The 72,089-nt window shown below is 45.1% G+C and overlaps 1 protein-coding gene across 1 annotated transcript; it reads left to right on the top strand.

Moving 5' to 3' along the window:
* Window positions 1-17,818: 17,818 nt before the first annotated feature.
* Window positions 17,819-24,277, top strand: LOC311150352 (5-hydroxytryptamine receptor 5A-like; the record flags this gene model as incomplete). Its single annotated transcript, XM_084187760.1, has 2 exons — window positions 17,819-18,556; window positions 23,945-24,277. 2 exons carry the CDS (start codon window positions 17,819-17,821, stop codon window positions 24,275-24,277), a joined length of 1,071 nt encoding a protein of 356 aa, XP_084043886.1.
* Between the last annotated feature and the right edge of the window lie 47,812 nt (window positions 24,278-72,089).

The following is a 72,089-nucleotide window of genomic DNA, read 5'->3' on the forward strand; positions in this document are numbered from 1 at the left end:
CCCCATAACATCAAAGACCCACCACCATATTTTACAGTAGGTATGAGGTACTTTTCTGCATATGTTTAACTTTTTTGACACCAAACCCACCACTGGTGTGCGTGGCCAAAGAGCTCTATTTTCATGTAATCTGACCATAGTACCACCTTGAGTTTGATAAACGGCATTCCCACTGGGCACAAACTGGTTGAATCAACGTTGTTTCAATTTAATTTGTTGACGTATTGTGACGTGGAATCTACGTAGAAAATACATTTTCTGGGACCTGACTGTATATGCACTGTTTTCCACTCATAAGTTGTCCACAAATGGAGCTACAAGTACTGCATGTGACTTGCTTTTCTCCATTTCCTACCAAGAGGCAATCTCATTTCTCTCTGCCAGATATGCTGGATTGTGCCTACTGCCTAGTCAGCACAATATAGTTTACCACCTGGATTGTCTGGATCAGGAGGCACCTCCCTAGGGGGCACCCTCCCCAGAGAGAGTCTCTGTCTAAGGATTCCTAGAGTCTCTGTTTAAAGATTCCTTCCCTGTGCTGTTGTCCTTTTCTCCAAGCCAGTTCTCCATGGATGGCCGATTTTCTCTACTGCTTTTCTCAATGTTTCACTTTTCTTTTGCAAAGACAGGTCAGCAATTGACCCGATTCATCCAAAGCATGTTGTGAACAGTTAGGTTAAAATATACGTTTTTATTGACAATGTAACTGTGTAATATTCAATTATCTGACCACTACATTTACTGTACCATGGACCAATAGAGTGGCATGACACATTAATAATGGAGACACACTGTATTGAATTCACTCCACCGGAGGTCTTTAATCTGTGAAATTGTTTGTCTCTGAAAATGGTTCCTCAGTAATAAACCACACTGATTGTTATGTCAGTGTAATTGACATCTGCATTGCCTCAAATAACAATGCATGAACAGAGATGGTTTCATCATAGAAACACAAGGCGTAGATTTGACTACTGTCGTGGAATTATATATATATATTTTTGTATTTTTCCCCTTTTTCTCCCCAATTTCATGGTGTCCAATTGGTAGTTACAGTCTTGTCCCATCGCTGCAACTCCCATACGGACACGGGAGAGGCGAAGGTCAAGAGTCGTGCGTCCTCCGAAACACAACCCAACCGAGCCGCACTGCTTCTTGACACAGTGCCCGCTTAAACCAGAAGCCAGCCGCACCAATGTGTCGGAGGAAACACTGTACACCTGGCGACCGAGTCAGCGTGCACTGTGCTCGGCCCGCCACAGGAGTCACTAGTGCGCGATGGGACCAGAACATCCCTGCCGGCCAAACCCTGGATGACGCTGGGCCAATTGTGCGCCGCCCCATGGGTCTCCCGGTCATGGCCTGCTGCGACAGAGCCTGGACTCGAACCAGGATCTCTAGTGGCACAGCTAGCACTGCGATGCAGTGCCTTAGACCACTGCACCACTCAGGAGGTCCTGTCGTGGAAATTCTAATCAATAATGAGGAGAGACAAGGTCAATCACCAATCAGGATATTACTTTATTCAAAACGTATTAATAAGGCAGCAGGTCACACCACCCACACCCGTGAATGGAGTGAGTGCTTTGCAATATTGAGGCTGGTCGACCCAACCCTCTTGAGTGTTGGGCCGAGAGCTCTGACATACAGAGAATACAAATATGTTTTATAGCAAAGATACACCCTCTCAGTCTTACATGACAAACAGCAGATGTGTGGAATGGGTCAAAAAGTTAGGATTTGTATGAAAGAAAATAATAATTCACAGCAGACAGTATCTGCTGTGAAGACTGTTCTTATTGTATGAAACCCAGAGTTTGGCCCCTAAGACAAGGTTCTTCTCAACTATTCATAACAGATCTCGTCCCTGGTACCTTACACACACAGACACCAATTCAGTCTATGAAAATGCAGGCTCAGTCAGACCGGAGACATCTCCCTCTCACACACCATTAATCATGAAATGGAATGTGGCTGCTGGTTTTATCAGTTGCCAACTCCAGATACCCCTATCTCGAGTAAAACCCATGTCCTTGACCACACGCCTAGACGAGCTGCAGGGAGCTGGAGTAGAAACCATCCCTTTACAAAAACACAGCATTAGTAGAACAGTATATAATTGTTAACTATTAATATTAAACAAAGCAGGTGAACACGTTACATGTTAATTTTTCCATCACACTACCAGCTCAGGTGTCCGCTGAGAGAAGGGCTACATTCTGTGTCACAAACAACCTGGTGAGAGGAGGCAGTCTGTTTCCCCACAAAAACATCACAAGCTCACATGGTGCTCTCCCAATGGAATCTGATGGAACACCTGCTCATCACAACTAGTAGTGCTCACAGATGTTGCCAGCGAACACCACCTTGTTAATGCAGACACCAAATTACAGCTGAAATAATGAGCACTAACAAAGGGAACGCTGAGATTTTGATGTTGGCGTACTAACAGACCAAACCTTTAAGAAAACCTTCATAATGCAAGTTCACAAGCCCTCTCAAGTAACACAGAAATAGATAAGGACGAGACTGAGGGGAATATAGACAGGAAATGGGAAAAAGTGGTTCAAGCTTACAATGAAAGCAGCAAGAAAGCCATAGCACACAGGAGAAGGCAACACAAGGAATGGATCAACCCAGAAACAGGGGAGTTCTTCAAAGAACCCCCTGTAAATGGTTCTACCTAGAACCCTCTATGGTCCCCTGTAGCTCAGTTGGTAGAGCATGGCGCTTGCAACGCCAGTGTTGTGGGTTCGTTTCCCACGGGGGGCCAGTATGAAAATGTATGCACTCACTAACTGTAAGTCGCTCTGGATAAGAGCGTCTGCTAAATGACTAAAATGTAAAATGTATGAAGGGTTCTACCAAGAACCATTATCATCTAAAGGTTCTTCTCAGAACTGCCTATGAAGGGTTCTACCGAGAACCCTTTTATCTTTGGAGGGTTCTTCCTAGAACCCTCTATGAACGGTTCCACCACCCATATTAGATTTTTAAAATGTATTATTTATGACAATACATTACATATATCATAAGGCCTTTCTTTCAGGGCCTAGTTATACCCTAACACAGTGGTGTTAGTAATCTCCTGGTTTATAGGTCACATCAGCCCTGCAAGTCACATTATGTTGGCTGGCAAAGTGATGTGTAATTTCTATTGGAATTCAGCTAGTTAGGATAGCCAACAAGTGGAATGAGTAATCACCAGCAACCTGCATTCAAAATGACTACCAGGGATTGAATACTGAGACTACCTCAATCATCTAAACTGGAATGACCATCTCAGTAACGGGTGCAATAAATCCGACAGATTGGATTAATTTAGAAAACTGTATGTTATTTATTTTTGTGTAGCATAAAATGTATTAACCAATCAATGTAAATGCAAAAACACAGATATTACAGTAAAACAAACAATTCTGATAATCTCACTGCAACAGAGCATGCTGGGAAATATTATATATGGTTCTATGTAGAACCCTTCTTGCCTTCCAAAGAAACCTTGTTGCCTTCCAAAGAAACCTTCTTACCTTTCAAAGAATCATCAAAGAGCCCTTTCTTCCAAAAACGGTTATTAGGATTTTAAAGGTTCTAGGTAGAACCCTTTGCCTTACAAAGAACCCTTGTCTTACAAAAAAGGCTATTCTGATCAAAACGGTTCTTGGTAGAACCCTATCCCTCTGCAAAGAAGCCTTTTGGAACCCTTTTTTCTAAGAGTGTAGCTGTACATTGGACTTCAGAGGGCAGAGGTAAGAGGGGGAGGTCCAAGACAAGGTCGCACAGAACAATCAAGCTTCATCAACATCAGCATAGCTGTCATCATAGGTGAGCCCAAATTATCTAACGTGATTACTAAGCATAAAAGAAGGATGTTGTTAAAAATGTTGCTGAAAATGCTGCCTTGCTGAGATTCCTTGTGCCTAACTAGTCCAAAGTGGATACTCAGCACCCACAGGGAAAGGAGTAGAATATAAGAGCAATAACTTGCTGGTGGCATCTTCTTCCTTGGATCTACATTAGCCTGGAATACACTGTAGGCGTTTAATGCAGTGTGGAGGTGGTAACTGGGAGCACAAATTGCAGAGTTTGGCCTAAGTTATCTCGTTCACCAGACACTTCCTCTCAAAGCCTAAGAGTAGCCAAAAAATATATATGTAATTGTGTGTTAACAAGTGATTGCTTGCATGCTGCCAAGTGAATTGCAGAATTCCCATAAAGTGTGCGCTTGTTGAGAAAGAGACAGGGTGGTTGCTGTCCATAGTGCTGATTTGACAAGCTTGTGGTGCTGAACGGAGAGCAACGCTCTGACTCACGGCTTGCCGCCCGCGGCACCTCCGATTTCTAGCGCTGTCTTGTACTCACAGGGTTGCTCAACCATGTTCAACTCAAAGCTACGGTGTCTTGCCACCTTGAAAGCATGTGGTTTGACAAGGACATGGCTTGTCAAACCAAGTAACAATAAGAGATACACTTTGACTGCTTGATCAATAATCAAAACCCTCATTCTGGCTGTCGTTGGCGACCCCTCTCACCCTCTACACCCTCAGTTCGAGAGGCTTCCCTCTGGCGGGCGCCTCAGAATGCCCATGGCCAAGAAGAACGTGTTCAAACATTCATTCGTTCCTTGTGCTGTTGGACTACTAAATGCAAAGTAAATTGTATCAGTGTATGTACTTATCTATCCAGTGCGGTTGGGACACGGGTCGGTTGTGAGTGAATGTACCAATGTCCTCTATGTTTTTAGTGTATGCAACATGATGGACTGACTGGTTTAAATGTGTATGATGTGAGAATGTATGTGTATGTGATCCTTTTAATGGAAGGTGATGCCAAAAAAAAATGTCCATCCTGGATGGAAAATAAAGTTGTATTCTATTCTATTCAAAATCATGATAAAGTGTCGATGTTTTAAGCTTTCAGTCCATGTTGTATTTTGTAAGGTGGGTGCTGGTAATGAATTATGTGGATTTAATTAAACAAGCATCCAGAGAGATTTAAACAATTTCCAGGACAGTGTCCCGCTGGAGAAGACTAATGGCGTTCAGTCAAAAGAAACTTGATTATAAATCACATTCACCCACTTGTGCTGAGACAAATTAGATTAAAATAGCTTTTGTGCGAAAATTAATAAATAATGTTATAGGAGTTCTGGTGATGGATGGATAAGTGGCCATAGGTGGTCGCGTTTCTTTGGCATTTTCAAATATGTCATTTTCAAACACTATTACCACCGTTCTTCTCGAGCACAAAATAAACTATTAATCTTAGAAAGTGTACAGTTTACTTAGCACCTATACATTTTTACAGCGAATACCTGCCAATGGCATGAAATGTACAAACAAATGCAATCAAGAAAATACCTTCCCCTCCAAACGATATCCATCGTATAACATTCTGATTAAATGTTCAAAATCCATGTATTTTCCGATAGTGAACAACCACTGTGATATACTTATCTCCCCCTTTCTTTGGCTATGGTTCATTCCGAAGCCACTGTATCTCTTAGACGCTGCTATCATGAACACTCACCCTAGGTCCACACGAGGAGTAACAAAGTGAACACATGGAAAAGAAAAAGACTGACAGAACGGTCCGTTCCGTTTCCGTGTAGGACTCGTTTTTTTCTGAGATGTGGGGTAAGTCATATCTAATATAGCCTACTGAATGCGTCGTTGGATATCTTTATTCTAACAAGATCGCGGTCGTTCAGTCATTCAAAAGGTGTGACCATATCGCTCCAAATCTAATATTGCAAGTTTATATGAAGGGAAACGAACAGATAGATATGTCATTGTCAAAGGCTAATCGGGTTGAGCAGTTTGACTTTCTGTCGAATTAGTCAACTTCTGTTTTATTGACCACGACTGGGAGTGAAGCAAACGTCCGTTCAACAGTCCAGGGTTGACCATTTGCAATTATGTTGCTATCTATGATTGTTATTGGTTGTAGCCTAAGCCTATGTGTATTATTGGTATCCCAGATAATACATCAATGGCTTTCTGTAGTATAGTCTAATAGTTATAGTCATAATTACCATACAACCAAAAATCTCAGCAAATCCCAAAAGCCATAATTGTACCTGTTTCGAACATTGATCTCTTTAATTTACAAATCAACATATATATTAGATAGACTACACTTATCCATCAAATAACGTGTAAGCAATGAGCCTGTAATCATTTTAAATAGAAAGGCCTTGGAAAATGAAGTTTGTTATTGCATCACTTACAGTTTTATACAAAGATGTTGTTTAACCAGAATAGAAACCAGCTGCTGGTGTTAATGACAACATGACACTGGCTTCCTTCCGAATGACACACTATTCCCTACATAGTGCACTACATAGGGAATAGGGTGCCATTTGGGACACAGACATACTAATGGAGTTAATACAGTAGACATGTGAAGAATGCAAATGGATAGACATTTTGTAGCTATTACCCCTATCCCCAGGGGATGGAGAATGTGGTGGTGTTCCTTTGTGGCAGATGGAAACGTGTAATATCATTATAGCTTTGCCCAAGTTATTTTGTTCCGTTAGGCACCAGTACAGGTTTATACCACTTATTTCACTCTGGTAGTGTAGTGTACTTCACCATCACCCCTGAAAGGCAGACTAGGTATGGAAGGGAGTAATATCATTATATAGAGAGCGTTGCCATAGCCACTTTGTTCTGTTAGGCACCAGTACAGGTTTATACTATGCACTTCAATTTTATACCATTTCACTCTGGTAGTTTAGTGTACACCATCACCCCTAAAAGGCAGTTTCCTGACGACTCAAACTTGATTATTCCGCTGCTCTATGTTTGCTACATACTTCAGTCTGAGACGGCCATCGTTTAAGTCATTTGTGGTGACGTCAAAATGAGGGGTGTTGTACAAAACAAAGTCATCAGTGATTGGATCATCTCTAACCAATCATAGTATCAAAGCCAATTATGCATTTTTATAACGTTGCTGTCACGCCCTGACTCTGGGGACTCTTATTTGTTGAGTCAGGGTGTGATTTTCTATGTGGTGTGACTGGGCAGGCTCCGTGTTATGCGGAGCTACGTACTGTGTCGCCAGTGTGCCGGCACAGTCCTGTACGTCCTGTGCTAGCACCACGCACGTGCCGTGCGAAGATGGGCATGCAGCCAGGACGGAGTGTGCCGGCTCAACGCTCCTGGTCTCCAGTACGCCTCCTCGGTCCTGCATATCCTGCGCCGGTTCTACGTACTGTATCGCCAGTACGCGTGCACAGGCCTGTGCGTCCTGTGCTAATGCCTCACACATACTGTGCGGAAGTAGGCATCCAGCCAGGATGGGTTGTGCCAGCTCTCCGCTTCAGACCTCCAGTCCGCCACCACAGTCTGGTACGGCCCGTTCCTGCTCCTCGCACCAAGCCAGTGGTGCGCGTCGCCAGCCCGGCCCGGTCTGTTCCTGCTCCTCGCACCAAACCAGTGGTGCGCGTCGCCAGCCCGGTTCGGCCCGTGCCTGCTCCTTGCACCAGACCAGTGGTGAGTGTGTCCAGTCCAGCACGGCCCGTGCCCGTTCCACCGGTGCCTGGTCTGGCACCAGTCAGCAGCTCAAGTCCAGAGCCAGAGCAGTCCGCTCCACCGGTGCCTGATCCAGCTCCGGTCAGCTGCTCCAGTCCGGAGCCAGAGCAGTCCGCTCCACCGGTGCCTGATCCAGCTCCGGTCAGCTGCTCCAGTCCGGAGCCAGAGCAGTCCACTCCACCGGGGTCCAGTCCAGCTCCGGTCAGCGGCTCCACTCCGGAGCCAGAGCAGTCCGCTCCACCGGTGCCTGATCCAGCTCCGGTCAGCGGCTCTACTCCGGAGCCAGAGTAGTCCGCTACACCGGGGTCCAGTCCAGATCCGGTCAGCGGCTCCACTCCGGAGCCAGAGCAGTCCGCTCCACCGGTGCCTAGTCCAGCTCCGGTCAGCGGCTCCAGTCCAGACCCAGACGTCAGCCCCTCTCCAGGCCCGTGCCTGCTCCTCGCACCAGACCAGTGGTGAGTGTGTCCAGTCCAGCACGGCCCGTGCCCGTTCCACCGGTGCCTGGTCCGGCACCAGTCAGCAGCTCAAGTCCGGAGCCGGAGCAGTCCGCTCCACCGGTGCCTGATCCAGCTCCGGTCAGCTGCTCCAGTCCGGAGCCAGACTAGTCCGCTCCACCGGTGCCTGATCCAGCTCCGGTCAGCTGCTCCAGTCCGGAGCCAGAGCAGTCCACTCCACCGGGGTTCAGTCCAGCTCCGGTCAGCGGCTCCACTCCGGAGCCAGAGCAGTCCGCTCCACCGGTGCCTGATCCAGCTCCGGTCAGCGGCTCTACTCCGGAGCCAGAGTAGTCCGCTACACCGGGGTCCAGTCCAGATCCGGTCAGCGGCTCCACTCCGGAGCCAGAGCAGTCCGCTCCACCGGTGCCCAGTCCAGCTCCGGTCAGCGGCTCCAGTCCAGACCCAGACGTCAGCCCCTCTCCAGGTTCGGGGTCTCCCACACCAGGGTCCAGACAGGGCTTGGAGTATAGTGGGAGGAAGGAGAGGGGAAGCAGCGCGCCGAGGTCCAGACCAGACCAGGGGCGCAACAGGGAGGCGGAGAATAGGTGGTTGTCACGCCTGATCCGCCTCCGAGGCGGAATGCCCACCCGGCCCCTACCCTGTTAAGTAAAGGTTGTGCGGTCGGAGTCCGCACCTTTGGGGGGGGGGGGGGGGGGTACTGTCACGCCCTGACTCTGGGGACTCTTATTTGTTGAGTCAGGGTGTGATTTTCTATGTGGTGTAGATCTATGTTTATAGTCTAGTATGTCTAGATCTATGTTGGCCGGTGTGGTTCCCAATCAGAGGCAGCTGTCGCTCGTTGTCTCTCATTGGGGACCATACTTAGGCAGCCTATTGGCACTAGTGGGTTGTGGGATCTTGTTCCGTGTGAGGTATGTTGTTTGTGTACCTTGGACTTCACGTTTAGTTTAGTTTGTTGTTTTGTCGTTGTTTATTCGGTTCAAATAAACATGTATGCATATCACGCTGCGCCTTGAGCGAACATGACAGTTGCATACTCACGTGTGTTCTGGCTCTGGCCCAACCCATCGGTTTCTGGAACCAATCAGAACGGTTAGAATGTGTTTGCATTCTAGAAATTGTTAGGGCGGTACTCAGATCCAGACTCATTGAGGAGAAGAAACGAACGTCTGTGGGCGTGGCGTAGCGTTTGGCCCGAGCAAGGAGTCTGGGTAACCAGGCAAAAAGGGCAGTGAGTCTAGGCATTCTGTCTGTCTGAACAAAACAATTAGCATGATGATGAAGAGTATTTGAAATGGAAGCAAGAACATATTAATTATTTCATACAGTACATGCACATTCTCTGTGGAGACAAAAGCTGTTATGTAAATTGTCATTTGACAAGGCAGATGATAGCCTATTTGAAAATATAAAGAAGATACCATATTTGAATCTATTTGTGAATATGTACACCTTATCCCTAGTCTCTGTCATGGTTCTATTCAGCATGGTGATGCGTAATAGTCAGTGAAAATCGCACATGTATGTTAACATACATTTATAAAGGAATCAGCACTCTGAATTGAATGAAACTCCAAGCTATATATTAATAATATATATAATTTAGCCAACGCTTTTAATCAAACCCACAATCCTGATATTCAAGCAATATGCTCTACCCATTGAGCCACACAGGACCAAGCTAAACAAAAGGAAACGTTCTCCCAGTCGCTCACCCTCATTTATTGGATCTGTGTGTCATAGCTTTGATTGGAGTGTGTGTGTGTGTGTGTGTGTGTGTGTGTGTGTGTGTGTGTGTGTGTGTGTGTGTGTGTGTGTGTGTGTGTGTGTGTGTGTGTGTGTGTGTGTGTGTGTGTGTGTGTGTGTGTGTGTGTGTGTGTGTGAATTGTCAGGGCTCCCAGGCACCGTTGTATGATCTCAGGAGACAAGACAAGCCGCCCCTGGTTCCGTGGACTATCATTTGTGATTAGCAGTCGACTCTTTGGACCCTTGCTTCTTTGGTGAAGGCCGAATGTTTGATTGCTGTGTTCCTCTCAAATATGTGTGCGTCCAATTTCATGGCTCTCTCTGAGTACTTTCTAAGGAGAGAGAGAAGAGAAGAAAAGAGGAGTGCGTGTGGCCGCCTGCCGTGTAGGCCCTTGTCATGGTTGGTCTGTTGATCTCTGTGATTAGAAGGCATGGCTGGAGAGAGCGATGGCAAGACAGAGTCTGTGTCCCAAATGCCACCCTATTCCCTATATAGTGCACTACTTTTAACCAGGTCCACCATAGGGTCCTGGTCAAAAGTAGTGCACTTTATAGGGAATCGGGTGCCATTTGGGACGACACAAGAGCATATCTCAAACACATATCAGCACTGCTTGCTGACAAGGCCAGGCGGGGGTGGGGGGGGGGGGGTTATTGATGAGCCCCGGGGGTAATCAGATGCGCAATGGGTAATCACATGCACATACATTTGCGGGAGACACTCTCTCTCGTCTCTGGGGTTGTGAAAGCTACTAGCAGCATCGGAGCATCAACACCACAGCTGATTTGCACTGTGTCCGACATGGCACCCTATTCCCTACATAGCACAACACTTTTGACCAGAGCTCTTTGTTTCATCACAAACCCATTCTGAGAGACATATTGCATGGCCCCGAAATGTATGAACACTTTGCACTCATCCAGAAAGTCAATAGTTTCATAAATAACTTACGACTGATGGATTCCCAAAGCCTTCATAGTAGATTCTCAATGTCCTTCACTGACTTCTTATTTTTAGCAGTTTAACAACAGCCTCGAAAGTTCTTGATCAAATGTAACAAGACTTTGGGCTCTATTCAATCAGATCCGCTTTAGCCGAAATCCACAGAGGTTGTTTTGGCGGTGTCAGATGTGGAACTGCGTTACTGCTGTCAAATCCACAAGCGGCTCCTGGCATTATACCTAAAGCTGACATTGCCATTGGCTGCAAGGAGTCGCATTAAGAGAAATCCCACGCAGCCTTGTTTACAAGTTCGAACACTGGAATGTGAGATGTAATCTCCACCTCTATTAGGCTGATAAAAATCCTGATTATTTCTAATAATAAAAAAAAAATGTGACCATCATTATTTCTATATAGCTTACACTTTCTTGTTCTGAACTTCTAACGCGAGTGGGACGGGTGTGGCTGCTCACCAATTTGACAGCTCCAACGCAGTTACACTGCCAAAACATCAGCTATGCGGGTGTCGGTTATCACCGGTTAATGCTTGATCTGATTGAATCTAGGTCTTTACTTCTTATAGGTTCCAACAAAACGTTTTACTCATAGCTTGATAAAATGCATCTGTGTTATCAGTCATTGTTGCCACAAATAGCACTGTTAGCAATGAGTCATAAGGACATCCATGGAACGTCACGAAATGGTCGCCTAAAGTCATCAGGGTGTTGTGTCATGGTCCTGTGGAGGTTTTGTCTAGTTCCTGGTTTGTTCCCCGGGGATGTCCCTAAGGACGTGTTTAGGATGTTCTTGGAATGTTGTGTCATGGTCCCCTGGAGGTTTTGTGTACTTCCCGGTTTGTTCCAGGGATGTCCCTGTGGACATTTTTAGGACATTCTTGGGACGTTGCGTCATGGTCCCCTGGAGGTTTTTGTCTAGTTCCCGGTTTGTTCCAGGTACGTCCCCAAGTACAAAAACATCCATGGGACCATGTCACAAGTTTACAAGAACGTCCTAAAAACATCCTTGGCAACTGCCCCGAAAAAAAACTTGCCTTTCGTGAACGAACACTCGCACTTGACTATTATCCCCCCTACTAGCACTGACTTTGCTGATAGCTACTTTATTGAGGAAAAACGTACTTGCTATGACTGAGATACAGTATGTGGTTGTCCCACCTAGCTATCTTAAGATGGTTGCACTAACTGTAAGTCACTCTGGAAAAGAGCATCTGCTAAATGACAAAAATGTACAATGTAAATGTATTTAAAGTCAGGGTCGCCCCCAAAAAATTAAGAGTACAGATTATTATATGGGACAATATACTAACGTTTTTGAGAAAGATATTTTGACAAATACAATTTTATTGAGTAAATGTATTTATTGGTTTCTTTTCATTTTGATTAGAGATTAAAATGAAATGAATTGAAGGTTATTTGTTGATGAAAAAATCTAAATTAAACATTTTTAAGATTGTATCATTAGATTTGGTGTGGGGAGGATTGAGGTCGCGAAAAATTCTTTTGAAATTAATGGGGTCCCCAGAACTTCTGATGAAAAAAATGGGTTCCCCGCTGAAAAAGTTTGAATACCACTGCCTTAAAGGGAACTAATGGGAACGTCGCCTAACGTCCCCTGGGCAACACAAAGATATTATCATTTTGATTCAGGTAAAATAATGCAATTTTAATCCAAATATCGACATGCGCAGGACTGGCCATAGGGCAGTTTGGGCAAAAGCCAGATGGGCTTGTCCATCTTTAGCCCAATGAGCCTGTCTAAATTGTGTTTTTTTTTGTGCTGAAAGATTATTTGGCTAATAATGGGAGCCTTAAAGAGGAACTGACAGTGTTTAAGCACCATTCAATCTAATTAAAATATGTTCATATACACCTTTGGGGAAAATATAATGAATTTTTTTTACACCCAAAAAAATGGCCCGGTGTTGGGGCATCGAGGAAAAAATGGCCAGTGTGTTAGAAATCCCAGGCCGACTTCTGGTCCCAGTCTGCCCCGGGCTTGGGACAGACTGGGACCTAGAACACTGCACTACAATGGCACTGTAAAATAAATGAGCCCATTGACTATTAAAGCAAAGAGTTCTAACAAAGCCAAAGGGTCATAGCTATAATAGGACGGGTGAAACAGGGCTAATATACTTTATAGTTACACAATGATAAAGGACTGGACACAATTGGATCTGCTTGTTGATGTGTGTGTGTGTGTGTGTCAATGAAAAAATCGACATCACAGCAAGTCCTGAGACAAATGACGATATAGACAATGAGGTAATTATTACAGACTGGATAGCCTTTGTGAAATACAGTATATAGGCTATAGCATTTATTAGTCCCAAGACGACAATGCAACACTAAGAGCAACGCTAAGAGTAAAATAAAGTTCCCTGGATACCAGATTAACTTCTAGTTTCCTATTTAACTATACTGAACAAAAATATAAACGCAACATGTAAGGTGTTGGTCCCATGTTTCATGAGCTAAAAAAAATAAAAAAATAAATGTTCCATGAGCACAAAAGGCTTCTTTCTCTCAAATTTACTGCACAAATTTGTTTACATCCCTGTTAGTGAGCATTTCTCCTTTGCCAAGATAATCCATCCACCTGACAGGTGTGGCATATCAAGAAGCTAATTAAACAGCATGATCATTACAGAGGTGCACCTTGTGCTGGGGAATATAAAAGGCCCCTCTAAAATGTGCAGTTTTGTCACACAACACAATGCCACAGTCTCAAATTGAGGGAGCGTGCAATTGGCATGCTGACTGCAGGAATATCCACCAGAGCTGTGGCTAGATAATTGAATGTTAATTTATCTACCATAAGCCGCCTCTAATGTCATTTTAGAGAATTTGGCAGTACATCAAACCGGCCTCACAACCGCAGACCACGTGTAACCACTCCAGCCCAGGACCTCCACATCCGGCTTCTTCACCTGCGGGATCGACTGAGACCAGCCACCCGGACAGCTGATGAAACTGTGGGTTTGCACAACCAAAGAATTTCTGCAAAAACTGTCAGAAAGCGTCTCAGGGAAGCTCATCTGCATGCTTGTCGTCCTCACCAGGGTCTTGACCTGACTGCAGTTCGGCATCGTAACCAACTTCAGTGGGCAAATGCTCACCTTAGATGGCAACTGGCACACTGGAGAAGTGTGCTCTTCATGGATGAATCCCGGTTTCAGCTGTACTGGGCAGATAGCAGATGGCATCGTGTGAGCGAGTGGTTTACTGATGTCAACGTTGTGAACAGTGCCCCATGGTGGCGGTGGGTTTATGGTATGGGCAGGCAGAAGCTATGGACAATGAACACAATTGCATTTTATCGATGTCAATTTGAATGCACAGAGATACCAAAGCGAGATGCACAGAGATAGCCTCCTGAGTGGCGCAGTGGTCTAAGGCACTGCATCGCAGTGCTAACTGTGCCACTAGAGATCCTGGTTCGAATCCAGGCTCTGTCGCAGCCGGCCGCGACCGGGAGACTCATGGGCGGCGCACAATTGGCCCAGCGTCGTCCAGGGTAGGGGAGGGAATTGCCGGCAGGGATGTAGCTCAGTTGATAGAGCATGGCGTTTGCAACGCCAGGGTTGTGGGTTCGATTCCCACGGGGGGCCAGTATAAAAATAAATAAAAATAATAATAATAATAATAATGTATTCACTAACTGTAAGTCGCTCTGGATAAGAGCGTCTGCTAAATGACTAAAATGTAAAATGTAAATGTAATACCGTAACGAGATCCTGAGGCCCATTGTCGTGCCATTCATCCGCCGCCATCACCTCATGTTTCAACTCAATTGGTAGAGCATGGCGCTTGTAACGCCAGGGTAGTGGGTTCGATCCCCGGGACCACCCATATGTAAAAATGTATGCACACATGACTGTAAGTCGCTTTGGATAAAAGCGTCTGCTAAATGGCATATTATATTATATTATATAACCCCATGACGCAAGGATCTGTACACAATTCCTGGAAGCTGAAAATGTCCCAGTTCTTCCATGGCCTGCATACTCACCAGACATGTCAACCATTGAGCATGTTTGTGATGCTCTGGATCGACGTGTACGACAGCATGTTCCAGTTCCCGCCAATATCCAGCAATTTCGCACAGCCATTGAAGAGGAGTGGGACAACATTTCACAGGCCACAATCAACAGCCTGATCAACTCTATGCAAAGGAGATGTGTCGCGCTGCATGAGACAATTGGTGGTCACACCAGATACTTACTGGTTTTCTGATCCACACCCCTACCTTTTAGAAAAAGTATCTGTATTACTAGTCATGTGAAATCCATAAATTAGGGCTTACTGAATTTATTTAAATTGACAGATTTTCTTATATGAACCGTAAAAATCGTTGAAATTGTTGCATGTTGTGTTTATATTTTTGTTCAGTGTAGCTACAGAAACAAAAACGTGTTGAAAAGGTTTTACCCTTGAGTATACTTCCTGCATGTAATTTTAGCTCAGCTTGTTTTATTTAATTTGATTATGTAAAGAGAAATATTCAACAGAAACATCACAGTAAAGTTGAAAATATATGGCAAATAGAAATCCAATATAAGAGATAGATGGGAGGTGTTGGATGGAGCTGATGGATGGGACTAATAACAACTAACAACAACTAATAACAGCAAGATAACTAATGTAGGGCATGCTGTGTCCATAATAAGTATATAGCTTATAGGTTGAGCACTTTTGTGAAGGAGCACAGTTGGAGAGATATGGCATTTAGAAGCAAACCGGATGGACATCATGATAATGATCAGAGAGGTTGAGGGTAGAGGAAGTTCAGGAGTAAAAACAAGCTAAATATAATTATTGTAAAATTGTCCATAAAAGGTATATAGTATGTATAAGCTGGAAGTAGAGGCCTAAGCATTGTTGTTCACAAGTTTACTCCAGTTAGGGAAGGGGTGGTGGGGTTGGAAAGTAATAGAGGGAAATATTTTTTTTAAAAGGATATGTATGTGTATGTATATATATATACAGTGGGGAGCACAAGTATTTGATACACTTCCGATTTTGCAGGTTTTCCTACTTACAAAGCATGTAGAGGTCTGTAATTTTTATCATAGCTACACTTTAACTGTGAGAGACGGCATCTAAAACAAAAATCCAGAAAATCACATTGTATGATTTTTAAGTAATTAATTTGCATTTTATTGCATGACATAAGTATTTGATCACCTACCAACCAGTAAGAATTCCGGCTCTCACAGACCTGTTCGTTTTTCTTTAAGAAGCCCTCCTGTTCTCCACTCATTACCTGTATTAACTGCACCTGTTTGAACTCGTTACCTGTATAAAAGACACCTGTCCACACACTCAATCAAACAGACTCCAACCTCTCCACAATGGCCAAGACCAGAGAGCTGTGTAAGGACATCAGGGATAAAATTGTAGACCTGCACAAGGCTGGGATGGGCTACAGGACAATAGGCAAGCAGCTTGATGAGAAGGCAACAACTGTTGGCGCAATTATTCGAAAATGGAAGAAGTTCAAGATGACGGTCAATCACCCTCGGTCTGGGGCTCCATGCAAGATCTCACCTCGTGGGGCATCAATGATCATGAGGAAGGTGAGGGATCAGCCCAGAACTAAACGGCAGGACCTGGTCAATGACCTGAAGAGAGCTGGGACCACAGTCTCATAGAAAACCATTAGTAACACACTACGCCGTCATGGATTAAAATCCTGTAGCGCACGCAAGGTCCCCCTGATCAAGCCAGCGCATGTCCAGGCCCGTCTGAAGTTTGCCAATGACCATCTGGATGATCCAGAGGAGGAATGGGAGAAGGTCATGTGGTCTGATGAAACAAAAATATAGCTTTTTGGTCTAAACTCCACTCGCCGTGTTTGGAGGAAGAAGAAGGATGAGTACAACCCCAAGAACACCATCCCAACCGTGAAGCATGGAGGTGGAAACATAATTATTTGGGGATGCTTTTCTGCAAAGGGGACCGGACGACTGCACCGTATTGAGGGGAGGATGGATGGGGCCATGTATCGCGAGATCTTCCCTCAGTAAGAGCATTGAAGATGGGTCGTGGCTGGGTCTTCCACCATGACAACGACCCGAAACACACAGACAGGGCAACTAAGGAGTGGCTCAGTAAGAAGCATCTCAAGGTCCTTGGAGTGGCCTAGCCAGTCTCCAGACATGAACCCAATAGAACATCTTTGGAGGGAGCTGAAAGTCCGTATTGCCCAGCGACAGCCCCGAAACCTGAAGGATCTGGAGAAGGTCTGTATGGAGGACTGGGCCAAAATCCCTGCTGCAGTGTGTGCAAACCTGGTCAAGACCTACAGGAAACGTATGATCTCTGTAATTGCAAACAAAGGTTTCTGTACCAAATATTAAGTTCTGCTTTTCTGACGTATCAAATACTTATGTCATGCAATAAAATGCAAATTAATTACTTAAAAATCATACAATGTACCTATACAATGTACTGTCTCTCACAGTTGAAGTGTACCTATGATAAAAATTACAGACCTCTACATGCTTTGTAAGTAGGAAAACCTGCAAAATCGGCAGTGTATCAAATACTTGTTCTCCCCACTGTATGTGTATGTGTATGTATATGTATATATACATATATGTATATATATATATATATATATATATATATATATATATATATATATATATATATATATATATAATTGCAAGAAAAAAAACATGGTGATTGGAAGTGATGCAGCCAATTACATTGATGGAAGTTATGTTGTAGGCAGATTAATTGACAGTTGAAATGAGACTCTCAACCAGCTGTTAGTGTTTATTACACACAAGAATACAGTAGTGCTTTCAAAGGGAATGTGCAAATCCAGTGAACAAAATCTGAATAATGATCTGAATAAAATCATTCTCCTTCAATGCCCTTCACAGTTTCCTTCATTTGTATTTCACCTCTTCCATAGATATGGTTGTGACATCTGTCATGTGTCAAGTCTATCAAGTGTCATGTGTTCTGTTTGCATGACTTAAAAGCTTCTTCTCTCTCTTTATACACTGCAGGATGCTTCAATCTGAAAATTCCCCTGTGACAGACCTGTCTGAACTTATTCAGCCAGCTGGGCTGGGTGACCGCTGCTGAACACTGCTGAACATGACCCAGCCCAACGTGACCCTGGTGACCGCCAACCTTAGCGGGGCCTGGGCCAGGGCCGGTAGCGACGACCTGGGGTATGGAACAGGAAACTTCTACCGTCCGTTCTCGGTGTTCAGCGTGCTAACCCTCACCCTGCTAGCCATGCTGGTGGTGGCCACCTTCGTGTGGAACCTCCTTGTTCTCCTCACCATCCTGAGGGTGCGGACCTTCCACCGCGTGCCCCACAACCTGGTGGCCTCCATGGCCATCTCGGACGTGATGGTGGCCGCCCTGGTCATGCCCCTGAGCCTGGTGCACGAGCTCAACGGACGGCTATGGAAGCTGGGTCGCGTGCTCTGCCAGGTGTGGATCTCCTTCGATGTGCTCTGCTGCACGGCCAGCATCTGGAACGTGACGGCCATCGCCCTGGACCGCTACTGGTCCATCACCAGACACTTGGAGTACACGCTCAAGACCCGCAAGAGGATCTCCAATGTGATGATCGTGCTTACCTGGCTGCTGTCCTCCGTCATCTCCCTGTCGCCGCTGTTCGGCTGGGGGGAGACCTACTCGGAGGAGGGGATGGAGTGCCAGGTGAGCCAGGAGCCCTCCTACACTATCTTCTCCACCTTCGGAGCGTTCTACCTGCCGCTGTGCGTGGTGCTCTTCGTCTACTGGAAGATCTACAAGGCGGCCAAGTTCCGCATCGGCTCGTGCAAGACCAATACCATCACGCCTATGGCTGAGGTGATTGAGGTACTTTTGTTGCTATAGTCTTACCCAGTGGGTTAAACTGGTTGAAGTTACATCAAAATTATGTTATTCCTACCAGTGTCTGGTTGTAATGATGTCTTATTCAACCAGTTTTGCCTGCTGGGTGGTTGAATGTTTCATGTGGGATCCACATGATGATTGCGTTAATATTCAGTTGATTTTATTACATTATTATTACATTGACACACTCCTAAGCTCCTTGGCCAATTTTGCTGGACTTAATCAATCAACCTTGACCAATGTTCAGATAATGGTTGCGCATTCAAACCTAATCTAAATAATTATCTGAATGTACCTCAATGATATCAGTGTCATTATAGCTCTCTCGTATCTGCTCGTGAGTGCATATCACATTATCATTGACTGATGAGATTGTACTGTAGCTCTCAAATTGGTTGCTGGGCAATTAGTGGGAAACCATGTCATCTGCATAATACATTCTGAGCTGTTCTGATGGTGCTGTGATGGTGCTGCAGGGCTGTGGGATGTGAATTGTTCTTTAACGCTTATCAGCGTGTACTGCATCTCATACTCAACAAACCAATTCACATGGAGGCATTCACACGTGCATGTATGCACATAGTCCCCCACACACGTGCACATGCGCACACAACTACACAAATCACCGTCAACATGCAAAAACAATCCCTCAATGTGAAGGAGGATCTTCTACTTTTTTCACACAATCTCTCTCTCACATACACATACAACTGCACACACACACACACACACACGCGCACGCACACACACACACGCAGAGGAAATAAACTAAAAGGCTGTTGGTATAACCCCTGTTAATCGCTATAGGCACAGTGGCTTATAAATACCCAGCATGTTTAACAAGGCTAGGGGCCACTGCACCTTCCTCACCACAGCGGCTCCCTCTAATCAGCAAGGACGCTGACAGAGTCCAGAGACCCAGGCTGCATCCTAAATGGCACCCTATCCCTATATAGTGCACTACTTTTGACCAGGGCCCAATGGGCTCCGGTCAAAAGTTGTGAACTATATAGGGAATCGGGTGCAATTTGGAACACAGACTCACTCAACAAGGCCAAGCTAATTTATTCAAACATGCCATTTCATTTTACTCTGTTCAAAGGGAGCTGCCTCCATGCTGCCTTCACTCTCTCTGGTTATATACAATAGGCAAACAGCAGCATAGGCCTTTGAGCTTGGTAGGTTTGTTTGGAGACTAAGGGGAGAGAATTGGCTGGTACAAAACAGCAAAAACGTATTAAGACTATAGGCAGCTATTTCAGGCATCCACCCACTGATTTGGAGACACCTCATTTGTCGGTTAAAATAGACTTCTTATAGCCCGGTAGGTCTTTGGAATTTCATATACAGTGGCTTGCGAAAGTATTCACCCCTCTTGACATTTTTCCTATTTTGTTGCCTTACAACCTGGAATTAAAATGGATTTTTGGGGGGTTTGTATCATTTGATTTACACAACATGCCTACTACTTTGAAAATGCAAAAAAAAAAATATTGTGAAACAAACACGAAATAAGACAAAAAAACAGAAAACTTGAGCGTGCATAACTATTCACCGCCCGCCCCCCCCCCCAAAGTCAATACTTTGTAGAGCCACCTTTTGCAGCAATTACAGCTGCAAGTCTCTTGGGGTATGTCTCTATAAGCTTGGCACATCTAGCCACTGGGATTTTGCCCATTCTTCAAGGCAAAACTGCTCCAGCTCCTTCAAATTGGATGGGTTCCGCTGGTGTACAGCAATCTTTAAGTCATACCACAGATTCTCAATTGGATTGAGGTCTGGGCTTTGACTAGGCCATTCCAAGACATTTAAATGTTTCCCCTTAAACCACTCAAGTCTTGCTTTAGCTGTGTGCTTAGGGTCATTGTCCTGCTGGAAGGTGAACCTCCGTCCCAGTCTCAAATCTCTGGAAGACTGAAACAGGTTTCCCTCAAGAATTTCCCTTTATCCATCATTCCTTCAATTCTGACCAGTTTCCCAGTCCCTGCCGATGAAAAACATCCCCACAGCATGATGCTGCCACCACCATGCTTCACTGTGGGGATGGTGTTCTCGGGGTGATGAGAGGTGTTGGGTTTGCGCCAAACATACCGTTTTCCTTGATGGCCAAAAAGCTCAATTTTAGTCTCATCTGACCTGAGTACCTTCTTCCATATGTTTGGGGAGTCTCCCACATGCCTTTTGGCGAACACCAAACATGTTTGCTTATTTCTTTCTTTAAGCAATGTCTTTTTTCTGGCCACTCTTCCGTAAAGCCCAGCTCTGTGGAGTGTATGGCTTAAAGTGGTCCTATGGACAGAAACTCCAATCCCCGCTGTGGAGCTTTGCAGCTCCTTTAGGGTTATCTTTGGTCTCTTTGTTGCCTCTCTGATTAATGCCCTCCTTGCCTGGTCCGTGAGTTTTGGTGGGCGGCCCTCTCTTGGCAAGTTTGTTGTGGTGCCATATTCTTTCCATTTTTTAATAATGGATTTAATGGTGCTCTGTGGGATGTTAAAAGTTTCTGATATTTTTTTATAACCCAACCCTGATCTGTACTTCTCCACAACTTTGTCCCTGACCTGTTTGGAGAGCTCCTTGGTCTTCATGGTGCCGCTTGCTTGGTGGTGCCCCTTGCTTAGTGGTGGTGCCCCTTGCTTAGTGGTGTTGCAGACACTGGGGCCTTTCAGAACAGGTGTATATATACTGAGATCATGTGACAGATCATGTGACACTTAGATTGCACACAGGTGGACTTTATTTAACTAATTATGAAGGTTAGTTAAATTACTTCTGAAGGTAATTGGTTGCACCAGATATTATTTAGGGGCTTCATAGCAAAGGGGGTGAATACATATGCACGCACCACTTTTCCGTTATTTATTTTCTTGAATTTTTTTAACAAGTTATTTTTTTAATTTCAATTCACCAATTTGGACTATTTTGTGTATGTCCATTACATGAAATCAAAATAAAAATCCATTTAAATTACAGGTTGTAACGCAACAAAATAGGAAAAACGCCAAGGGGGATGAATACTTTTGCAAGGCACTGTATTCTGTCCACAGAATATAGAAAGTATCCTTTAGCTGTTTTATTAAATTATACCTCAACAATGAGTCACATAATACTGAGCAGTCAAAGAATAAAAACAAATTGGCGCCTAGCAACTATTTATGACTGTACACCCTCTGTAGACACCCCATCTAGTTTTCACAGAAATGTATTTGAAAGTTTGAAAAGGTATTACCCCCTAGGACTGTGGTCTTTCAGCTGAATTCATTTTTTCACATCATTCCTTTTCTATGGAGAAAAGTTAGGCTGTTTTCTCTGTGGTATTACAGTTTGTATACGTGGGTGTTTGGCTCAAGTTCAGCCCAGTTAGCAGTATGGACAAAAGGAGTCATGACTCTGAGGCGTGAAAACATCTAAACACAATGGACCATGCATACCGCAATAGGGAGGGAGCCCTACCGGAAATTTCACACACAATTACACCCACTGGGCACAGATGTCAGTTCAACAACTAATTTTGATTGACATTTGATTGAGTTGTAAACTAACATGAATTCAACATAAAATCAACGAAAACTTTACAGTGTCATTGATTTTAGTTTAATGTTGGGTGATAAAAATACAAAAAATCCAGAAATTCCTTTATGTTGATGACTTTTTGAAAATCCAATCAGTTTTTCAGTGGAAACAACATTGATTCAACCAATTTGCGCCCAGAGCGCACATTCCTTTTGCAATTCTAACATGTTCCATGTTATTAACCTGTTTCTAATGCATGTTAAATGTATTTAAGAACAAAAAAAACTAGCTTTTCAGGTGTTTGTGAATACAAAGGCGGGTTTAATACATTTTTTACAATTTAAGTTGTGCTACAATGAAATGTGTTACAATGTAATTATTGTATTTCCAACATGTTTTTAACATGAAAATGTCAAGTAGGCTAGCCTACAGTACCTCTGAGTGGATTGGAGGTAGGTCTGGCCTTACTTTCAACCCATCTCTAAATGCAATCCCTTAACCCCCTGGTGTGGCTCAGTGGAGTAGAACCCCTGTGATCTAATAGGAAATTATATTGATATATATTCTACCACTACTTGGTATGCAAAAGGGATCAGCTATGATTAATCCAGTTGAGCCTATCAAACAACATCAAACAACATTGCTATTGCTTGTGTACTGTGTATGACTTGAATTTGCATGTCTTAAACTCCACTGCAAGCAATTTAGTTAAGTCACTTAGTTACTGATAGTTGGCTGCCTTTTTGACAAAAAATAACATTTTACATTTCGCCAAGAAAACCTTAATCTATTGACTGGAGTCAGGCTTTCATATATCACAGTCCCAGATTGGCCATGCATGAGATCAAAATGATAGTTTTAACCATATACATGATTTATTTTGGGCTGTGATGTGTGGTAAGACAGTTAAACTAAGCGTGTGAGGCATTTATAAGCTATATTCTTCAAGAATCAATGGCTATATCATTCATTTAGAAGTACAAAAATGGATGTATCAACCCCAGATTGACCATTTAAACTGTAATATTAGACTGCCCTTCAATTTGGCGTCAGCAATTTACCCCCAGCCACTATGCTTTTAACCCCTACCCTCTGCTGCAAATACATTATTTTGATTGTTTGTTTTATTGTTTTAATTGACCAGGCCTGCATCCCAAATGGCACCCTATTCCCTATTTTGTGCACTACTTTTGACCAGGACCCATAGGGTGCCATTTGGGACGCAGACCAGATGTGATCTGCTGAGCGGTAAAGTGTAGGTTTATAAACAGCTCATGCAGAATGACCTGCAGGGTCAGGTGTAGAGAGAAACACTACTCCACCAGGCTCAACATAACAGTGCACCTGCCTGGAAATGAGAAATGGGCGGATAGATTGAAGCATGGTGTTTTCATTCCATTACTTCCATTTAACAGCCCTCTCTGTATGAGTCACAAGTGCAGGTTGATGGCTTGAGTTCTGGCAGGGGGTTGTCGTTTATGCCCTGTATCGTTTAGCTCAATGATTGATTCATTAGAGGCTATTTTGCTTGTTTTTGCTTGATTTATTAATTTTCCCATTGGGTTCAGCTAGCTGACTGGTTGCTCAATTAACTAATTGATTGGCTGGTTCTTTTACTAATGTGAGTATCGATTGGTTGACTGATTGACTGACTAACTGACTGACTGATTGACTGAGAACAAAATAAGTTGTGGCTTACAGTATGTCTCAAAAATTGTAAAACTGAAAGCCTGCGACAAACACTGACTAATTGATTGGTCTGTTCTTTAACTTATTTTAGTAATGTGAGTATCAATTTGTTGACTGATTTGATTGCCTGACTGATTGACTAACTGGTTGGCTGACTGATTTGATTGACAGGTGAAGGAGGCGTCGCGGCAGCCCCAGATGGTGTTCACGGTACGCCACGCCACCGTGACCTTCCAGACGGACGGCGACACGTGGCGCGAGCAGAAGGAGAAGAAGGCGGCGCTGATGGTGGGCATCCTGATCGGAGTCTTCGTCCTCTGCTGGATCCCCTTCTTCCTCACGGAGCTCATCATCCCGCTGTGCCACTGCGACATCCCGCCCATCTGGAAGAGCATCTTCCTGTGGCTGGGCTACTCCAACTCCTTCTTCAACCCGCTTATCTACACCGCCTTTAACAAGAACTACAACAACGCCCTTAGGAACTTGTTCTCCCGTCAACACTGAGGCTGGGGATGAGGGCTAAAGGACAAAACAGAACATGCCAAATAGCGGTTAAAATCAGCGGGTGGCCATCCAATTGCCTCTGACCACAGAACATTGGCCATCATTTTCTGTTAATTTAAGACTACGGCTGAGTCTGGGGCTGAGGCTGGGGATAAGGCAGAGGCTGAGACTGGGGCTGAGGCTGGGGATAAGGCAGAGGCTGAGACTGGGGCTGAGGCTGGGGATAAGGCAGAGGCTGAGACTGGGGCTGAGGCTGGGGATAAGGCAGAGGCTGAGACTGGGGCTGAGGCTGGGGATAAGGCAGAGGCGGAGAATGGGGCTGAGGCTGGGGATAAGGCAGAGGCTGAGACTGGGGCTGAGGCTGGGGATAAGGCAGAGGCTGAGACTGGGGCTGAGGCTGGGGATAAGGCAGAGGCGGAGACTGGGGCTGAGGCTGGGGATAAGGCAGAGGCTGAGACTGGGGCTGAGGCTGGGGATAAGGCAGAGGCTGAGACTGGGGCTGTCTAGAAAAAACATACCATCACATGATCAAATTGATGTCACGGGAACGTACATTTTTGGTTTCCCATTGGTTCTGGGAATGAAGTCACACATTTCCTGACTGTTAAAACTGAACGTTTTTTAAACATTCTGAGGATGGAAGAGAAAATTTCACCTGTTCTGGGAACTTTTATTTTTAGGTTGCAGGGAGGTTCTGAGAATGTTTTTCTATTGTTCCCTGAATGTTAAATAACACTGTTAGTTTAACTGTTTTGAACTCCAAGCACAGATAGAACACATGGAAATTAATTTGCTTATGCATTAATCATGCAAACATGATTTATTTCTTCTTGTGGCATGACGTCAGTGAGATTCAAACCTATGATCTTCTGCTCTCTATCCATGGAATTAGTTCACTGCACCACCAGGAAGGAACTAGCATGCTATTTGTTTTTAACTCATACAAAGCTGTTCATTTTAGTCTATTCAAACAGACCCTATTTCAAAGGAAACAGGCCCTCATTAAGATCAGATGTGGCCAATTAGTTGGCGCGGCCAACAAACCTGAACATACTTAACAAGATAGAGGATAGAGAGAGTTTTGTTGATGCTGAGAACAGAATGTATATGTTTTTTAAATAACATTCTTAGAATGTTCTGGGAACGTTACTAATGTTTTCTTGTGTTATTTAGTATGGAAAGTTTTCTTGATGTTCTGAAAACATGACTTTTAATAGAACCATGAGGAAACCTGTAGAAAACGTTATGCTGAAGTACCGACATTTCCACAGAAGAACGTTGTTTCTTTACGCTCTCTGAACAATAAGAGAACATTACTTTAAATAGAAGCATGAGGAAACCTGTAGGAAGCGTTATGGGAAAGTTGTATGCAAAATAACCATAGGACAACCACGCTCTCACCAAGCTCTAAGAAACATATGGTTCTCAGAACGTTATGTGCTAGCTGGGTATATAACCAACAAACTGTGGACTACATTGTAAAATATGGAGTAGATAACAAACGAGGGACCACATTACAATCCGTGGATTTAACAACCATCGATTCACTGCGTAGCTTTTCAACAACTATTGATTAACTCTGTGAAAAAAAAAGATGTATGTGAATAAGAAAGATTCACGTGAATAAAAAAGATTGTGGTCCACAAACTGAAGTCATCAAGCGTTATTGTGATCATCTTGCCACTGACATACACCATATTGAGAAAGTACAGTTTTAGATTGCTGTGTCCAAATAAGATAATACTGTATCAAAATGAAATAAACACATCAAAATGAAACAGGGGTTGTTCATAATCTTTACTCTCAATTATTTGAGATTATAAAAGTCACTAAAACAGGTGTCTTCATATTATAGAGAAATCTATTCTGATTCTTGATGAATTGTTTGAACACAAAGTTGGATATTGAGTATGACAGGCATTGTACTGATCTGGTGTCTTTGATCCTACACTTCACAGATGAATTGGTTGAGCTAGTTTGAGTGTAGTAGGTTTTAGTGAGACATTGGAGATGGAGAGAGGGAAGCCAACGTTCTTTCTCATGGACTGTCGCATTTGAAGTGTCTCTCATGACTCCACACATTCCCCCGCAATAGCTGATATTTACTTACCACATCTCCTATCTGGCTCTGCTTCGATCCCCAGCTGGAAATGCAAATTGCTGGAAATTCCCAGTGAGCCATTCCCACAACAACAGATCCTCACGGTAAGGGGGATGTGTTTGTATCAGCTTCATGTTGGAGAGCGAAAATTAGAGTGTGTGTGCATGTGCGTGTGTGTGCGTAAGTGCATGCGTGAGTGCATGCGTGTGTGAAGAGGACTCTGTCTGTGTCCCAAATGGCACCCTAAATCCTATATAGCACTAGATCCCCAGATCACTATATCTGTGTCATGGCTAGGGTGTCTGATATGACCGTCTGTAGTCAAGGATATCTGTTTGTAATCATTCTGGTGTGTGTGCAAGTGCAGATCTTGAACATATTTGTTTCTTTGATAAATCCCCTGCTCTCTCTTTCTTTCTCTCTCTCTTTCTCTCTCTTTCTGTCTATCAAACTGCCCTTGTTATGACCCTTAAAGCATCAACCATCTTTCATTTTAACTGACAACCAATAGATGTACTTTATGTAGTGGAATCTGGCCTGTCAATGTGAAATCTTTTTACTAATCATTGGAGGCATGGGAAGACATGACAGGAGTCATGATACCACTAAAGTGTCTATAATTTTTTAATTCTACAGCCAAGGTCACCTAGATAATTCCAACATTTTCTGGTTATCCTGAGATTTAGTATTTGGTGTCATTGAAGAGATACTGTATATGAGGTTGACTATAGTACTTGTGCGAGAAAGAATCGACCGTCTTATTTCTTTCTCATCCATCGCATATATATGGAAAACAAGGGAGTATACTGGCAAAGGCTCTATCTCAATTACTGTTCAGTGACAAACAGTACTGCATTCGCATTTGAATATATAGCATAATTGATATGAAATTGGAGATGTTTAAATTTGCTACAAATATGATGTTTTTTAAAGTTTTGCATTGTAATTTCAGAAAATGTCCATAATATATCTGCATTAATAGTGGAATGATAGTGTTTCACAGTATTACTTACCCGCCAGTGTTTTGATTGGATGTGATATTCGCCAATTGATTTCTCCCACCGGAGCGGCCTCTGTTGACAAAATTGGAAAGCTGTTTTGACTTTGTGGCTGTGTTATCTAGTGGAAATCGGGTTAAGTGCAGAAATCACTCTGTAATTTCCTGCTTGCTAAAATTCTACACTGTTCGCTCAATTTTAGTTTATGTGAGAGAACAAGCACTGAATAGTGTAGGGAATCATTGTACCATCTAAATATATTTGAAGCTGGTGGACCAAAACAAAAAGTAAAATGCTCAAGCACTAGTCTCCTCCATGTTTCGGAGAAATGGGATGCGGGGGAGGGGGGAGATTTGTTTGAATATAGCCTAGCGCTGTTGCAATTCACCTAGCTTCCACATAGGTGGAGAAATTCTAGATGTAGCATATTTAAATGTAATTGATAAAAAGCAAACATTTTCAAAGGCAATGATAGTTCAAAGGCAATTTCAGATCTAAGGCAATATGCTACGTGCCCTCGCCAGCTAGCCCTGATTATCCTACCAAACCCATGTTGGGATCAGTGGCGGTCGGTGCCGTTTAAGATGAGGGAGGACGATAATTGTTTTTCATGAGCCTTATTTCTATTACAGCATATTAGATGACTGCCATTCAAATTCCATTCACCCAGTTCAATGGAACATCAATAGGTTTAGGCTACTACATGATACTCTAAATTTCCCTATACCCATCATGAGGTTGCTAGAACTTAGCCTATGAATGAATGTTTACAACGTAGGCGCACACAGGTCGAGAGACAAATTTGAGGTGACAGACAGTTACACATGGACAGACAGTGACACATTTAATACCGCCATGCACACTCTAAACTGATCTAGGGTGTAATCATTAGTCCAACAGTTGCAAACGAGAGTTTCTATTGGACAAATTCAGGTATGTTTATCCCTGTTTCGTTCTGTTTGCTTCCATTTAAGACACGTTTTTCAACAGAATCATCGGAATGAATACACCCCGATCACACGCAAACTGTTCAAAACTGTTTAACTATTGTTTTTTGCTCTCTTTGAGTCAACTATTCACCACAGTTTATGCACTGCAGTGCTAGCTAGCTGTAGCTTATGCTTTCAGTACTAGATTAATTCTCTGATCCTTTGATTGGGTGGACATGTTAGTTCATACTGCAAGATCTCTGATAGGTTGGAGGACGTCCTCCGGAAGTTGTCATAATTACTTTGTAAGTCTATGGAAGGGGGTGAGAACCTCCTAGGTTTTGTATTGAAGTCAATGTACCCAGAGGAGGACGGAAGCTACCTGTCCTCCGGCTACACCATGATGCTACCCTACAGAGTGCTGTTGAGGCTACTGTAGACCTTCATTGCAAAACAGTGTGTTTTAATCAATTATTTGGTGACGTGAATATATTTAGTATAGTTTTATCGAAACATGATAACTTTTTTAATGTTTCACCATTTTTATTTGTATGAAATTCACTGAGGAGGATGGTCCTCCCCTTCCTCCTCTGAGGAGCCTCCGCTGGTGGGGATATGAAATGTATTCATATGAAATGAGTGATGCTAGTATTTCATTTGAAATGAGAATGTGTAGAATGTGTGACAATATAATTAATTCTAAAATGGCAAGTGGCGTCATGGTGGCATCTCAGTAGTGGCTAGTATGCTTTGTTTCTTCCTTTTTTATCTTCCTCACTATTTCCCTCTTTCTCTTACTCTTTTTTTTCCAATTCTGCACCAAATGTCCAACATTTCAATAAATCAGTCAGCCCGAAGGCCTATTTATCAAGTAGGCCTCTTTGATGTATGGTGTTTTATCGTCAAATACATAACAGACTGTGGAAGTGAACGCTTTTAGTCTAAATTCCTCTGAAGATCCATCCGAAAGCATTAGAATATGAATGGGATCCATTGAATGTTATCAAACCATGTGTTGATTGCATTGCCCGTGGATGGTGAAACGCTGAAATGAATGAGGCTAGAGAGACACAAGTGGTCCTGAAGATAAATGATTCTGTCACGGATGTGACTGGTCAAGCTACTATACAGCCTCTCAACTCTGTCCACAGGCTAAACCATGGAAATATAATCTCATTCTAGTTATTTGGGCTAAACATATCCCACAGAGGCTATGTTCAAGCTATAGTACCTCCAAAATTTGGCAGACATGAAGCAGAAAAAATTAACTGTTGAAAAATGTAATCACTCACCTAATTCCTAAAGAGAGCAAGCTTCTGCTGTTTCGTATTCATATTCATATGCAGCCAATTATTTGCTGTTGTTGGGGATTAAAGAACGTCTGTGGTACAGAAATTATAATGGGAATCATGCTTGTACCTAGAGCAAGACTGGGTAGCATACAGATCCAGCCCGCGAGCCCATTCAATCTGTCCCGCGGAAGGTTTGAGTAAAAAAAAATATATTAAAAAAAAATATATATACATATTTGGGGTTTATTCTTTTGGTAAATTATTATTTTGGGTTCACAAAACACTCCAGGCCACTTTTGATAATCTAAAACTAGATAGAAAGTATCTAGAAATTATAATGGACCTATACATTTTGAAATAACTGCTATGTTTCTTGCCGACAAATTGCTTTTGACTAACAAATCATTCCGAAAGAAAATCTGTTTGGCCCTCCACTGAATTTTGAAATCCCGATGTGGCCCTCAAGCCAAAATTATTCCCCACCACTGACCTAGAGGATACTTGTTTCATTTCCAGAAGGTCTGGACACAAACATGGTCAACAAGTCCACTATCATTATAGAAGTGTTATTGTACTCAGAAATGTATACTCATACCTCAATAAATGAGAGATGAAGTATGAGTGAGTGTTGTAATTGTTGTGAGTGTAATTGTTGTGAGTGTTGAAGGTGTTGTGAGTGTAATTGTTGTGAGTGTTGTGAGTGTTAGAATACAGTGGTTCAGTGAAGCATTGTTAAGCTATGTCTTCACAGTGAGTGACAGTGTGGTTATGGATCTCCAGTTGACATCTACACAGCTCTATTTCTTTAGAATGAATGATCATGACTGAAAGCCATGCATGTCTCCCTGCAAGATTATTCTTATTATATTAACACTGCGTTTTCTCCTGCTGGCGGCAATGGAGGATGAAAAATACATTTTGAGAGATAATTGGATCACAAGCTGTCAGATTATAAAGCAGTTTGTGGAGGAAGGGAGGGAGACCATGTGATCTTAGAGACTAATGGAAATTTGATCATTCAGGAGGCCTGGCATCTATATTACTGCACAGACAGTTCTAGTGGCTTTACTGCAGGAATGGAAGTGCAGCTATGGCATGCCCACACCCCCCCAAGCATGGGGAGACAAAGTGATTGGCATACAGTACACCCATCTAGCACAATTGGTTTCCTAGAAGTTGTGGGGACGTACAGTGGGGAGAACAAGTATTTGATACACTGCCGATTTTGCAGGTTTTCCTACTTACAAAGCATGTAGAGGTCTGTAATTTTTATCATAGGTACACTTCAACTGCGAGAGACGGAATCTAAAACAAAAATCCAGAAAATCACATTGTATGATTTTTAAGTAATTAATTTCAATTTTATTGCATGACATAAGTATTTGATCACCTACCAACCAGTAAGAATTCCGTCTCTCACAGACCTGTTAGTTTTTCTTTAAGAAGCCCCCCTGTTCTCCACTCATTACCTTACCAGAGAGCTGTGTAAGGACATCAGGGATACAATTGTAGACCTGCACAAGGCTGGGAAGGGCTACAGGACAATAGGCAAGCAGCTTGTTGAGAAGGCAACAACTGTTGGCGCAATTATTAGAAAATGGAAGAAGTTCAAGATGACGGTCAATCACCCTCGGTCTGGGGCTCCATGCAAGATCTCACCTCGTGGGGCATCAAGGACCATGAGGAAGGTGAGTGTTCAGCCCAGAACTACACGGCAGGACCTGGTCAATGACCTGAAGAGAGCTGGGACCACAGTCTCAAAGAAAACCATTAGTAACACACTACGCCGTCATGGATTAAAATCCTGCAGCGCACGCAAGGTCCCCCTGCTCAAGCCAGCGCATGTCCAGGCCCGTCTGAAGTTTGCCAATGACCATCTGGATGATCCAGAGGAGGAATGGGAGAAGGTCATGTGGTCTGATGAGACAAAAATAGAGCTTTTTGGTCTAAACTCCACTCGCCGTGTTTGGAGGAAGAAGAAGGATGAGTACAACCCCAAGAACACCATCCCAACCGTGAAGCATGGAGGTGGAAAAATCATTATTTGGGGATGCTTTTCTGCAAAGGGGACAGGACGACTGCACCGTATTGAGGGGAGGATGGAAGGGGCCATGTATCGCGAGATCTTGGCCAACAACCTCCTTCCCTCAGTAAGAGCATTGAAGATGGGTCGTGGCTGGGTCTTCCACCATGACAACGACCCGAAACACACAGACAGGGCAACTAAGGAGTGGCTCCGTAAGAAGCATCTCAAGGTCCTGGAGTGGCCTAGCCAGTCTCCAGACCTGAACCCAATAGAAAATCTTTGGAGGGAGCTAAAAGTCCGTATTGCCCAGCGACAGCCCCGAAACCTGAAGGATCTGGAGAAGGTCTGTATGGAGGAGTGCGCCAAAATCCCTGCTGCAGTGTGTGCAAACCTGGTCAAGACCTACAGGAAACGTATGATCTCTGTAATTGCAAACAAAGGTTTCTGTACCAAATATTAAGTTCTGCTTTTCTGATGTATCAAATACTTATGTCATGCAATAAAAAGCAAATGAATTACTTAAAAATCATACAATGTGATTTTCTGGATTTTTGTTTTAGATTCCGTCTCTCACAGTTGAAGTGTACCTATGATAAAAATTACAGACCTCTACATGCTTTGTAAGTAGGAAAACATGCAAAATCGGCAGTGTATCAAATACTTGTTCTCCCCACTGTATGTTCTTGGTTATACATTGGTTGTGGGAACGAAGCCAAACGTTTCCTGACTGGTAAAACTGAACGTTTTTTACACGTTCTGAGAACAGAAGGGAACATTTTGCCTGTTCTGGGAACGTTTATTTTTAGGTTAAAGGGAGCTTCTGAGAACGTTTTACTTTGGTTCCTTGAAAGTTTTCCTGTAAGGTTTTATTAACGCTCTGAGAATGGAAATTATAAGTTATTTTGAGGTTTTTTAATAACTTCCTAAAAACTTTCACTGAAAGATTCAATAAGACTTTTTATAAAACTCCTAGCTTTTTGGGGGTAAACTTTTTTTTAAATCCAAGCACAGATAGGAAACATGAATACTAATTTCCTTAGGCATTAATCATGCAAACACATACATAGAAATTAACATTAAATTATCTGGCAACAGCTCTGGTGGACATTCCTGCAGTCAGCATGCCAATTGCACGCTCCCTCAAAACTTTAGACATCTGTGGCATTGTGTTGTGTGACAAAACTGCACATTTTAGAGTGGCCTTTTATTGTCCCCAGCACAAGGTGCACCTGTGTAATGATCATGCTGTTTAATCAGCTTCTTGATATGCCACACCTGTCAGGTGGATGGATTATCTTGGCAAATGAGAAAAGTTCACTACCAGGGATGTAAACAAATTTGTGCAAAACATTTTAGAGAAATAAGCTTTTTGTGAGTATGGAACATTTCTGGGATCTTTTATTTATTATTTATTATGGGACCAACACTTTACATGTTGCATTTATATTTTTGTTCAGTGTAATAACTTCCATGTTCTCAAAGGGATATTCCATGCCTGCTTTTTTTTACCCATCTACCAATAGGTGCCCTTATTTGCGAGGCATTGGAAAACCTCCCTGGTCTTTGTGGTTGAGTCTGTGTTTGAAATTCACTGTTCGACTGAGGGACCTTACAGATAATTGTGTGTGGGGTACAGATATTAGGTAGTCATTCAAAAATCATGTTAAACACTATTATTGTACACAGAGTTAGTCCATGCAACTTATTATGTGACTTGTTGAGCACATTTTTACTCCTGAACTTATTTAGGCTTGCCATAACAAAGGGGTTGAATACATATTGACTCAAGACACTTTAGATTTTCATTTTCAATTAATTTGTCAAAAAAATAACAAAAACACTAATCCTATTTTGACATTATGGGGTATTGTGTGTAGGGGTGTGTATACTTTCTGAAGGCACTGTATACCAGCCTTTAACCTGTATAGAAGCTTAGTGTTTATGAACAGAATACAACAGATCAAATTAACTGGGATGACATTCCCTCTCATGGGAGACCAAAAAGAGCTAGCTGAAAGCCATTCCTCCAATAAGCCAAACCTGCAATATTCTGATAGGCTGCCACTTCTACAGTAGGCTGCCAATTACCAAGTAATGTTACATGTTGTCCACAGAAGAGTCAGGGAAGGCACAATAGGTTGCTGGCATGTTATGCTAGTGGCAGCCAGTTGCCTGTAAGCTGTTGTGAAATCTACAATAACTTAGTGCCAAATGGTTTCCAGTTAAGAAAATACAAATTCACAGCAACAGGTTGTCATTACATTACTGGAAATTGCACAATAACCTCTTCACAGTGCAGCTCATTAGTGGCACATACTCTAACAACATTTGTAGAACAGACTGTGTCAAAGGAGGTGCTCAACTTGCATTGGTGTAACCATCAAACACTTAAACTGCTACAACACTTCCACTGATGGTTGGCACAAATACACATACACTACCATTCAAAAGTTTGGGGTCACTTAGAAATGTCCTTGTTTTCGAAAGAAAAGCAATTTTTGGTCCATTAAAATAACATCAAATTGATCAGAAATACAGTGTAGACATTGTTAATGTTGTAAATGGCTATTGTAGCTGGAAATGACTGATTCTTTATGGAATATCTACATAGGCGTACAGAGGCCCATTATCAGCAACCATCAGTCCTGTGTTCCAATGGCAAGTTGTGTTTGCTAATCTAAGTTTATCATTTTAAAAGGCTAATTGATCATTAGAAAACCCTTTTGCAATTATGTTAGCACAGCTGAAAACTGTTGTGCTGATTAAAGAAGCAATAAAACTGGCCTTCTTGAGACTAGTTGAGTATCTGGAGCATCAGCAATTGTGGGTTTGATTACAGGATCAAAATGGCCAGAAACAAATAACTTTCTTCTGAAACTCGTCAGTCTGAGAAATGAAGGCTATTCCATGCTACAACTTGCCAAGAAACTGAAGATCTCGTACAACGCTGCGTACTACTCCCTTCACAGAACAGCGCAAACTGGCTCTAACCAGAATAGAAAGAGGAGTGGGAGGCCCCGGTGCACAACTGAGCAAGAGGACAAATACATTAGAGTGTCTAGTTTGAGAAACAGACGCCTCACAGGTCCTCAACTGGCAGCTTCATTAAATAGTACCCGCAAAACACCAGTCTTAACGTCAACAGTGAAGAGGCGACTCCGGGATGCTGACCTTCTAGGCAGAGTTGCAAAGAAAAAGCCATATCTCAGACTGGCCAATAAAAATAAAAGATTAAGATGGGCAGTCTGAGATATGGCTTTTTCTTTTAGAAATAACAACAACTTGTTGTATATACTTCAGGCAAAGTGCATAAATGTATTATTGGCTATATATGTATAGCCAATCTCCATTATGTCCACAGACCTGGTGGCACAGCAGGAACTTCAGGTACTTAACAGCCAAGAGGTTGTGAGTTCAATTCCCAAGTGAGTTTGTGTCCCAAGTAATCCAGGGGATCATGACACATCATTCTGAAAATCTTCTTGATGATGTTCCGGGAACTAGATAAAACCTGCGGTGGACCATGTCTTTAAATTGAAGTAACGTCAATTATGCATTTTAAAGTAAAATATTCTCAATTACATTTGACACCTGGGTTTTCACATGTGCTCAAATGTTGTCACGTGTAGTTTCATGTTATCACATTTATTTAACGAGATCATGTTTTCACATGTTATCACATTAACTTAAAAGACAATCACATGTGATCACATGAGATCACACGAGATCACGTGATCATGTGACATTCATGTGGTTTTTCCATTAAGGATTACTCCATCATGTGTAAACAATGTTTATGAACAAACACTCTATAGCTTCAAAACAGAATTAAAACAAAATTAGTGATTGCATCCATTGCTCTGTCTGTGAACTTGAGACTGGCTACATGTCTCCAGCCCCATCCCTCAGCTGTTAACTACTTTGTTGTTGTTTGATTGCCAGATTCAAAGTTATTGATTGCATGCTTCTTCTCTTTTTACTTTTATCTCATGCTTTTTCACATCCACCTCCTGGGATATACGAGACAGAAGAACAAATAAGACGAAGAAGAGCAAACTTCTGGTGAACAAAATCATCATTATGAGGTTGTCTGAGTTGCTTGCTTCGGCATTATGTTTGAATTCATCCAAGCCAAACAACACAGCTCTTTACAGGATGACCAGACGATCCCTTGAATCAGGATCATACTTGGCCATGTATCACATACTCTGTGTCACAAATGGCAATGTCTGGGCCCCATGAGCCCTGGTCAAAAGTAATGCACTATATAGGGAATATGGTGCCATTTGGGACTCAGCCATAGATTAATCAGGTTGTTGTCAAGTGTTTCTTTTGACCACTTTCAGTGGGCACGCTGTATCCAGCACTTCTGATCTGACCACCTGCTGGTGTGTGTGCCTAGTTAGCCACAGTTGGCTCCAGCCCACTATAAACTTTGAAGATGCCCAGAGATGACCTCCTCTAAGTTTCTGTTAGCAGACAGACTTTTTTCTCTGCCTTCACCCCAGTGGTCCTCATTATTTCTGGGGAAATCATCACTTGAAACAATAACAAAGTTGACTCCCTGCCCTGTTTTGGTAAAAACCTGAGGGATGGGGCTGGAAAAATTCATAAACAGAGCAATGGATGCAAGGACTGACCATCCATGATATCTAAATGATAGTTTTAACCATGTTTTGAGGCTATATAGTGTTATAAATGCTATTTACTTTCTTTACAAACATTGGAGTAGAACAAGCTTATATTTTGGGTTCTGATGGGGTAAGACAGTTTAACTAAGCTCATGAGGTATTTATAAGTTATATTCTTCAAGAATCAATGGGTACATATCATAAATGTATAAGTCCCAATATCGATGTAGTAACTGCAGATTGTCACTTTTAGTTAATCGCCAAAGGAGACAAATATTTCACCCAATGTGAGGAAAGTTCTACTTAGTCCAGCATTTCACTGAACAAGTCTGGTGTGTAGAAAAACTAATAGATTCTCCAATGAGAATGTTTTTAGTCTAGGGTTAAATTTGGGTGCAGGAAATTGGTGTTAATTATTTTTTGCCTCCTTATAATTTTTCCCTTCCTAGGTGGGGTGAAAGTCTGTGACATATCCTCAGTCTCAAATCTTTAAGACTTCATGAACTTCTAGAGATTATCTGTTTATACCTTATGCAAATGTTAGACCAAGCTGTGACAGCATTGTGTGAAAAGACTATCCTATAATAATAAATTTTGTAGACACATTTTGAATAGATAATACACTTTTTTTCTTTCCCTTAGAGGAAAATGTATGCATGAAGACAGAGCGCTAACCGACCTGGGTTCAAATAGTATTTGAAATAATTTCAAATATATACTTTATCTGAGCTTAATTAAGCTTGTCTGCAAGTTCAAACCAAGTTCAAACCCCGCCCATCTGGCACTCAAGACAGACTAAAGCGAACAACAAATGTATTTGAAATATTTCAAATAGTCTTTGAACCCGGTGCCAGGCTAGCACTGCTACCCTGTGGCTACTTCACATAAGCCTGTCTTTTACAATAGCTGAGCAGTACAGTCATGTTGTGAACTTGTGAGGTTAAACCTGGTTGTTAAACCAGTTGGTAGCTCTTTGGACAAAGTATCAGTGGGCTAGAAAAATTGCCATTTCTGTCGGTTTTTCATTTTCAAACAGATGTTGATCATGTCCTCTTGCCGAGCTCTCAATAGTTTGCATGATTAATGAGCATGATTGACCTTTGATTTGTGCAACAGATTTATGAATTATGTATATATCAAATGGGATTCTCTTGTTCGAATGAAATAGCACCGAAGATTACAGTCCTAACACGTATTCAATTGGGGATTTTGCTTCTGTGTCCTGCTGTGAGTTCAGTCATATAGTGGATTCTCATGGACTTATCTGGTATATACATGAACGCCTTCTGGCAGTGTTGACAGTGATGTAAATAATCAGAAATGGGAATAATCAGTCATGAGCTTCTGAAAAAGTCCTCACAAGGATAGTAAAGCAAGGAAAATTCGGACAAGTGGGGACATTTCTCCGGTCCCCACAAGGAAAAATGATATTTTATGGTTAGGGAATGGGTTAGGGTTACAATAAGGGTTAGGGTTAGAATTAGCGTTAGGGTTAGGGGGTTAGGTTTAGTTTTAGGGTTAGGGGTTAGGGATAGGGTTAGGTTTAGGGGTTAGGGAAAATAGGATTTTGAACGGGAATACATTCTTTGGTCCCCACAAGGATAGTAAAACATTTTTGTGTGTGATTGAATGTGTGTGTGTGTGTGTGTGTGTGTGTGTGTGTGTGTGTGTGTGTGTGTGTGTGTGTGTGTGTGTGTGTGTGTGTGTGTGTGTGTGTGTGTGTGTGTGTGTGTGTGTGTGTGTGTGTGTAGGGCTCTAAATTAAAATGTTTAGGCTATAGTATAATTTGTGGTGGAGTGGGGCAGCAAATGCTGAGTGTTTGTGTGTGTGTGTATTTAGAGACAGGCACAGCAGTGGTGGATACATCTCTGGCAGGCCCTTTGTTCTGTAGCCAGAGGAACCCAAGGAATAGTTCTCCCTTCTTACCCATGCTGCAGTGACTTCAGGTAAATGTATGGTCTTAAAACACACATACGGTGGTCACACACAGACACACACACACACACATCCCACCCCCACCGTGCTCCCTTCTCACTTGCCATCTCACAGCTGCTGTTTGCTGTTGACGGCTCACTCTACCCAGTAGAAAGAACCCCGGGTTTTTATAGCACGATTTATATTCATGCATCTGGCTGTTCCAGTTCAAAGGTCCAGTACTGTGTGCTGCATGATGAAAACAGGACCAAGAGGACCACCACAACCAAGAGCACAAACACCTTTTATGCTATGCCGTTTGAAATATACACTGAGTGTACAAAACATTAGGAAAACCTTCCCAATATTGAGTTGCATCCCCTTTTGCCCTCAGAATAGCCTCAATTCATCGGGGCATGGACTCTACAAGTTGTCGAAAGCGTTCCACAGGGATGTGTCAAGTTGGCTGGATGCCCTTTGGGTGGTGGACCATTCTTGATACACACCGGAAATTGAACCCAGCTGCGTTGCAGTTCTTGACACACTCAAACCAGTGCGCCTGGCACCTACTACCATACCGCGTTCAAAAGCACTTACAGTGAGGGAAAAAAGTATTTGATCCCCTGCTGATTTTTTACGTTTGCCCACTGACAAAGAAATGATCAGTCTATAATTTTAATGGTAGGTTTATTTGAACAGTGAGAGACAGAACAACGACAAAAAAATCCAGAAAAACGCATGTCAAAAATGTTATAAATTGATTTGCATTTTAATGAGGGAAATAAGTATTTGACCCCTCTGCAATACATGACTTAGTACTTGGTGGCAAAACCCTTGTTGGCAATCACAGAGGTCAGACGTTTCTTGTAGTTGGCCACCAGGTTTGCACACATCTTAGGAGGGATTTTGTCCCACTCTTCTTTGCAGATCTTCTCCAAGTCACCTTCAGCTCCCTCCACATATTTTCTATGGGATTAAGGTCTGGAGACTGGCTAGGCCACTCCAGGACCTTAATGTGCTTCTTCTTGAGCCACTCCTTTGTTGCCTTGGCCGTGTGTTTTGGGTCATTGTCATGCTGGAATACCCATCCACGACCCATTTTCAATGCCCTGGGTGAGGGAAGGAGGTTCTCACCCAAGATTTGACGGTACATGGCCCTGTCCATCGTCCCTTAGCAGAAAAACACCCCCAAAGCATAATGTTTCCACCTCCATGTTTGACAGTGGGGATGGTGTTCTTGGGGTCATAGGCAGCATTCCTCCTCCTCCAAACACGGCGAGTTGAGTTGATGCCAAAGAGCTCGATTTTGGTCTCATCTGACCACAACACTTTCACCCAGTTCTCCTCTGCATCATTCAGATGTTCATTGGCAAACTTCAGAAGGGCATGTATATGTGCTTTATTGAGCAGGGGGACCTTGCGGGCGCTGCAGGATTTCAGTCCTTCAATTGCTTTCTTGGTGACTATGGTCCCAGCTGCCTTGAGATCATTGATAAGATCCTCCCGTGTAGTTCTGGGCTGATTCCTCACCGTTCTCATGATCATTGCAACTCATTTACATTTACGTCATTTAGCAGACGCTCTTATCCAGAGCGACTTACAGTTATTGAGTGCCTACATTTTTTTTTTTTTCATACTGGCCCCCTGTGGGAATCGAACCCACAACCCTGCCGTTGCAAACACCATGCTCTACCAACTGAGCTACATCCCTGCCGGCCATTCCCTCCCCTACCCTGGACGACACTGTGCCAATTGTGCGCCGCCCCATGGGTCTCCCGGTCGCAGCCGGCTACGACAGAGCCTGGATTCGAACAAGGATCTCTAGTGGCACAGCTAGCGCTGCGATGCAGTGCCTTAGACCACTGCGCCACTCGGGAGTTCAACTCCACGAGGTGAGATCTTGCATGGAGCCCCAGGCCGAGGGAGATTGACAGTTATTTTGTGTTTCTTCCATTTGCGAATAATCGCACCAACTGTTGTCACCTTCTCACCAAGCTGCTTGGCGATGGTCTTGTAGCCCATTCCAGCCTTGTGTAGTTCTACAATCTTGTCCCTGACATTCTTGGAGAGCTCTTTGGTCTTGGCCATGGTGGAGAGTTTGGAATCTGATTGATTGATTGCTTCTGTGGACAGGTGTCTTTTATACAGGTAACAAACTGAGATTAGGAGCACTCCCTTTAAGAGACACCTGGGAGCCAGAAATCTTTCTGATTGAGAGGGGGTCAAATACTTATTTCCCTCATTAAAATGCAAATCAATTTATAACATTTTCTCACTGTTCAAATAAACCTACCATTAAAATTATAGACTGATCATTTCTTTGTCAGTGGGCAAAAGTACAAAATCAGCAGGGGATCAAATATTTTATCCCTCACTGTAAATATTTTGTCTTGCCAAATTACCCTCTGAATTGCACACATACACAACCCAATCCATGTCTCAATTGTCTCAAGGCTTAAAAATCCTTCTTTAAGGATTACATCAATAAGGGATCATAGCTTTCACCTGGTTAGTCTATGTCATGGAAAGAGCAGGTGTTCCTAATATTTTGTACACTAATGTTTAAGCCAAACTCATTCCACAGAGGGCCAACTGTCTGCAGGTTTTCGCTCCTCCCTTGGACTTGATTGACGTATGAAGATCCCTGATTAGTAAGGAACTCCCCTCACCTGGTTGTCTAGGTCTTAATTGAAAGGAAAAAACTAAAACCAGCAGGCCCTCCATTGAATCAGTTTGCCACCCCTGTCATTGGAGATGGGCTTAAACCAAGAGCTACCGCTCCGAGGATCGCTGGTTCAATTCCAGTGCTAGGCACTTATATATATTTTTTTAAATAATGTTTTAAGCCTATCACAAACCTTAACCCTTACCTCACCCATTCGGAATGATTGGCTAAATTTAACCCTAATGCCTAAATTCAACCAAAATCTCTGAATTAATTCCTAAACCTAACAGTTTACGGCATGCTTAGACAGTGGTCTAAGGCAGTGCTAGAGACAGCATGCTATGCCGTTTTTAGATATACACTTCATGCAATTCACCCATCTAGACCTACTGATTACTATAAAGGCTCCATTCATTGGTCACAGTCATCTGTGTCTGTTTGTGTCTGTGGGTGTCTTCCATTGATAAAATGTGCAGGCCAAATTAGATTTCCCAGTGAGCACTGGGGGATATCAAACAAAACAGATGATATCTGCTCTGTTTGGCCAAGTAGCCAATCAAGGGACTGATTCAGTCCCAACCTGGAAGTCTGAATGTCCTTGACTTTACAGAGATAAGTGCTGTAAGTGGGGGGATTGGCAGTTTCAAGAGGAAAAGTGTGCCCTCCTGAGCACAAAAAAACAACCTAGATCTATGACAATTTAATAAATATTTAATAACATTATTCATGATTGAATTAGAAGAAAATGCTAATTAGAACTAATTAATCATTAAATTACCAAGAAATGGATAAAGGTTGGGGCATGAATCTGTTTTATTGCTAATTTAATCTGTGTGATAAGGAAGCAACCATAGCTATAACTTTATTCTCTAGAATATATTCACCATATTGCTTGCTCTGCAAATTATTCTCCCTAGTCACTCCTTTACGGAGGGGGCATATTGGGGTTAGGTTGACATATGCAGTAAAACCAATTCAGCTCAATTCAGCTCAATCCAGCAAGAAAAACAGCGAAGCCAAAGATCACGTACAAGCTATCTGAAACTGGAGATACTAGACTGAGTGTGTGTGTGTGCGTGCGTGCATGTGTGTGTGTTTTTATATGTACCTGATGCTATATGCTCCCTTGCTCAGGGAGGTGACCAAGAACCCAATGGTCATTCTGACAGAGCTCCAGAGTTCCTCTGTGGAGACGGGAGAAACTTCCAGAAGGACAACCATCTCTGCAGCACTCCACCAATCAGCCCTTTATGGTAGAGTGGCCAGACGGAAGCCACTCCTCATTAAAAAGCACATGACAGCCCGCTTGGAGTTTGCCAAAAGGCACCTAAAGGACTCTCAGACCATGAGAAACAAGATTACTGGTCTGATGAAACCAAGATTGAATTATTTGGCCTGAATGCCAAGCATCGCATCTGGAGGAAACCTGGCACCATCCCTACGGTGAAGCATGGTGGTGGCAGCATCATGCTGTGGGGATGTTTTTCAGCGGCAGGGACTGGGAGACTAGTCAGGATCGAGGTAAAGATGAACGGAGCAAAGTACAGAGAGATCCTTGATGAAAACCTGCTCCAGAGTGCTCAGGACCTCAGACTGGGGCGAAGGTTCACCTTCCAATAGGACAACGACTCTAAGCACACAGCCAAGACAACGCAGGAGTGGCTTCATGACAAGTCTCTGAATGTCCTTAAGTGGCCCAGCCAGAGCCCGGACTTGAACCCGACCGATCATCTCTGGAGAGACCTGAAAATAGATGTGCAGCGACGCTCCCCATCAATCCTGACAGAGCTTGAGAGGATCTGCAGCGAAGAATGGGAGAAACTCCCCAACTACAGGTGTGCCAAGCTTTTAGCGTTGTACCGAAGAAGACTCAAGGCTGTAATCGCTGCTGAAGGTGCTTCAACAAAGTACTGAGTAAAGGGGCTGAATACTTACAGTACCGGCCCAAAATGTCTTTATTTCTACAATTTTTGACATTGTGGAACAGTAGTGAAGACATTAAAACTATGTGGGGGGGGGGGGGGGGGGGTGTTCCATAAATTAAAAACCTGTTTTTACTTTGTCATTATGGGGTATTGTGTGTAGATTGATGAGGGGAAAAAACGATTTAATCAATTTTAGAATAAGGCTGTAACGTAACAAGATTTGGAAAAAGTCAAGGGGTTTGAATACTTTCCGAATGCACTGTGCATCTAAAGCTATCCTATATAAGACCTTGATGTAAATGTCTGTGTCAATTCAAATTATGTTTTTAATGGTATTAATTGCAGTGTGTGTGTGTGTGTGAGTGTGTGTGTGTGTGTGCTTTTACTTGTACCTGATGCTATTCCTGGCCTTATTGTCTGGTTCCATACAGCTGTTTTCACACCTCTAGCGGTGTAGATGTGACAGCCCAACACAAGGTGAATTGGTGTCACTGACTTGATCTCCTGGTGTAGGACCAGTCAGTCAAGCTCATTTCCCTGAGGCCTGATGGCTGGTTGATGTAATGATGGGGTTAGTTACAGCCTTTTTCCTAATGATTAACCTGTCCAATCCACTGAAATGTGACTAAACTACAACCATTATTGATTATTCAAGCCATGATGTGATTTATACCCTGTATTATATAGCCTATTTACTTGCCTCAATATTTGGAATGACTACGAATAAATCATATTTACTCTTAGTCATTCCAAATATTATAAATTTGAGGTGTTGAATAACACAATGACAAATTCACGGTTAAAATGAATACTGAACATATTCAGTGGTACATTCATAATGGTAAAGGTGAAACTTTAAATGTCACCTGCCTGCTCCCCACAGCTGTTCACAAAGGACTGTCACTCAAGGACTGAGTGTCTGCCCCACCGAACATTGCTTTAACAGCGACAGACTATTTGACACAACAAAATGTTCTAGGATAAAAAGGAAGACTGTCATATTGTGGTGAATTTGTATGAGGAATAGGTAAATGATTCTCCTGGCCCAATGTGAGGGGACTATGAAACGCATACTGTGCCGTTGTTGTCATTCTCACGGCTCACAGAACATACATAACACACACACAAATAGTCATAACAGTACACTATGCAATAACAAGGAAATAGAAATAGACAAGGAACTTTAATTATTGACAACTTGAGACTAGGAGGCAGCAGACATTCAGCTAGTCTCAGGATGGTTACGTGTTTTAGATCTGAATGAAACCATGAATATTGAGTGAAGAAATTACAGTATTATAGCAAAGAGCCTGAATTGGATACACATTAAATGAATGATGAACAGGTGTGGAATACATCTAAAGCTACTGTATATAAGACCTAAATGTAAATGTGTGCGTCAATTCAAATTAGATTTTTGATGGTGTTAATTGCAGGACCATTATTGATGTTGTTCCAAAGCAGTGAATGGGGGTTTATTCTTTGTTTGGATTTAGCCCTCAGTTTAGTGCTGGTCTCCTATTTAGCTATAGTTGGTTTGGTATGAGCTATACATATGGTTTACTGTAGATATGGAATCACAACCCAAGCTCCAAAGAAAACGCCACCTCTCGTCGTAACTGCAGCAACAGAGGAAAGTCAAATTATCATGTGTAATATAATTTAACTCAAACACGGCAATATAGTAACAATATTGTAGCTATTTCAAGGATATTGAACAAAGCTGTAATCACATAGATTCAGACAGTTGCACCCAGGGTGGAGGTGCCATCTGAAACCAGCCTGTGGCTCTGGGGAGAAGCACACACTCAACACACACCAACACCATCCACACCATCAGAGAGCCATCTTGTATGTAAGATGTGATTTTTGTCTCGCCCCGTATTTGGCTGCTTCTCCCCCGTTACCATGGTCAACTGAAGCCATCCAACCAAATGTTTGTTTTCTTCCCAGAACAGACAAGTGCTGAAAGAGAGGGGACCAGTCCTTGTGTGTGGGCTGCTTTTGGCACAATGAGCCTTTTCTTCAGCTCTATTCTGGTCTCAGCTTCCTTGTCATGCAGAATTATCACCCCAATTAACCAACATATAATCTTGGCTGTATGAATGGACTTGGCATTGATTGTATGGACTTGGCTTCATGTGTAGGTATATAAGAAATCAGCCAAGACCTCATAAAAAAAATGGTAGACCTCCACAAGTCTGGTTCATCCTTGGGAGCAATTTCCAAACGCCTGAAGGTACCACGTTCATCTGTACAAACAATAGTACGCAAGTATAAACACCATGGGACCACGCAGCTGTCATACCGCTCAGGAAGGAGACGCGTTCTGTCTCCTAGAGATGAACGTACTTTGGTGCGAAAAGTGCAAATCAATCCCAGAACAACAGCAAAGGACCTTGTGAAGATGCTGGAGGAAACAGGTACAAAAGTATCTATATCCACAGTAAAACGAGTCCTATATCGACATAACCTGAAAGGCCGCTCAGCAAGGAAGAAGCCACTGCTCCAAAACCGCCATAAAAAAGCCAGGCTACGGTTTGCAACTGCACATGGGGACAAAGATCTTACTTTTTGGAGAAATGTCCTCTGGTCTGATGAAACAAAAATAGATCTGTTTAGCCATAATGACCATCGTTATGTTTGGATGAAAAAGGGGCGGCTTGCAAGCCGAAGAACACCATCCCAACCGTGAAGCACAGGGGTGGCAGCATCATGCTGTGGGGGTGCTTTGCTGCAGGAGGGACTGGTGCACTTCACAAAATAGATGGCATCATGAGGAAGGAAAATTATTTGGATATATTGAAGCAACATCTCAAGACATCAGTCAGAAAGTTAAAGCTTGTTCGCAAATGGGTCTTCCAAATGGACAATGACCCCAAACATACCTCCAAAGTTGTGCCAAAATTGCTTAAGGACAACAAAGTCAAGGTATTGGAGTGGCCATCACAAAGCCCTAACCTCAATCCTATAGAAAATATGTGGGCAGAACTGAAAAAGTGTGTGCGAGCAAGGAGGCCTACAAACCTGACTCAGTTACACCAGCTCTGTCAGGAGGAATGGGCCAAAATCCACCCAACTTATTGTGGGAAGCTTATGGAAGGCTACCCAAAACTTTTGACCCAAGTTAAACAATTTAAAGGCAATGCTACCAAATACTAATTGAGTGTATGTAAACTTCTGACCCACTGGGAATGTGATGATAGAATAAAAAGCTGAAATAAATCATTATCTCTACTATTATTCTGACATTTCACCTTCTTAAAATAAAGTGGTGATCCTAACTGACCTAAGACAGGGAATTTTTACTAGGATAAAATGTCAGGAATTGTGAAAAACGGAGATTAAATGTATTTGACTAAGGTGTATGTGTCACGACTTCCGCCGAAGTTGGTGCCTCTCCTTGTTCGGGCGGAGTTCAAAACAAATGGAAAAAGAAACGTAGATCGGTGGCAGCTAGAAAGCCGGTGATGACGACCGCCGAACGCCGCCCGAACAAGGAGAGGCACCAACTTCGGCGGTCGTCATCACCGGCTTTCTAGCTGCCACCGATCTACGTTTCTTTTTCCATTTGTTTTGTCTTGATTGTACACACCTGTTTCCCATTACATTATATTATTTCCCTATTTAACCCTCTGGTTCCCACATGGTGTTGTGCGTGTTCGTTCTTTGTTTTGTGTCTAAGACGTATGTGAGCTGGTGTGTTTTCCCTGCGTGGAAATTAGTGTTGTTTATTTTTAGAGTAAAGTACGTTGTTTACTCCGTTCTGTGTCCTGCGCCTGACTCCGTCCTACCGCTGCACATTGACACTTGACAGAAACACGCACCACACATGGAGTCAGCAGGTGCATCCAGTCTTCCGGTACCAGTGGAGGTGCGCGTCCAACAGCACGCGACGATGCTCCAGAATCTTGGCACAGCCATGGATCGCGTGTTGCAGACCATGGAGCGATGGGAGAGAGGGGGTTTTCCCACAACCCCATCAACTTCAGATCAACCCACACCGATGTCCACCCCTGCGTCACCTGGACCCAGTGGGATTCGGCTCTCGCTCCCGAGGGCATATGATGGGACGGCTGCCGGGTGCCAGGGGTTCCTGCTCCAGGTGGAGCTCTACCTGGCGACCATCCACCCGGCTCCCTCGGGATACGAGAGCGTGTCCGTCCTCATCTCCTGTCTGTCGGGGAGAGCGCTTGAGTGGGCCAACGCCGAATGGGGAGGAATAGACGCAGCGTTGGTTCGCTATGAGGATTTCACCCGCCGCTTCCGGGCGGTCTTCGATCATCCTCCTGAGGGGAGAGCAGCGGGGGAACGCTTGTTCCACCTCAGACAGGGGAAGAGGAGCACACAGGACTTCGCACTGTACTTCAGGACCTTGGCTGCCAGCGCAGGATGGAATTAGAGGGCCCAAATTACAGGTGTAGTCTACGTGAGGACGTTCGTCGGGAGCTGGCATGCAGGGACACCACCCTTACCCTCGACCAGCTGGTGGATTTATCGATATGGGTGGCTAACCTGTTGGCCACCCGCGGACGTCCGGGTCAGGGTCCGTCCATTCCATCCCCCAGCACCTCTGACCCTACAGAGGGCACACTGCTGGTCGGTGCTGGGGAGGTTCCCCAGGGAGTCGAGGCAGCAGGCAGGGCACTGGTGGATCATCCCAGGTGAGTAGGCACCCAACTCACACAGAGCTCCCTGTTGCGCACATGTGTGTATGCATAGAATTTCCTGAGTTTTCCCCGCATTCCCAGCATAAGGCACTAGTAGATTCAGGTGCAGCTGGGAACTTTATTGAACGTTCATTTGCACGTAGATTAGGGATCCCTATTGTTCCTGTTGATGTGCCCTTCCCTGTACATGCCTTAGATGGTCATCCTTTAGGGTCGGGCCTGATTAGGGAGGTCACAGCTCCACTATGGATGAAAACGCAGGAGGGTCATGAGGAGAGAATTAGTCTCTTCCTGATCAATTCTCCTGCGTTTCCTGTGGTGTTGGGGCTTCCCTGGATGGCCTCTCATGACCCCACTATTTCATGGCAACAGAGGGCTCTCAAGGGAGGGTCACGTCAGTGCTCAAGGAGGTGTGTAGGTGTTTCCATAGGTGCAACTACGGTGGAGAGTCCAAACCAGGTCTCTACTATGCACATTCCCCCCGAATATGCCGATTTGGCTCTCGCCTTCTGTAAAAAGAAGGCGACTCAACTACCACCCCATCGACAGGGGGATTGTGCGATAAATCTCCAGGTAGGTGCAGCACTTCCCAGGAGTCACGTGTATCCTCTGTCTCAGGAGGAGACGGCGGCTATGGAAACATATGTCTCCGAATCTCTGGGACAGGGATACATTCGGCCTTCCACTTCACCTGCCTCCTCGAGTTTCTTTTTTGTGAAGAAGAAGGATGGAGGTTTACGGCCGTGCATTGACTATCGAGGTCTAAATCAGATCACTGTGAAGTACAGTTACCCACTGCCTCTCATAGCCAGTGTGACAGAGTCATTGCACGGGGCGTGCTTCTTCACCAAATTGGATCTCAGGAGCGCTTACAACCTGGTGCGTATACGGGAGGGGGATGAGTGGAAGACGGCATTTAGTACCACCTCTGGGCACTATGAGTACCTCGTCATGCCGTACGGGTTGATGAATGCTCCATCAGTCTTCCAATCCTTCGTAGACGAGATTTTCAGGGACCTGCACGGGCAGGGTGTAGTGGTGTATATAGATGACATTCTAATATACTCCGCTACACGCGCCGAGCATATGTCCCTGGTGCACAAGGTGCTTGGTTGACTGTTGGAGCATGACCTGTACGTCAAGGCTGAGAAATGTCTGTTCTTCCAACAGTCCGTCTCCTTCCTAGGGTACCGCCTGTCCGCGTCAGGTGTGGAGATGGAGAATGACCGCATTTCAGCCGTGCGTAATTGGCCGAATCCAACCACGGTAAAGGAGGTGCAGCGGTTCTTAGGGTTTGCCAACTACTACCGGAGGTTTATCCGGGGCTTTGATCAGTTAGCGGCTCCCATTACCTCCTTGCTGAAGGGGGGACCGGTGCGACTGCAGTGGTCAGCTGGGGCGGACAGGGCTTTTGGTCACCTGAAGGCTCTGTTTACCTCGGCTCCCGTGCTGGCTCATCCTGATCCCTCCTTGGCATTCATAGTAGAGGTGGATGTGTCCGAGGCTTGGAGAGGAGCTGTGCTGTCTCAGCGCTCGGGTACGCCACCAAAGCTCCGCCCCTGTGCTTTCTTTTCGAAGAAGCTCAGCCCGGCGGAGCAAAACTATGATGTGGGGGACCGGGAGCTGTTGTCAGGACTCTGAAGGCGTGGAGGCATTGGCTTGAGGGGGCTAAACACCCTTTCCTCATTTGGACTGACCACCACAATCTGGAGTAAATCCGGGCGGCGAGGAGACTGAACCCTCGCCAGGCAAGGTGGGCCATGTTTTTCACCCGTTTTGTTTTCACCCTATCCTACAGACCAGATTCCCAGAAAGCTAAGGCAGACGCACTATCCCGGATGTATGACACAGAGGAGCGGTCCACGGATCCCACTCCTATACTTCCGGCTTCTTGCCTGGTGGCACCGGTGGTATGGGAGGTACGGAGCCCCCTCCCACCCAGTGTCCAGTTGGGCGTCTGTATGTTCCGTCTGATGTCCGCGATCGATTGATCTGTTGGGCCCACACGTCACCCTCCTCTGGTCATCCTGGCATCGGTCGGACAGTGTGCTGTCTTAGTGGGAAGTACTGGTGGCCCACTTTATCTAAGGACGTGAGGGTTTATGTTTCCTCCTGCTCGGTGTGCGCCCAGTGCAAGGCACCTAGACACCTGCCCAGAGGGAAATTACAACCCCTACCCGTTCCACAACGGCCGTGGTCACACCTATCGGTGGACTTCGTGACGGATCTTCCTCCGTCACAAGGTAACACCACGATCCTGGTCATTGTGGATCGGTTTTCTAAGTCCTGCCGTCTCCTTCCTTTGCCCAGTCTCCCTACGGCCCTACAGACTGCGGAGGCCCTGTTTACCCACGTCTTCCGGCACTACGGGGTGCCTGAGGAAATAGTGTCTGATCGGGGTCCCCAGTTCACATCGAGGGTCTGGAGGGCGTTCATGGAACGTCTGGGGGTCTCGGTCAGCCTGACCTCAGGTTTTCACCCCGAGAGTAATGGGCAGGTGGAGAGAGTTAACCAGGATGTGGTAGGTTTCTGCGGTCCTATTGCCAGGACCGGTCGGGGGAGTGGGCGGCTTTCATCCCCTGGGAAGAGATGGCCGAAAACTCCCTCCGCCACTCCTCCACTAACATGTCCCCGTTTCAGTGTGTTCTAGGTTATCAGCCAGTCCTGGCACCGTGGCATCAGAGCCAGATCGAGGCACCTGCGGTGGATGACTGGTTTCGGCACTCGGAGGAGACATGGGACGCTGCGCATGTGCTCCTGCAACGGGCCATCAGGCGACAGAAGGCGAGCGCTGACCGCCACCGTAGTGAGGCCCCGGTGTATGCACCGGGGGACCGGGTCTGGCTCTCGACCTGAAACCTGCCCCTTCGCCTGCCCTGCCGGAAGCTGGGTCCGCGGTTTGTGGGGCCATTTAAAGTCCTGAGGAGACTGAACAAGGTATGCTATAGGTTACAGCTCCCCCCTGATTACCGTATTAACCGCTCGTTCCATGTGTTTCTCCTCAGGCCGGTGGTAGCAGGTCCGCTCCTCTAGACATCGAGGGGGTCCGGGCGTATACTGTATGAGCCATCATGGACTCAAGGCGTCGGGCGAGGGGCCTTCAGTACCTCGTGGAGTGGGAGGGGTACGGTCTGGAGGAGAGATGCTGGGTGCCGGTGGAGGACATCCTGGACCCTTCCTTACTGCAGGAATTTCACCGTCTCCACCCGGATCGTCTTGCGCCTCATCCTCCGGGTCGTCCCCGAGGCCGGTGTCGGCGCGCTGCTGGAGCCGCGTGTCAAGGGGGGGTTACTGTCATGACTTCCGCCAAAGTTGGTACCTCTCCTTGTTCGGGCGGCGTTCGGCGGTCATTGTCACCGGCTTTCTAGCTGCCACCGATCTACGTTTCTTTTTCCATTTGTTTTGTCTTGATTGTACACACCTGGTTCCCATTACATTATATTATTTCCCTATTTAACCCTTTGGTTCCCACATGGTTTTGTGCGTGTTTGTTCTTTGTTTTGTGTCTAAGACTTATGTGAGCTGGTGTGTTTTCCCTGTGTGGAAATTAGTGTTGTTTATTTTTCCAGTAAAGTACATCGTTTATGTGTCCTGCGCCTGACTCCGTCCTACCACTGCACATTGACACTTGACAGTATGTAAACTTCCGACTTCAACTGTACGTACAACATTATGCTGGTCATTTTCTGTTTGCCTCTAACTCACGCTGTCTGCTTAACCCAGATCCTAAGAACCTGGTAATAAAAAAATTAAAATACAATATGTGTCCACTACTATGTTTTCTGATTATTCAGATCATTCTGATTACAGTTTTTCTCAATCGCATACAAGCATTTTTTGGAACAATGTTGTCACAAGACACAGAACTCTGTGGCCTTTTGTAAAACAGCAAATGCTTTTTCAAAATGTAGTTGCCGTCTCAAAATATACATTCAATCGAGTACAGGCTTAACTGAATGACAACAGAGACAGAATACAATATGAAATTGTATTGAATAGTTTGGGGTAGGCCTCGTCTCCGAGGAAGCCAGATGCTGATGACAGGTTGCCCTATGCTGGGCAGCTTGCATCAAAACCCCCCGCCACTGGGAGAACGGGGATTCAATGACGGGCCTTCAGTTTGTTGGTGGTGGTGGGGAGGTGGAAGGTCGTTGGCAGACAGTTGCTGCAAAATAACAAGTGGGAGACACACGGTTTGAGTTGACATATAATTACTCTCCTAGATTTATGCCCATTGGTTGAAAGAAAGGAAAGTGATTTTTGAACGAGTGGGCCAATAGGTTAATCAGCAAGCATGGTGGAATTGCGTTAGTGTGCCATTCTCAGAGGCTGAAGTTAATAGGTGAATGACATTCCGCACGCTTGCTAATAGTAAAGCATGCTGATGAGGTAACATTAAGACACTACCATAGATACCTGCTATGCTTATGAGGTAACGTAATAACATTACCATATAAATACCTGCTATGCTGAGGCGGTAACATTATAAACGCTACCAAATAAATACCTGCTATGCTAATGATGTAACGTTAGAGACCCTACCCTATAAATACCTGCTATGCTGAGGCGGTAACATTATAACCACTAACATGTCAATTACCTGCTATGCTGATGAGTGAGATAGGAAGTGATGTGAATTATATGTGTTTACTGGATGAATAAAAAGGGACGAGCCATTCAGACCAGTCTTCCTGACTGAACTTTCATAAACGACATTACATTCATCAAAACTATATTATCTCGTCAAAATTGCAAATAGATTCATCAAAAGAACACGACTGCCTGCAAAAAGATTGACAAAACAGAAAGTTAGCCTTTCTTTTAAAAATACAAGTAGATTAATACATTTTTTTGCAGTCACTAAATCATGATGATCAAAATTGGAAGTCCAACTATCCAAAGGTGCAGAATTATAGGACATTACTCTCCTTTTATTAATATTTCACCAAACAATTTCATAAACATCAAATCAAGTATTAATCCAATTCCATGTATTCAATACAAAGCTGGTTTGCTCATTGTTTTGTAGATCTATCCACAATAGAAATAAGGAAAGGTGAATACAATGGAGGAACACAACTGATATGTATGTATACGCCTCAATCCACACCAAAGAAAAGCTCTATAATGTTTACGGTGATGACTTAGGAGTAACCCGAAGTTACTTAGAAGCTACCCAACTTCAGTCTCTGGATCTCTGCATGTCTACAACATTGTACAAAATAATAACAATTAGACGGTCCCCATTGCCTAGATCCTTCCATATATTGTACATGGTATGACACTGATGGGGTGATTTAGAATGTTGTGCAGTAGTATTTACTGATTGCCGGAAACAGTGAACACAATTGCACACATTTATCTTCTGATGAAAACAATGTGTTAATATTCTGTGAACAAAACACTTAACAATAAATGTTCTATTCACTGATTACATTTGTATTTCATGTTTTGCAAAAGGTAGTCTAAGATATGCAAGTCAGGTACTAAGGCAAGACAATTTGATCATTGCTGTTCTGCTATACTGTAGATGCTGTACGTTTCAACACAGATCCAAAAATTGCTTGTACCCAATTGAGAAAAACTGTAACATGCACTGAGCACGTCTGGTCGAGTGTTTGTTTACCAGATAGCCAATATAAAACAACATTAAAGGAGAAAAGATAGAGCCCAGAAATAGCCTTGAGGCAAATGAATCAAAGGCTGTTCAGTACATAGGACAATCACAGTGTCATAGTAGGAAGGTGAGCTGAGGAGAGATCAAAAGTACCAAATCACTGCACCTGCCGCCGCTGCCAGTGTCTCCCTAGGCGCGTGTTGAGGTGTGTGCTTCCTGTTCAGTATCAACCACATGCAACACACAAACACACATACACACACAGGCAGGAAAGCAGCACACCTACACCATGAAATAAGGCTCACACCATCCTACAGAGGTCAGGGTGAAACTGATATCTCTTTGTTGTTTATGTACATTTATTGCAGTGAGAAGCAGTGTGCTATTGAAGACAATCGAACTACTGGCTCAGCAAGTGTGTGTGTGTGTGTGTGTGTGTGTGTGTGTGTGTGTGTGTGTGTGTGTGTGTGTGTGTGTGTGTGTGTGTGTGTGTGTGTGTGTGTGTGTCGTGATGACTGAAGTAATTGTTTGTGTGATACAATCGCAACATGCAGACTCCCCAAAATACTGATATTACAGCTGGCTGTCAACGTTGATAATGTCATAAATTGCTGGAAATAATTTCCATCCCTCCAGTGAAATGTTAAGTTATTATTAGATATCATATTATGATTCCCCCTAGTCTGTCATCAATTTCGCAATTACTGTTCTTTAACAAGTTCTTACTTGCGGGTTTGTTAATCAGCCCTATACGTTGATTAAGTAGAATAATCATCTTCATTCTACTTTATGCTATTATAGTATTGTAATTGATTTCATTGTGCTATCACTTCCTTCTGTCACGACTTCCGCAGAGGCTGCCTCCCCTCCTTGTTCGGGCAGGTTTCGGCGTTCGTCGTCACCGGCTTACTAGCTACTGCCGATCCCATTCTCATCACTCCACTTGTCATGTCTTGTCTTGTCAATCACACACACCTGGTACTCATTCCCCTAATTAGTATGTGTATAAGTGTCCCCTCTGTTCCCCTTGTCTTTGTGAGTGATTGTTTCATTGTGAGAGCGAGTAGCGCGGTTGAGCTACTCTTCCATTTGTTATTGCCAAGGTGGAATATTTCCCTTGTGATAGTTTCATTTTGACGCTTGGTGCGTTTTATTTATGTAAACGGAATAAACTTTGGACTTCGGTGTTTTACCTCCTGCGCCTGACTCCTTCATTCACACCTCGTCACACGTTCTCTCTCAAAACAAGGAGATGAACCATTAGAATACAATAGAATAACGTTTTTCCCAGAGGGAACTTCAGTTGTGGATAAAATATGCATGGCTATCTCTGTATGTTCAGAACATAGTAAAACCTTTCAATTATTTTGTTACACATCTGAGTCTTTAATATTTCAAACTGATGAATTCATATTTCACCTTGAGCTTTTTTACATTCCTGAGAGTACCCTCCAGCTCCACACAAGAGCACTCCCTGCAACAAGATATTGATGAAACGGCAAAACACCTTTGAGAAAATGTGTTAAGTCATGGCATGGTCGAACTAACTCATACAAATTTTATTTCACATGTGAAATTATGTGAAACCATGTGGTTTTGGGACACTTCACATGTGATATTTCACATGAAGTTTCACATGTGGATTTTCAAATGTGATCACATAACCTTTCCCATGTGAAATAACATGAAACCATGTGGTTTTGGAACACTTCACATGTGATGATATTTCACATGAAGTTTCACATGTGGATATTTTTCATGTGAGATTCCCTGCAAACAAAAATGAGTCAGTAGGATGTCACAGCGTTTCCAACTTACATTACATATTTGACACATGATTACGTAGAGTACATTTGTACAATCATTTTCATTCAACATGTCCTCACCTGGGATTTGAACTCACAACCACTTGGTTCATGGCATTCCAATTTTCCTGCTACGCTACCATGTCTGTGTCAACAACTGATTTCACTTGGATTCCTACTCTTTGGACTTCAAAGTAAATCTCAGCTTTGTTAAAAATACACTAAAAATAACTGTTATATTTATCAAAGTGATTCAGGAGTAAGATAAAACAGAATAATATGCCTCACCAACATTAGACAACTATACAGAAAACCCTCAAGTTGTTGATATAAGTCAATGAAATCAATGAATAGAGAATAGTCAGATTTAACTGATAAATAAAATGGCAGTTCAGATGGCACTCTTTTGCTAAGTGCAGAGATGTATTATAGTAAATGAATCTGTAGTGGACTTCTGCGCATGCTATAGTCTTTGTGCCGCAGTAGAACAATCAGCATACCCCAAATCCAGAGGTTGTGAGTTTAAATCCCTGGTGAGGTCATTTTGAAAAGTCAGCGCTAAGTGATCATGTCAAACGTAATCATATTGATTAAAGATGTTTACACTATTTTCGCAGAACAGTGTACTATTTACTCTTACAAAAAAAACACGTGAAAACAAAAGAGACACATGTCAGGTCAGTTGTTCACATGTGAAACCATATGTTCACATCTATTACATTTAGAAATGTTAACACCACCTTTTCACATGTGAGTAGAAAACAGTTTTCACCTCACATGTGAAAATTGCAGTTTCACACATGAAAAACGTTCACATGAAAGTCGAATTTGCAGTTTTACATGTGAAAAACGTTCAAATGTTGTCACATGTAGTTTCATGGTGTCACATGTTGAAATTTTGCATCCCCATGTTGTCACATTTATTTCACGAGGTCATGTTTACACATGTTATTACATTAACTTCACATAAGATCACTTCTGTAAGGGACGGTTGGTTCACAAAGATGAAGACATTACTGACAAACTAATGATAGACCTGAAGTATATGGTTCCTATAAATTACTCAATAATCATGTCTTCATATTGAGTTTTCTTATAAGAAAGCTCAAAATACCTCTATTCATAAAGCTTCACAGAGTAAGAATGCTGATCTAGGATCAGTTTTGCATTTTAGATCACAATGAATAAAATGGAATGGACAGGGGGGACCTAATCTGCACATCTACTTTGAGATGCTTTATGAATAAGGAAGGGTCTCTAGCCGATTTTCAGACTACAAAGACCTGCGTTTAAATGGTATTTTATTCCCATGAGAGCTTTTAGTGAGCAAATGTAGTTTAGCATATTACACGTAGCCTACCTTCCTCTGAAAGAATATACTAGAAGCACAGTGACGTCAGAGTATCAAATTATCCTGACAGTCCAGTAAAGTGTCCTTATTGATATGGATATTTCCCCAAATTGTCCTCTTTGTTTTTTCAATGTTGTAATTTAATTAGATGGCTGCAATTACAAGACAAGAGAACTTCTGAAATAATTACCCCGTAATTATGACATGGCTGTAACAATTAGCATTTATGTTGTTTGGGATTCACAAGTACTCCATAAACTGCCAAATGCAATAGATCTATTTTGAACAATTGACTTGAAAGGGACATAATTACTAGAAAAGAATTGACATGCTCTTACACACAAAGAAGAATTCTGAATGTTCGTGTTCCATACAAAATGGCTAGTACACTAAGGCCACAAGCCAAAGGGACCACAGTGGAGCTCCCACCAAATAATAGTGCCTTAGGGGTCAGTGGTTATAGGTTGGTGATGTGGGATTGGAAAGCGATGACATTGTAAGTTAGGCTACACATGGATACATCCTCTTCAATGACGGCAACATTTGGTCTCAATCACAGTCAACAGTGTGTCATTTCCCAGTAATATATACCTTCAGTGCAGTAATGGTTCTGTGAGAGTCCCAGGTAGACAAGCAGGTATTAGATAATCACTTCATGTATCTCATTCTTAAGGAAGTCATTCAGTACCTTTAATGGAGCCCAGGCTGAATGATCACACTTTAGATCATTCTCAGAATGTTAGTTCATATATCCACTCATGAACTACCTGATTGATGTGGTAGGCCTATTGAAACCACTCATTATATTTCATTCTTAATGAAGTTATTCATTATCTTGAATGGAGCATTTTAGCTCACTCTTAAAATGTTAGTTAATACATTCATACATACAGTGGGAGAGAACAAGTATTTGATACACTGCCGATTTTGCAGGTTTTCCAACTTACAAAGCATGTAGAGGTCTGTAATTTTTATCATAGGTACACTTCAACTGTGAGAGACGGAATCTAAAAAATCCAGAAAATCACATTGTATGATTTTTAAATAATTAATTTGCATTTTATTGCATGACATAAGTATTTGATCACCTACCAACCAGTAAGAATTCCGGCTCTCACAGACCTGTTCGTTTTTCTTTAAGAAGCCCTCCTGTTCTCAACTCATTACCTGTATTAACTGCACCTGTTTGAACTCGTTACCTGTATAAAAGACACCTGTCCACACACTCAATCAAACCTCTCCACAATGGCTCTCCACAATGGCCAAGACCAGAGAGCTGTGTAAGGACATCAGGGATAAAATTGTAGACCTGCACAAGGCTGGGATGGGCTACAGGACAATAGGCAAGCAGCTTGGTGAGAAGGCAACAACTGTTGGCGCAATTATTAGAAAATGGAAGAAGTTCAAGATGACGGTCAATCACCCTCGGTCTGGGGCTCCATGCAAGATCTCACCTCATGGGGCATCAATGATCATGAGGAAGGTGAGGGATCAGCCCAGAACTACACGGCAGGACCTGGTCAATGACCTGAAGAGAGCTGGGACCACAGTCTCAAAGAAAACCATTAGTAACACACTACGCCGTCATGGATTAAAATCCTGCAGCGTACGCAAGGTCCCCCTGCTCAAGCCAGCGCATGTCCAGGCCCGTCTGAAGTTTGCCAATGACCATCTGGATGATCCAGAGGAGGAATGGGAGAACGTCATGTGGTCTGATGAGACAAAAATATAGCTTTCTGGTCTAAACTCCACTCGCCGTGTTTGGAGGAAGAAGAAGGATGAGTACAACCCCAATAACACCATCCAACACTAAACGGTGTGTTATTGTTATTGGATGCTAGTCTGCTAGTTGGCTATGGAGTCATAGTTGGCTAGCTGAACAAAGTGGGTTGAGTCTACTCCTTTAAACATTGAACCGCTGTGGTTCACAACAATTCTGATTTCCAAAGGCGGAAGTTGGGAGAGTTTTTGTTCGGGTGGTTCAGTGAAACAATTTTAGTTTCCGAGCTAGAAGATTTGGTGAGGGAGGCCCTGCTCTCTCCACTCCCAGATGCTTAGCCCATTTCATTCCGATCTCCTCTGCATTTTTGTAGCCATTTGCTACAGCCTGTCAACTATGCCTCTGCCTATCCCTGTTCTCTCCTCTCTGCACAGGCTACACAAACGCACCACACCGCGTGGCTGCTGCCTCTCCAATTTGGTGGTCCCTGCACGCACCACCCACGTGGAGTTCCAGGTCGCAGGCAGCCTCTGGAACTGCCGTTCTGCTGCCAACAAAGCTGACTTCATCCCAGCCTATGCCAACCTCCAGTCCCTCGACTTCCTGGCGCTGACGGAAACATGGATCACCACTGAAAACACCGCTACTCCTACTGCTCTCTCCTCGTCTGACCATGTGTTCTCGCATACCCCGAGAGCATCTGGTCAGAGGGGTGGTGGTACAGGAATCCTCATCTCTCCCAAGTGGACATTCTCAATTTTTCCCCTAACCCATCTGTCTATCTCCTCATTTGAATTCCATGCTGTCACAGTCACTAGCCCATTTAAGCTTAATATCCTTGTCATCTATCGCCCTCCAGGTTCCCTTGGAGAGTTCATCAATGAGCTTGACGCCTTGATAAGTTCCTTCCCTGAGGATGGCTCACCCCTCACAGTTTTGGGGGATTTCAACCTCCCTATGTCCACATTTGACTCATTTCTCTCTGCCTCCTTCTTTCCACTCCTCTCCTCTTTTGACCTCACCCTCTCACCGTCCCCCCCTACTCACAAGGCAGGCAATACGCTTGACCTCATCTTCACTAGATGCTGCTCCTCTACTAATCTCACTGCAACTCCCCTCCAAGTCTCCGACCACTACTTTGTTTCCTTTTCTCTCTCACTCTCCTCCCACACTACTCACTCTGCCCCTACACAGATGGTAATGCGCCGCCGCAACCTTCGCTCTCTCTCTCCCACTACTCTCTCCTCTTCCATCCTATCATCTCTTCCCTCTGCTCAATCCTTCTCCCTCCAATCTCCTGATTCTGCCTCCTCAACCCTCCTCTCCTCCCTTTCTGCATCCTTTGACTCTCTGTGTCCCCTATCCTCACGGCCGGCTCGGTCCTCCCCTCCAGCTCCGTGGCTTGATGACTCATTGCGAGCTCACAGAACAGAGCTCCGGGCAGCGGAGCGGAAATGGAAGAAAACTAAATTCCCTGCCGACCTGGCATCTTTTCACTCCCTCCTCTCTACATTTTCTTCATCTGTTTCTGCTGCTAAGGCCACCTTCTACCACTCTAAATTCCAAGCATCTGCCTCTAACCCTAGGAAGCTCTTTGCCACATTTTCCTCCCTCCTGAATCCTCCCCCCCCCCTCCCCCCCTCCTCTCTCTCTGTGGATGACTTCGTCAACCACTTTGAAAAGAAGGTTGACGACATCCGATCCTTGTTTGTTAAGCCTAATGACACTGCTGGTCCTGCTCACACTGCCCTACCCTATGCTTTGACTTCTTTCTCCCCTCTCTCTCCAGATAAGATCCTGCGACTTGTGACTGCAGGCCGCCCAACAACCTGCCCGCTTGACCCCATCCCCTCCTCCCTTCTCCAGACCATCTCCGGTGACCTTCTCCCCTACCTCACCTCGCTGATCAACTCATCCTTGACCGCTGGCCATGTCCCTTCCGTCTTCAAGAGAGCGAGAGTTACTCCCCTTCTCAAAAAACCAACACTCGACCCCACTGATGTCAACAACTACAGACCAGTATCCCTTCTTTCTTTTCTTTCCAAAACTATTGAGCGTGCCGTCTTTAGCCAACTCTCTTGCTATCTCTCTCAGAATGACCTTCTTGATCCAAACCAATCAGGTTTCAGGACTGGTCATTCAACTGAGACTGCTCTTCTCTGTGTCACAGAGACTCTCCGCACTGCTAAAGCTAACTCTCTCTCCTCTGCTCTTGTCCTTCTAGATCTGTCTGCTGCCTTTGATACTGTGAACCATCAGATCCTCCTCTCCACCCTCTCCGAAATGGGCATCTCCGGCGCGGCTCACTCCTGGATTGCGTCCTACCTGACCGGTCGCTCCTACCAAGTGGCGTGGCGGGAAGCTGTCTCCGCACCACGTGCTCTCACCACTGGTGTCCCCCAGGGATCGGTTTTGGGCCCTCTCCTTTTCTCCCTATACACCAAGTCACTTGGCTCTGTCATATCCTCACATGGCCTTTCCTATCATTGCTACGCTGACGATACACAACTAATCTTCTCCTTTCCCCCTTCTGATCACCAGGTGGCGAATCGCATCTCTGCATGTCTGGCAGACATATCAGTATGGATGACGGATCACCACCTCAAGCTGAACCCTGGCAAGACGGAGCTGCTCTTCCTCCCCGGGAAGGACTGCCCGTTCCATGATCTCGCCATCACGGTAGACAACTCCGCTGTGTCCTCCTCCCAGAGTGCGAAGAGCCTAGGCGTGACCCTGGACAACACCCTGTCGTTCTCCGCCAACATCAAGGCGGTGACCCGCTCCTGCAGGTTCATGCTCTACAACATTCGGAGAGTGCGACCCTGCCTTACACAGGAAGCGGCGCAGGTCCTGGTCCAGGCACTTGTCATCTCCCGTCTGGACTACTGCAACTCGCTGTTGGCTGGGCTCCCTGCCTGTGCCATTAAACCCCTACAACTCATCCAGAATGCCGCAGCCCGTCTGGTGTTCAACCTTCCCAAGTTCTCTCACGTCACCCCCCTCCTCCGCACACTCCACTGGCTTCCAATTGAAGCTCGCATCCGCTACAAGACCATGGTGCTTGCCTTTGGAGCAGTGAGGGGAACGGCACCCCTGTACCTTCAGGCTCTGATCAGTCCCTACACCCAAACGAGGACATTGCGTTCATCCACCTCTGGCCTGCTGGCCCCCCTTCCTCTGCGGAAGCACAGCTCCCCCTCAGCCCAGTCAAAACTGTTCGCTGCTCTGGCACCCCAATGGTGGAACAAGCTCCCTCACGACGCCAGGACAGCGGAATCACTCACCACCTTCCGGAGACATTTGAAACCCCACCTCTTTAAGGAATACCTGGGATAGGCTAAAGTATTCCTTCTAACCCCCCCCCCCCCCCCCCCCCCAAATTGTAAAGTGGTTATCCCACTGGCTATAGGGTGAACGCACCAATTTGTGAGTCGCTCTGGCTAAGAGCGTCTGCTAAATGACGTTAATGTGCCCTTGAGCAAGGCACTTAACCCTAATTGCTCCTGTAAGTCGCTCTGGTTAAGAGCGTCTGCTAAATGACTAAAATGTAAATGTAAATCCCAACCATGAAGCATGGAGGTGGAAACATCATTCTTTGGGGATGCTTTTCTGCAAAGGGGACAGGACGACTGCACCGTATTGAGGGGAGGATGGATGGGGCCATGTATCGCGAGATCTTGGCCAACAACCTCCTTCCCTCAGTAAGAGCATTGAAGATGGGTCGTGGCTGGGTCTTCCAGCATGACAACGACCCGAAACACACAGCCTGGGCAACTAAGGAGTGGCTCCGTAAGAAGCATCTCAAGGTCCTGGAGTGGCCTAGCCAGTCTCCAGACCTGAACCCAATAGAAAATCTGTGGAGGGAGCTGAAAGTCTGTATTGCCCAGCGACAGCCCCGAAACCTGAAGGATCTGGAGAAGGTCTGTATGGAGGAGTGGGCCAAAATCCCTGCTGCAGTGTGTGCAAACCTGGTCAAGACCTACAGGAAACGTATGATCTTTCTTATGTCATGCAATAAAATACAAATTAATTACTTAAAAATCATACAATGTGATTTTCTGGATTTTTGTTTTAGATTCCGTCTCTCATTTACATTTTAATCATTTAGCAGACGCTCTTATCCAGAGCGACTTACAGTTAGTGAATACATTTTTTTTTTATACTGGCCCCCCGTGGGAATCGAACCCACAACCCTGGCATTGCAAATGCCATGCTCTATCAACTAAGCTACATCCCTGCCGGCCATTCCCTCCCCTACCCTGGACGACGCTGGGCCAATTGTGCGCCGCCCATGAGTCTCCCGGTCACGGCCGGCTGCGACAGAGCCTGGATTCGAACCAGGATCTCTAGTGGCACAGTTAGCACTGCGATGCAGTGCCTTAGACCACTGCGCCACTCAGGAGACACTCACAGTTGAAGTGTACCTATGATAAAAATGACAGACCTCTACATGCTTTGTAAGTAGGAAAACCTGCAAAATCGGCAGTGTATCAAATACTTGTTCTCCCCACTGTATGTAATGTACAGAATGTGTGAATAGCTATATGATATACCAGTCCAATGGTAGACCTATTGAAGCCACTCACTGAAGTTATATTTTTATAAATGACTAACCCTGATCTCTCTGAAGGTCACGTTGCTTTGTCCTGCTACTATGGCAACTGGAAATGTTTCGTGGTAATCTAGGGAGGTCTTTAGAAAAGTGTATTTAGAAAAAGACAAAGATGCTACTCTCACACTGGATTTTGAGAAATTGAGGTAAGAATAGGAGGGCAAAAGAGGGAAAGAAAATAACACAAACGAGAATGAGGAAAGAAAGATTTTCTAAGGACAATTTCAAAGAATACTGGGTATAAAATGTGGCAGTTGTCAAGGCGTGCTGAAGGTGGGTGTGGTGTATGAATCAAGCGCAGGACGCAGAGGCTCAGTCCAAAGGCTTTAGTGCAATATAGATAAAAGACAGAAGCACAATAAGCCCAAAGGCGAATACACGGTGCACACAGGCGACAAACAAACGGCGCACAAACATGTGCAAAATAACCTCTCCAAAACACCGGAGGGAAAATGTAGCTCCAAACACGAAACAGAAGCGCAATCACACACAACGACAAGCACACACAACGAGAACTAAATAGGACACTAACGAGGACTAACAAGACACAGGTGTACAACATCCAGACAAAACCAAACGAACATGAAACATAGATCGGTGGCAGCTAGTACTCCGGGGACGACGACCGCCGAAGCCTGCCCGAACCAGGAGGAGGAGCAGCCTCGGCCGAAACCGTGACAGTACCCCCACCCTTGACGCGCGGCTCCAGCCGTGCGCCGACCCCGGCCTCGGGGACGACCAGGAGGACGCGGAGCAGGGCGCGCGGGATGGTCCCGGTGGAACTCCGACAGGAGAGATGGGTCTAGGATGTCCCTCCGCGGCACCCAGCACCGCTCCTCCGGGCCGTACCCCTCCCACTCCACGAGATACTAGAGACCCCCCATCCGGCGTCTAGAGTCCAAGATGGACCGAACGGTGTACGCCGGAGCCCCCTCGATGTCCAGTGGGGGCGGAGGAGTCTCCCCTATCTCATTGTCCTGGAGTGGACCAGCTACCACCGGCCTGAGAAGAGACACATGGAACGAGGGGTTAATATTCTCATACTCAACAGGTAGATGTAACCTATAACACACCTCGTTCAATCTTCTCAGGACTTTAGAAGAACCCACCAATACTGGACCAAGCAGTGTGTCCAGGAGCCATCGCCAGGGGAATCGCTAGCAGATCTCCGTGGCAACCTCGACTGGGTCAAGCCTAGTGAGGAGCAGAGAGGGTGGACTTGGGAACAGTGGAGGAAGAGCTTCGACTGGGTCAAGCCCAATGAGGAGCTGAATGGCGGGAGTTGGAAGCAGAAGAGCGAGAGTTGGGCGAGAATTATAGAGGCCTGGCCCACGGGGAAGAGAGAACCCCAGAAAAATTTTTGGGGGGGCTCACGACGTCGGGGCAGCAGGAGGCCGCGATAGAGCGGTCCAGCGGGTTGGCAGAGGAGGCCGCCAGGTTACGGGGGCCACTGGTCGAAGAGGGGATGGAAGGTGTAGAGGCACGGCGAGAGGTACTGGGGTGTGTTACCAGTCCGGTCCGGCCCGTTCCAGATCCCGGGGTAGGGCCAGTGGTGTGTGTCCCCAGTACGGTCCGGTCTGTTCCTGCTCCCCGCACCAAGTGTACGGTGCGCGTCGCCAGCCCAGCCCGGCCTGTTCCTGCTCCCCGCACCAAGCCTATGGTGCGCGTCGCCAGCCCGGTCCGGCCTGTTCCTGCCACTCGCACCAAGCCAGGGGTGCGAGTCGTCAGCCCGGTCCAGCCCGTTCCTGCTCCACGCACCAAGCCAGGGGTGCGTATCGTCAGCCCGGTCCGGCCCGTTGCTGCTCCATGCACCAAGCCAGGGGTGCGCATCGTCAGCCCGGTCCGGTCCGCTCCTGCTTCCCGCACCAAGCCAATGGTGCGCGTCGCCAGCCCGGTTCGGCCCGCTCCTGCTCCTCACACCAAGCCAGTGGTGTGCGTCGTCAGCCCGGTCCAGCCCGTTCCTGCTCCACGCACCAAGCCAGGGGTGCGTATCGTCAGCCCGGTCCGGCCCGTTGCTGCTCCACGCACCAAGCCAGGGGTGCGCATCGTCAGCCCGGTCCGGTCCGCTCCTGCTTCCCGCACCAAGCCAATGGTGCGCGTCGCCAGCCCAGTTCGGCCCGCTCCTGCTCCTCACACCAAGCCAGTGGTGTGCGTCGTCAGTCCAGCACGGCCCGTGCCTGTTCTCCACACCAAGCCAGTGGTGGGCGTCGTCAGTCCGGCACGGCCCGTGCCTGTTCCACTGGTGCCTGGTCCAGCACCGGTCAGATGCGTTACGCCGGAGCTAGAGCAATCCGCTCCATCAGTGTGCAGTCCAGCTCCGGCCAGCGGGGCCAGACCGGACCAGGGGTACTTTGGGGGGTTGGAGAGGGAGTGGGGATCAGGCCCGGAGCCGGATCCGCCGCCAAGGCGGAGTGCCCACCCGGTCCCTCCCCTGTGGTATTTAGTTGGCGCGGTCGGAGTCCGCGCCTTTAGGGGAGGGTACTGTCACGCCCTGGCTCTGGGGACACTGTTATGTTGAGCCAGGGTGTGTAGATCTATGTATTCTATTTCTATGTTGGGAGTTCTAGTTGGTTTATTTCTATGTTGGCCTGAGTGACTCCCAATCAGAGGCAACGAGTGTCAGCTGTGGCTGGTTGTCTCTGATTGGGAGCCATATTTAAACTGTCTGTTTTTCCCGTTGTGTTTGTGGGTTCTTGTTCTAGTTGGTTTGTGTTAGACCGTTGACTGTCACGTTATCGTTTTTGTTCGTGTTATCCTTCAGTGTTAATAAATATGTTTGCATTCAACGCTGCGCATTGGTCCTCTGTTCCCGACGATCGTGACAGCAGTGGCATTATTATACAATTTTCCTTCATGTTCATTTATTCAGAATGGTGGTTACAACTGAGCAACTCAAGAAGTGAACCTGTCAACACTAGAGGTATCATTTTGTTGACAGATTCAAATCAACAGGTACAGGTAATTAGATTACTGTTTATTTATGTTTATTCACGTCTTGATCATTCAACAGGGCTTGTGCTCTCACGTTTGAAGTGTTAGTGCCCTCTGCTGTTCATCAGCTTTATTTAACATATCCATGTGTTTATATTGTTGCCCTTTTCACCGGAACCAATATGAATTCTATACATTATATGAATACTTTTTTGGTACCTTCCATCTGTTGCAACAGAACTTCTGTCCCAATACCATAGTAAGAGATGTAAAACACTGGCTAGGAAAAGTATGATGCATACACACTGAGTATACCAAACATTAGGAATACCTTCCTAATATTGAGTTGCACTATTCCAATCTGTTGCTTGGTCTTATTGCACCCGTTACCGAAATAGCTGTTCCAGTTTAGATGTTTAAGGTAGTCTCATTTCTTAATCTTCCCAACCCTGACAGTTATTCTGAATGCAGGTTACGGGTGAATAAAAATGTCAAATGTTGGATATCCCCACTCTGGCTGCATGTCAATAGAAATTACACATCACTTAGCAAGCCTGCATAATGTGACATGCAGGCCTGGTGTGGCATGTAAACTGTGAGTTTCAGGCCACTGTAATATGTATTATTTTACCATATATGTAATATTTTACCATATACCACTGTATATGGTAAAACTAGGCCCTCAAAAGAAGGCCTTACCAAAATATGTATTGGCTTAAAGAATTACATTTTAATGACAACATATTCATTTTAGATCTCACTTGGTGGAGGCCACAGGACTGAAACTGAATGTATGCAATAACCATGTCTCTGTCACTAGCAAACACAGCCATGTCTGGTACTGGTAAAATTAACTCAAAAGGCACCCTGGGAAATGGTGGTCAATTGGTAGAGCACGGCGCTTGTAACGCCAGGGTAGTGGGTTCGATCCCCGGGACCACCCATACGTAAAAATGTATGCACGCATGACTGTAAGTCGCTTTGGATAAAAGCGTCTGATAAATGGCATATTATATATTATTATATTATATTATTATATTATAATATGCTATTATGGCTTAAAACCCTGCAGCAGGGCTATTCAATTCTGGTCCTAGAGGGCCGAAACATTTCTGGTTTTGTATTTTTGTATGGTTCTTCAAAGAACCATCTTATTTATGTTTCTTCAGAGACCCTAAAATTGTTCCCTTTATGGCATCGCTCTCAATAACCTTATTTGGATTCCAACTTACATCTTTATTTTTAAGAGTGTAGCATAGGGCTAAATGTGCCAGTTTATGTAATGGGAACAGCTAACATGTAGCCTTTGATCACGTGCGATTACATCAACGATTATAATTGGCTGATACTTAGACTTAACCTAAAACATAAACTTTTTCTAATGTTCATAAGTATGGACCCAGCGTGTCTGTATTCTAGATTAACTTCAAATCAAATCAAATCACATTTTATTTGTCACATGCGCCAAATACAACAGGTGTAGACCTTACCGTGAAATGCTTACTTACAAGCCCTTAACCAACCATGCAGTTTTCATTAGTGAACACCGTAGCAAAATGTTTTGCAATGGATAATGAAAATGAGCATTTCTAATTTGGCAAATTCAGTTAATGCTTTCCTGTTTTAGTCCGTTTTCTTTGGTCCATTTGATGCCTAATGAATACGACCCATTATTTCCTTCCTATCTCAGTATCAGGACAATGAACGCTTCCCACTATCAGAATCCAACTTATCTTGCTTCATAAATCAGTCATATACTGTAGATACACCTGCCAACCTTAGTGGTTGAGTAATAGCCCACACCTCAGGAAATCACCTAAAACACAATAACAACATTACAGAATGATCATGCTATTTTGGCAGGTCTGTTGCATGCATTTTGGACTTGCATTTTGTATTACAACTGTTGAAGAAATACTTTACTACCATAATCGCAGGTCAAACTGCTGGGAAAAGATAAATTGATGTCAAAATCTTCAATGTCCACCGTGTTATAACAAGCTTTTTCAACGTAACCTGCTCGATGCCCCAGCACCCCCTCCCCCCATACATTCTTTAAAATAAAAAAATAAAACACCTTATTGTCGTGCTTGTCTTCCTTGCACCAACACTTATAAATAAATTAGTAAAACCAAAAGCTTACCTTGACTTTGTCAAAAGGCTGATGTGGATGCGGTGTTGGAGTCAGGCGCAGGACACAGAGGCTTAGTCGATCCGACTTTAATAGTCACAGGAGCAAAATACAAATCCAACGGGCCTCATAAACAGGAGGCGAGCGAATACGCAAAACAGTGCGTAAAGTGCGAACAGCACTAACAATAAGAAAACAAATAACCTACACCAACAGACAGGCGTACAATGACAAACAACTACAAACAAAACCAAAGGAAACTTATAGGTGACATAATCAATACGTGATATAGAACAGGTGCACTAATCAGACAAAACCAAACAAACATAGATAACATCAAACGGTGGCAGCTAGTACTCCGGGGACGACGAACGCCGAAGCCTGCCCGAACAAGGAGGAGGAGCAGCCTCGGCGGAATTCGTGACAGTACCCCCCCCTTGACGCGCGGCTCCAGCCGTGCGCCGACCCCGGCCTCGGGGACGTCCAGGAGGACGTGGAGCAGGGCGCGTAGGATGACTCCGATGGAACTCAGTCAGGAGGGATGGATCTAGAATGTCCCTCCTAGGCACCCAGCACCGTTCCTCCGGACCGTACCCCTCCCACTCCACGAGCTATTGTAGACCCCCCATCTGACGTCTCGAATCCACGATGGACCGGACTGAGTATGCCGGAGCCCCCTCGATGTCCAGTGGGGGCGGAGGGGTCTCTCTTATCTCACTCTCCTGGAGTGGACCAGCTACCACCGGCCTGAGGAGAGACACATGGAATGAGGGGTTAATGCGATAGTCATTAGGCAGTTGCAACCTGTAACACACCTCATTCAATCTCCTCAGGACTTTAAATGGCCCCACAAACCGCCGGCCAAGCTTCCGGCAGGGCAGGCGAAGGGGCAGGTTTCGACTCGAGAGCCAGACTCGATCTCCAGGGGCGTAGACTGGACCCTCACTGCGGTGGAGGTCGGCGCTCGCCTTCTGCCTGCGGATGGCCCGCTGCAGATGTACGTGGGCAGCGTTCCACGTCTCCTCCGAGCGCCGAAACCACTCATCCACCACAGGAGCCTCGATCTGGCTCTGATGCCATGGTGCCAGAACTGGCTGATAACCTAACACACACTGAAAAGGGGTCAGGTTAGTTGAGGAGTGGCGGAGAGAGTTCTGAGCCATCTCTGCCCAGGGGATATACCCCGACCACTCCTCCGGCCGGCCCTGGCAATAGGATCTCAGAAACCTACCCACATCCTGGTTCACTCTCTCCACCTGCCCATTACTCTCAGGGTGGTAACCCGAGGTAAGGCTAACCGAGACCCCCAAGCGTTCCATGAACGCCCTCCAGACTCTAGAGGTGAATTGGGGACCCCGATCAGACACTATATCCTCGGGAACCCCATAGTCCCGGAAGACGTGGGTGAACAAAGCCTCAGCGGTCTGTAGGGCAGTAGGGAGACCCGGCATTGGAATGAGACGACAGGCCTTAGAGAACCGATCCACAACGACCAGAATAGTGGTATTCCCCTGAGAGGGGGGAAGGTCCGTGACAAAGTCCACCGAGAGGTGAGACCATGGCCGTTGTGGAACGGGCAGAGGTTGTAACTTCCCCCTGGGCAGGTGTCTAGGCGCCTTACACTGAGCGCACACCGAGCAGGAGGAGACATAAACCCTCACATCCTTAGCCAATGTTGGCCACCAGTACTTAACACTAAGGCAGTGCACTGTCCGGCCAATACCTGGATGTCCAGAGGAGGGTGACGTATGAGCCCAATAGATGAGACGATCACGGACCTCGAGTGGCACGTACGTCCGACCCACTGGACACTCTGGGGGAGTAGGGTCGGTGTGTAACGCCCGCTCAATTTCTGCATCGACCTCCCATACCACCGGTGCCACCAGACAAGACTCCGGCAGTATGGGAGTGGGCTCAATGGACCTCTCCTCTGTGTCATACCGCCGGGACAGGGCGTCTGCCTTACCGTTCTGGGACCCTGGGATGTAAGTGATCTTAAAAACGAACCGGGTCAGGAACATGTTCCACCTAGCCTGACGAGGGTTCAATCTCCTCGCTGCCCGGATGTACTCCAGGTTGCGATGGTCAGTCAGAATGAGAAAAGGGTGTTGAGCCCCCTCAAGCCATTGCCTCCACACCTTAAGGGCTTGAACCACGGCTAACAGCTCCCTGTCCCCTACATCATAATTACGCTCCGCCGTCTGAGCTTTTTAGAATAAAAAGCGCAGGGACGGAGCTTAGGAGGCGTGCCGGAGCGTTGCGATAGTACTGCCCCAATACCGGCCTCTGACGCGTCCACCTCTACCTGGAACGCTAAAGTGGGGTCCGGGTGCGCCAGCACCGGAGCCGAAGTGAACAGGTCCTTCAGTTTATGAAACGCCCTGTCCGCTTCAGCCGACCACTGCAAACGCACCGGGCCCCCCTTCAGCAGGGAAGTAATGGGAGCTGCTACCTGTCCAAAACCCCGGATAAACCTCCGGTAGTAATTGGCAAAACCCAAAAACTGCTGCACCTCTTTAACAGTGGTTGGGGTTTGCCAGTTACGCACGGCTGACACCCGGTCAATCTCCATCTTCACCCCTGACGCGGACAACCGATGACCCAAGAAGGAGATGGACTCCTGGAGAAACAGACATTTCTCTGCCTTGACATACAAGTCATGCTCCAACAGCCTACCCAACACTCGGCGCACCAGGGCTACATGCTCGGCTCGTGTAGCAGAGTACACTAGGATGTCGTCAATGTACACTACCACTCCCTGCCCATGCAGGTCCCGGAAGATCTCGTCCACAAATGATTGGAAGACTGAAGGAGCATTCATTAACCCGTATGGCATGACCAGATACTCATAATGACCTGAGGTGGTACTAAATGCCGTCTTCCATTCATCCCCCTCCCTAATGCGCACCAAGTTATAAGCGCTCCTGAGATCCAGTTTTGTGAAGAAACACGCTACGCGTAATGATTCAGTCATACTCGCAATCAGAGGTAGAGGGTAACTGTATTTCACAGTAATCTGATTGAGACTACGATAATCAATACACGGGCGCAAACCTCCGTCCTTCTTCTTCACAAAAAAGAAACTCGAGGACGCAGGGGAAGTGGAGGGCCGTATGTATCCTTGTCTCAGGGACTCCGCTATGTATGTTTCCATAGCCGCCGTCTCCTCTTGAGACAGAGGATACACATGGCTCCGCGGAAGTGCCGCACCTGTCTGGAGGTTTATTGCACAATCCCCCTGTCTATGAGGTGGCAATCGCGTCGCCCTCGTCTTGCTGAACACGAGTGCCAAATCCTCATACTCAGGGGGAATGTGCATTGCGGGCACTTGGTTCGGACTCTCCACCGTGGTCGCCCCAACGGAAACACCTAAACATCGCCCAACACACTGGCCAGACCATTCCTTGAGAGCCCTCTGTTGCCACGAAATGGTGGGGTTATGGGTGATTAACCAAGGAAGCCCCAGCACCACGGGATACGCAGGAGAGTCAATGAGGTACAACTGAATAATCTCCTCATGACCCACCTGCGTCTTCATCTTTAGTGGCGCTGTGACCTCCCTAATCAACCCAGATCCCAACGGGCGGCTATCTAGGGCATGGACAGGAAAGGGTGCATCAATGGGCAAAAGGGGAATCCCTAACCTAGAACAACATTTCCGATCAATAAAATTCCCAGCTGCGCCTGAATCGACTAGCGCCTTATGCTGGGAATGAGATGCAACCTGAGGAAATACCACAGGTATACACAAGTGAACAACAGAGAGCTCTGGGTGAGTGGGGCGCCTACTCACCTGAAATGACTCCCCAGTGCGCGACCTGTTGCCTCGATTCCTCGGAGACCCTCCCCAGCACCTAGCCGCAGTGTGTCCACCACGGCCACAGCTGGTGCAGGGGACGGCCCCCCTCGGGTTCTCTCTCCTACTCTCTATTGCGCCAGCACCCCCGAGCTCCATCGGGCTCGGCTCGGAGGTGCTGGGGGATGGAATGGACGGCCCCATCTCGGGATGTCCGCGGGTGGCCAGCAGGGTATCCAGACGGATGGACATGTCCACTAGCTGGTCGAAGGACAGATTGGTGTCCCTGCAGGCCAGTTCTCGACGAACGTCCTCACGCAGGCTACACCGATAGTGATCGATGAGGGCCCTCTCATTCCACCCCGCATCCGCCGCTAGCGTCCGGAAATCCAGGGCGAACTCCTATGCGCTCCTCTTCCCCTGTCGGAGGTGGAACAGACGCTCCCCCGCCGCTTTACCCTCAGGAGGGTGATCGAAAACTGCCCTGAAGCGGCGGGAGAACTCTGCTTAGCTGATGGTGGCGGCGTCTATTCCCCTCCATTCGGCGTTGGCCCACTCCAACGCCTTGCCGGAGAGACAGGAGATGAGGGCGGAAACGCTCTCGTATCCCGAGGGCGCCGGGTGTATGGTGGCCAGGTAGAGTTCCACCTGAAGGAGGAACCCCTGACACCCGGCTGCGGTGCAATCATACGCCCTCG

Source organism: Coregonus lavaretus, assembly GCF_964263955.1.
Source record: "Coregonus lavaretus genome assembly, chromosome: 2".
NCBI classification, from domain to species: Eukaryota; Metazoa; Chordata; class Actinopteri; order Salmoniformes; family Salmonidae; genus Coregonus; species Coregonus lavaretus.